The sequence below is a fragment of the Ascaphus truei genome, chromosome 2 (genome assembly GCF_040206685.1).
Source record: "Ascaphus truei isolate aAscTru1 chromosome 2, aAscTru1.hap1, whole genome shotgun sequence".
Classification (NCBI taxonomy): Eukaryota; Metazoa; Chordata; class Amphibia; order Anura; family Ascaphidae; genus Ascaphus; species Ascaphus truei.
The window spans coordinates 131,401,132-131,473,220 of record NC_134484.1 but is presented as its reverse complement, the minus strand read 5'-3'; the positions used below and the strand labels follow the sequence as shown (position 1 = coordinate 131,473,220).

The following is a 72,089-nucleotide window of genomic DNA, read 5'->3' as shown; positions in this document are numbered from 1 at the left end:
GAAGAGTTCCCCTCTGCACCTCATGGTGTGAGGAGATGGAAGGAGAGTCTTCATCTCCACCTTGGAGAGAGAGGATGAGTTCTTGCCCCTTGCTCCTCCTGGAGTAAGGAGGGTGAGTGTGTCCCTCTCTGATCCCTAGCTAGGGTGATGGATGGTGGGAACTGTGAGTCTTCCCCATTGGGGGGTAAGCTTGTTCACTTGGGCTGGCTAGCCTAAGACCACCTGGAACAGAGAAGTGGCGAGACAAAGCACCGTCCAGAAGTCCTGGGACGTATGTAGAAGCCAAAGCTGATGAAGATGCTGTGTGATGCCCTGAATAAAGCTGCTTGTTCACCCAGACCTCTGCGTAGTTGTCAGTTACTGGGCAGGAGGGAGAAATCTGCAGTGATGGGAATTGATATCTCACATCCTGGGATCCTATCGCGGCTGGAGGCGCTGTACCTTGAGTGAGTAAAGGAATATGTCCCTAAAGCCTGTCCCATTGGCCATACCTTCGCGCAGCTCAGCTTCTCCTGACAACACAGGTATGCTTCAGCACCACACAGAAGCAGTAGCCAGTGTATTTCCCAGAGGAGGGGGGGGGAAACAGGGTTACATGTAATAAACATTTTTACAATTCTTATTTCTCTAGGAAAAGTAATTGCCGTACTTTATAAGTGTCATGATGCTCAGTATTTGCATCGCAAGTGAAATAATGGTATAGCGATGTCCAGAAAAGTGAATCTTGATTATTCTGTTTATGTTAATAAAAAAATGACATCTAGATTTTTTAATCGTGCTTCAGAAATGCCTAGTTGTTATAATCACTGTAGTCATTCTATTTTACACTCTTAACACCGACACTCTATTTTAGTGATGCATTTCATGGGCTTCTTTATTTTCGTAAGATAAAATGCGGAAATAAAGCAGGGCATACTGCATTCAATGCAAATTGTGTAGACAATAGTGGTGGCATGTGCTGTTTTACTTTCCATGGGTATTTGTCAAGCAAATACATGTTAATTTTTTTTGTTTACTTGGCTACTGCAGGTCATATATCGCTCTCAGCAACAAAGACATAGCCAGACCGTTCTTAAGATGGCTGCTGTCTGGATACTGTCATTTCTTCTGTACAGCCCAGCCATTCTTTTTTGGGAATATGTGGATGGTGCTAATTCCATTTCTGACGGCCTCTGTGTCCCTGGATATTATTATAACTTGTACTTTCTTCTTGGAGCATCAGCCTTTGATTTCATTCTTCCCCTGATGAGCATTTCATTTTTTAACCTAAGCATCTACTGGAACATTAAAAGACGGAGCAGAAAGAAAAGAAAGATGATCACATCTTCCATTCTTCATACGACAGATGAAAAAGAAATACCAATGAGACCATATATCATATCAGGCAATAATGTTCTTGATGGAAAAGAGGACTTTAAAACACCTACAGTTAAGAGGTTTAATAGACTTTTGTTACTAAAGCAATGCTTTGGCAAGAATAGCACCCTTTCTTCTTCACAAAGTAAGCAGGTACTCAGAAGTAACATCCATATCATTAAACTCTCCCGGGACAAGAAAGTTGCAAAGTCACTTACAATTCTGGTTTGTATCTTTGGCGTTTGTTGGGCTCCATACACATTTCTTCAATATATCCGTGCAGCCTGTAATGATTATTGTATTGATGCTTTCGGGTACTGGTATGAATTGGTAAGCTGGTTGCTGTGGATTAATTCATCTGTTAACCCTGTTATATACCCCTTGTGCCACAAAAGTTTCAGAAAAGCTCTCATGAAAGTGTGCACATGCAGAAACACATGATTTTTACTCAACATTTTCATAGAAATATATTAAACAAACATCCAATTTTTTTATGCTCAAATAATCCAAAAAGTTGGGAACCTTATTGATGAAATTCTGTAATTCTCAATATGTATGTATGTCTTTATTTATATAGTGCTATTAATGTGCATAGCGCATTGCAGCAGTAATATGGAACATGCAATGGTTCCAATACTATTTTTTTTATTGTTTTGGGGGGAATTAATCATTCAATTCCCTACTGTATTTATACAATCTCAATAAATATGAATGAAATGTAAACCAAATATCCAGGACCTAACTTTAACTCTATACTGTATATCAGCGGTGCGCAAACCGGGGGGCGCGCCCCCCTGGGGGGGCGCAAGATTGTTTAGGGGGGGCGCAGGAAGCAGCGGCAATTTTGCCAGGAGCAGATGAAAAAAAGCCGTCTGCAGCTGCAATTTTTCTTTTGGCCATTAGGTGGCGCTGTGCTACACAGCAGCATCTCCCTGCTTCCTGCATCAGCGTGTGTGACACGGGGAGAGGGGGTGAGTGAGACTGGCACATGGGGGAGTGAGACTGGCACATGGGGGAGTGAGACTGGCACATGGGGGAGTGAGACTGGCACATGGGGGAGTGAGACTGGCACATGGGGGAGTGAGACTGGCACATGGGGGAGTGAGACTGGCACATGGGGGGGGAGTGAGACTGGGACATGGGGGGGGAGTGAGACTGGGACATGGGGGGGGGAGTGAGACTGGGACATGGGGGGGGAGTGAGACTGGGACATGGGGGGGAGTGAGACTGGGACATGGGGGGGGGGAGACTGGGACATGGGGGGGTGAAACTGGGACATGGGGGGGTGAGACTGGGACATGGGGGGGTGAGACTGGGACATGGGGGGTGAGACTGGGACATGGGGGGTGAGACTGGGACATGGGGGGAGGGAGACTGGGACATGGGGGGGGAGACTGGGACATGGGGGGGGTGAGACTGGCACATGGGGGGGGGGAGACTGGCACATGGGGGAGTGAGACTGGGATATGGGGGAGGGAGACTGGGACATGGGGGAGTGAGACTGGGACATGGGGGAGTGAGACTGGGACATGTGGGAGTGAGACTGGGACATGGGGGAGTGAGACTGGGACATGGGGGAGTGAGACTGGGACATGGGGGAGTGAGACTGGGACATGGGGGGGTGACACTGTGACATGGGGGGGTGACACTGGAACATGGGGGGTGAGACTGGGACATGGGGGGTGAGACTGGGACATGGGAGGCTTAGACTGGGACATGGGGAGAGGGGGGGAGTGAGACTGGGACATGGGGGTGAGACTGGGACATGGGGGGTGGGAGTGTGAGACTGGGACATGGGGAGGGAGTGTGAGACTGGGACATGGGGAGGGAGTGTGAGACTGGGACATGGGGAGGGAGTGTGAGACTGGATCATGGGGAGGGAGTGTGAGACTGGGACATGGGGGAGTGAGTGAGAGACTGGGACATGGGGGAGTGAGTGAGAGACTGGGACATGGGGGAGTGAGTGAGAGACTGGGACATGGGGAAGTGAGTGTGAGACTGGGGCATGGGGAGGGTGTGAGTGACATGAGGGGGGTGAGAGTGTGTGATGGGGAGGGGGGTGAGAGTGCGTTTGACATGGGGAGGGGGGTGAAAGAGCTACATGGGGATGGGGATGAGAGAGACACTAGCAGGAGGGGGAGTGTGAGAGAGACACCGGGTGGAGGGAGAAACAATAGCTGGTTGGAGAGTGCAAGAGAGACACTGGGGGGAGGGAGAGGCAATGGCTGGAAGGAGAGTGAGAGACACTAGAGGGAGGGAGAAAGAGAGAGACACATAGGGGGAGGGAAAGAGATTGGGGGGAGACACTGAGGGGAGGGATAGAGAGGGACTGGAGGGGAGTGAGAAATACAGGGAGTTGGAGAGACTGGAAGAGGAGTGTGAGACTGGAAGAGGGGAGAGAGTGAGAGACAATGGGGGAGGGAGAAAGAGACACACTGGGGGGAGGGAAAGAGAGTGGGAGGGGGAGTGAGGGGGAGACACTGAGGGGAGGAATAGAGAGGGACTGAGAAATATAGAGAGAGGGAGAGACTGGAAGAGGGGAGAGAAGTCCTGAGAGGTTCTAATGTGGCGGGAAGAGAGAGATTAATAATACTGCAGAAATGGGGACGCTATTAGACAAATATCATAATAGTTATGTAATTTGTGTTATAAATACTTTTTTTGTAGACGCGTGGCGGGGGCGTTAAAAAGCTGGTTCACCCTCAATGGCTGAACCAGCTCACGTGCACTGACATCATGTGATTTTGATTACGTCAGGCAGGGGGGGCCCGAGAAATTTCATGGATGAAAAGGGGGGCTCGGCATAAAAAGTTTGCTCACCCCTGCTGTATATGACTCGATTGTTGATACATTTACTGATTTGTTGAAAGGCCTCTAAGCAGTGTTCTAATTAAAATTAAATCATATGCCAGAATGTTAATATGGGACTTCATGCTTGTCTTCTAATGATAACTAACATTAGATATTGAATGGATTATGGAATGTGGCTAGACTACAGGTACAAATCAATCACATTTTTAATACTTTCAAGATTAGTGTGAAATATGTTATCGCAGAAGAAACAATAACTATTGGTTGTGGAATTAGAGTAATTTATTATCGGTGACACGTATACTGTACACTGCAGTAAATCTTTTATATTCAGTCACATTAGGCTCATTACTAGTTCCCTGTAGCGCTCCAGAGAAATACATCTTCTTGGCCAGGTGCTGCTATCTACTACACTTATTCCGTCCCCTATTGTCTCTGTAAATCTCTCAACACACCAATTAGATTATACATTCTTTGGTCCGTGGATTCTTATTCCTATTGTCTGCATTTACGTTTGTTGCACTTATTGTATTATAATTCCCTGTATTCTATTGTTTAGTTTGCAAAGCAATGCATAGAAATGCAGTATATACTTTTTCCAGTGCAATATATTATGTTTAGGTCTCTTACTTACATTAAGAATGTGTGTGTGTGTGTGTGTGTGTGTGTGTGTGTGTGTGTGTGTGTGTGTGTGTGTGTGTGTGTGTGTGTGTGTGTGTGTGTGTTTATATTTGAATAAATGTTAACGTGTTGAAGTTTTATTTACATTTATTTTATAAAAATAATACATTGTAATTAATAAAAGAATTTGTGGCTCAAACATTGTATTATTTTTTTTTTAGCTTATTGATCCATTGTGGTGTTAACTAGCAGGGTTTTAAAGCACTCCAATGAATACAGGTACACCAAATCCGCTGCCCTTAGGCACTTGCTTGTGCCCGTTGCCTGTGTCTGCCGCCCTGCATCTCCTTCACAATCCAGCATCAAATGACGCCGTCGATGTCACCAATGTAATGGCGCACAGTCTTGCGTTACCATGCTAACAGGGCATCATCATGTCACGGTTGCCATGGCAACAAGCCACTGCTTGACGTCTGCGGTGTCATTTGATGCTCGATTTTGCAGTGGAAACAGGGCGGCAGAACGAAGGCGGCCGGAACAGATGAGTAAGGGCTTTGCCATTAGGTCTGATTGGCCAGAGAACGCAGCAAATGCTAATGGAGGCGGACATTTTTGCCGCCCCAAAATGTTGCTGCCTTCGGCCCGGGCCTAATGGGAAATCTGACACTGGGGGCACCGCTAATTTCTAAAATGACCATACTACACAATAAAAGGAAAAGCCATGGTCTTTATTGCAGCATGTCTGGCTGACAACAAAATGCTCCAATGTTTCTTTTACCAAATAGATCCTTTATAAAGGATACAGATAGTCAGTTACAGACATACCCCGCATTAACGTACGCAACGGGTCCAGAGCATGTATGTAAAGCGAAAATGTACTTCAAGTGAAGCACTACCTTTTTTCCCACTTCGGTAGAGGTAGGGAGCCGGTATTGCTGTTCCGGGAGTGCCTGTGTCCTACTCACAAGCGCATGCGCGAGCTGCCATTTTCCAATTGGGCGAGGGGAATCAGCGCGTCACACATCTATGGCGGTCTGCAGGGCTGAATAAGTGTCCGTACTTGCGAAGTGAGTGTACGGACACAGTGGAATGGTGCTACTGGTTCAATAAAATCCTCAATGGCGAAGTCCTATCAAGGGATTTGCTAGAAGCCTCAATTATAGTTATCCCAAAAGAAGGAAAAGACCCCACACTATGTCCTAGCTACAGACCTATTTAATTGATAAACACAGACATAAAACTGTTCGCAAAAATACTAGCGACTAGACTAAATGAGGTCCTAAATTTGTTGATCCACCAGACCAAGTGGGGTTCACTCCATAGAGGCAAGCCTCAGACAATAACCGCAGGATTATTAGCATTATTCACAACAGCAACACGAACCAACGCCCCACACTGGTACTTGGACTCGATGCTGAAAAGGCATTAGATAGGGTGGCTTGGCCTTTTATGTTCCGAGTGCTCAGAGACGTGGGCCTACATGAAAATTTCATTAACGGTATAACAGTGTTATACTCCAACCCAAAAGCCACAGTCCGCACCTCGGGCCACACCTCAACACCCTTTGAGATCTCCAATGGTACCAGGCAGGGATGTCCGTTGTCCCCCCTTCTGTTTGCTATTTGCATAGAAGTATTGACCACAAGAATAAGATCAAAGCCAGAGATACAAGGTGTCCCTATAGGTGACAAAGTTTACAAGCTACCCCTATTCGCAGACGACATTTTACTTTCCCTGACCAACCCAGAGTCATCCCTAAGAACCCTGTTTGACACACTAGACGAATTCGGTAAATTATCAAATTTTAAAGTCAATCATACTAAATCAGAGGCTTTAAGCTTCTTTATTCCCAAAGAAACAGAGAACACCCTGAAAAAATTATTTCCCATAAAGTGGAAGTCAGATAAGATACCTAGGAGTGTTTATTACACAAACGTACGAGGAGATTTACGGCGCAAACTATCCAAATTGAATCAAAATTTTGAAGAAAGACCTACTGAATTGGTCGGGACAGCAGATTTCCTGGTCAGGCAGGATCATATCAGTCAAAATGAACCTACTACCAAGAATATTGTACCTTTTTGAAGTACTACCAGTAACAGTCCCAGCATATGTGATTAAGGAGGGAGATAGCCAAATTTATTTGGAATGGCAGGAAACCCAGAATTAAGAAAAAGTTAATAGTGCTCCCTCTGACCCTGGGAGGCTTGGGACAGCCAGACATAGCTAAATACTATGAAGCAGCCAGGCTGAGCTCGCTAATCTACTGGTCCGTGACTCCAGGTACAAAACCATGGGTAGATATAGAGAGATCGGAATCCCGGCTGTTGGATATGGCAGCCCTTCTATGGGTAAAGAGGGAAAGTAGGACAACGAATTACAAAGACCATCCAGTTCTTGCACACTCTATAAATATCTGGGACAAAATCTGCAAATACAAGCAGATTTCATCTATCCCCTCGCCCCTGACACCGTTTAGATCTAACCCGGAGTTCACCCCAGCACATCAATCAAAGGTCTTTAAAAGATGGGACGAAATAGGGCTATCCTCCATTGGAGATATGCAAAAGGGAGGCAGGATAAAGTCGTTCCCTGAACTAAAAGAAGAATATGGTATCCCAGATATACAAATACTCCAGTATATGCAGCTTAGACACTATGTATCGTCGCTACATCCAAGAGAAACTTGGTTTAGACCCCACACCAACTTTGAGAGTCTATATCAGCGGGGTGAATATCACAAAGGAACGATTGCTCAATTTTACCAGGTCCTAATAAGTCAGTACAGGGGGCAAACAAATAAAAATATCTCAGACTGGGGGAGGGACTTAGACAACCCTATAGCAGACGACGATTGGGAGGAAATTTACGAAAGAATAGCTAGAGCCTCCCGATGCTAAGCGGTCAGGGAAACAAACCTGAACATTCTTCACAGGTGGTATTATACACCTGCACGCCTTCATTCTTTCTTCCCATTAACCTCCCCCATGTGCTGGCGAAACTGTGGACAATTGGGCACGTTCAAGCATATATGGTGGTCATGCCCCCAGATTATTCTCTTTGGGGGAGGATCAGAAGACTAATAAAAGGGGTGTTGGTGATGGATCTGACCTGGGACATGGAAACTGTGCTCCTATTAAAAACTATAGAGGGCCTTGATAGGAAAGTAGACCATTTGACGATACAAATCCTGTAGGCAGCTAAGGCAATGATAGCAAAACACTGGAAACAGAATGATTCCCCACCTATCACAACAGTAATACACAAAATAAATCATGTCATGACTATGGAGAGGCTCACTAGTTTAATCCACGACAGATTCAACAGTTTTCTGACAACTTGGGACCCGTGGGCAACCTATGTATGGCAAAATCCAAACTTGACTTAGACTACGTGCCTTGAGATGACTATTATCTATATTAACCAAACTGCCTAAACTGTATATGTACCTGTGATAAATGAAGTGTGCGTTTATATAAGTGACTGTCTGCTCCCTGCGTGGAAACCGCTGTGGATGTTTCCCTATGCCCTCCCCACCTATCCTACCCTTTTTATTTTATGTACCCCGCCTTCCCTCTCCCTTCCCCTTCCTTTGAAAATAATAAAACACAAGTTGAAAAAAAAAACATGAAGCCATAAATAATAACATGTATCTCACTATGTAGAATACTGCCTGCTAACTACCTTGATCTTGAGGACACTCCACAAGATGCCACATCTTTGCTACTACTATTCTTGACTCAGGTGCGGGAGGAAATTTCATGGACCTTGAATCTGCCAAAGATAAACTTGATTTTGTCCGGGCCCAAATATTCTCCTGTGAAGATGGAAGTAGTTGACGGTTCTCCATTCAGCTCTATTCCTGTTATCCATGAAACTGGTGGTTTAACCATCAAAGTGTAGCCAGGCATCAAGAAGAGATTTCATTCAATCTCATTCCTTCACCTCATTTTCCAGTTATGCTGGGTATTCCCTGGCTGGTGGTCCATAATCCTCAAATCAACTGGAAAACCAGAACTGTCACTTTTCCTTCAGAGCATTGTGAACTTTGTTGTCTGCCTTCAAAAAGCCCACCAAATAGGATGGCAATGTGCAGAATTTCTTCGACCCATTCTGGTACGCAGCCACCACAGTTTCAAGAATTTCAGGACTTAAGCGAAAAGATAAATGCAGATAAGCTTTCTCCACACCGATCATTTGACTGTTCTATTGAATTGTTGTCAGATGCTGCCACCCCCTTCAGAAGAATATACTCCTTCTCTGAACCGGAGCTGCAAAGGCTGAGAAAAAAACTATAAGGGAACCTTTCTAAAGACTTCATCCGACCCTCTCCCTTTCCTGCTGTAGCCGCTCTGTTCTTTTTTTGTATAAAAAGATGGATCCTGACACCCCTGCATCCAATTCCGGTAGCTGAAGAACATCACAATTAAAAATAGGTATCCACTACCTTTGATTCTAGAACGCCTGGAAAGATTACGATATTTCAAGGCCTATACTAAGCTTGACCTGCGGGAATATTATAATCTAGTTCGTATCTGACCAGGAAAACTGCTTGCCAAGGCCACTATGGACATTATGAATAATTAGTCATGTAAAGCTCCAGCCACATTTCAATATTTCCAAAACTATGCTCTTCGAGACCTCCTGACCAGTCCATGGCTGCTAACAGTATCTTAACAATGTCCTGATTTTCTCGGATAAACTGCTGGATCATTGAAAACAGTCTGTATAGTCCTCGAAAGTCTATGTAGACATCAATTGTGTTTGAGTGATCACCGTAATCTAATTCAGCCTTAGAGTGACTAAAGTATCTGTCTTTACCTTTGCCCCTCTCCACATCCATCTGAGCACTGAGCTTCAATTCATAGTAAAAGTTGATGCTTTCGACTCTGCCATTGGAGCTATCCTTTCTCAAAGGATTGGACCTCCATTACTCTTGTGCGTTTTATTCATATCAAATGTCCACAGTGAAAATGAACTATTATATTGAGAATAAGGAAGTCTAGGCCATCAAGGCTGCCTTTTCTGAGTGGTGACACCTACTAGAAGGGGCTACTCACCCAGTCCACGGATCTCCTCTCCCGCATTACCTGAGCCTACCCCCATGAGCCACTCCTATACCTATGTAACGGGTATTCCACCCCACCCAATCTCATATGTAGTGTGGGTGAGTAGAACATGTAGTGTTACCGGTGTGGTGCGTATACCTGCAGGCTCACAGGAGGTCTGAGCCTCCGCTAATGAGAGCCTGGGGTGAATCCTCTGGAACGGATCTTCGTTTACAGCGCCTCCACCTATGTAGGATTCTATGGACGTGTAGAATGACCCTACATAGGAACCCAATCAGAAACCACACACACAGTGATTATAATAACTAAGGGCTTTACTACGAACATAGAGAATATCATAATCATTTACATAACCTCATAACCTGTGTCCCTCTCACGAGGAGACACTACCCGTGACGTCTCGCAGGACGTTTCCCCAACACTAGGTGATCCCACCCAGTGTCCAGTGAAACCCCCACACCCAATGTCCCGTACTCCTACGGAGATAGTCAATGGGTGACTGCGCAGTCACTAAAACCTCTAGGCCTGTTGGTGCACATGTGATGACATAATACCTGCCGAGCACTCCGGTGCTCGGGTCAGCAACAAGCTTCTAAAAGGATCAGTCGAGCGATGCCTCCTTCTGATCCTCCACTGCACTCCTTGTACGTGGACCGCTCGAGCGGTCCCACTCCGGAACAGTCTCTGTGGACCCCATCGTGGGTCCAACCGCTTCACGGGAACAACGATATTTCTCTGTGTCCCTACCTACATAAGGGACACGTGCTGCACTATAGGCCGTCCCTATAATACAGCAACCTATGGTGGCTTGGGATACTCCTATGGGCCTAAAGGGTCAGGACCTGTCCCACTCCCCTAACTACCCACATCCCTAAGCCTCACTAACTCTAACAGCCAACGTGCTGCTAAACAAGGTGCCTGCCTGTCAGACCTCACAGCAATGCCCGCTGTGACTCTGACAGTGCAGCACTCTAAACTAGGGCCGCGTCCCTCTCTAGGATCTCCCTAACCAATTACCCACTAGTAACTGACTTCTAACTACTGGAGTGACAGGGTCCCTGGCAACACTCCTATCTTAGGGTAACATCAGAGCTATCTTGGACAAGGGGGTGCTGGCCTAATACAGGGGAGTCCCTCTCTCCTGCACCCTACCTCCTTCCCTCTCTGTTCCTTCCTCTGACTTCTTCCTAACAGCCTGCAGCAGACACACAGCTCTCACCGTCCGCCTGCAGACTTTCACACACGCTGCACACACTGCGCCCAGCACATGCAACGTCAACACTCAACACCCTGGAACCCGCAGTAAATACCCACTGCTCACACTGTGCCTATTTGCCAGTGCGCACAGCACTACCCGCTGTGGCACTGCCAAACCTGCACCTTACACACACTAAGGGTGACCTCCCTATCTAGGGCCGTCCCTTTTCAGTTACCCACTAACCATGTGGGGAGTTGGGGCCTACCTGGAGGGTGAGGGTACCTATCTGGATGCAGGAGCTGCACTCACTCCCTGCATCCTTCCTTCCCCTTCAGCTCCGCTGCTCCAACTGACGTGACCAAAGCCCGGGAAATGTATCTATTCTCCCGGGCTGAGAATCCTCCAGCCCTATTGGCCGCTATGAGGCACCTGGTGCCTGTCTCCCTATGCCTCCTGGGAATTGTAGTCCCGAGGACCCTACAATAACATTGGGGCCACGTGCGCTCCTCCCCTCTGCCTACACTAACTCCTAATGGCCGCCGCAACCCTTCCTGAGCTGTCCCTACTCTCGCGCGACTCTTCTCTGCCTCTCGCAGCCTCCCTGCGCATGCGCGAGCTAACTGGGCCGCCGGGGACCTACTGCGCAGGCGCGACTTGAAGCGCAATGGCGGCGCCATGCTCTGCGGCCGCCGGGACCTTAGAGATGCGATCGCGGCCTTAGCAACGGCCCGATCGCGTCCCCGGCAACCAGCCGCAGGCAGGAGAAGCCACGCTGCTCCCTGCTTCAGCCCCCACCCTTGGAAGCAGCTGTCGGGTCCGTCGCTAGCTCCGGCGGCACCCGCGATCGTGCTGCACCAAGGGAGGGGGGTCTCAAGGAGCTGCTGGAGACTAGGGTTACACTCTCCCCCTGGTGGAAATTCCAACGTCCTCGCTTGGAGAACGCCATATCCTGACATAAGGTTTATATAATTAAAATGCATGGCACAGAACATACAACACATGTCGAATTTGCACTTCAGGTTACATTGCACTTCACACCAATTAATACCCGAGACTGGCTGAGACCATGTGTGGGGTGCCCCGAACTGAACATGTTGGGGTACCTCACTTTTGCGTCCGTGAGCCTCCCCCAGAAAAATTTCTTGGAGAGCCCACTCTAAAGCGACAGCAACTGGCTCTTCGCTACTTCCTCCCCCTGGTGGAAGGAGTAGCACAATGTCTCTGAAGCAGACCTTTCCCGCGGTCCACTACTTGAGGAATGGGGCGCTCCTTTTTGGGCTTGAAGGAGGCAGCTTCCCCTGAATCTCTCTCCACACAGTCTTTGTCTCCATATTTTTGCGAGGCTTCCACTGAGAAGCGAGCACTGGACAATGTCTCGGTTTCACCTGGCAGGGGGGAAAAAGTAGACACCTTACCCCTGCAGTGATTCATGGTGGCCAACAGGTCCTCGGGGACGCTGTCAGTTCCCACCTTGGTGGTATCGGGACCTGTCCCCAACTCTTCTGGGACAGTCCACTCACTGACTCGAACTTCGGGAGCGTTGGATCCCAGTCCTGGGACCACTTGTGTCGGAGCACACGGGCTCACACTCCGCTCAGGAACCGTAGCTTTCGCCTTCTTCACGGCCACCTCCATCGGAGTCTGTGGGGAACAAGGGGGTTCCTTACCACTCGGCTGGCTGACGATGGGCTTCCCTTCTTCCGGAAGGATCGGCGGTAGACACTGGTCCACTCTCTCCTCTGGACAGCTACCTTCTAGTGAGGACACCTCCACCAGGACGCGATGCTGAGGGGAGCCCTTCGCCCTGGCGACCAGACTTAAGGAGCCATCGTGCTCCGCGGTCACCTGGAGGCTCACCCCCGACACCCCTGGGGCAGTGAACTCACCCTTGTCGTCTGTAGGTACGGGTCCCATGCCTAGGACCGATGGTACCTCTGTAGTAGGTCGGACTGACCATCGTAGGGCACACGGGCCCACAGCAGGGTCCGCAACATCGGAATACACCTCTTCCAGGGTACACGGACCCACAGCAGACTCTGTATCCTCTGCATCACCGCTGGGGTGGTTCGCCGGTAGGCGCATCGCCACCGATGGGACTTCCACCTTTTCCCCGGAAGATATCAGGATCGAATCCTCCGCAAGGTAGTCACCAGATTCTTCTGAAATACAGCCAGTGGTTGTGGGTACGAAGCTGGCGTGCTCCGGTACCTCCACTGCGGTCGCGCTCTTCTCCGCCAAGGGTTCACTTAGCTCCTTAGCTGGCTCTGTAGGCTGGGGTACAATAGGCATCAAGAAAATTGCACCGCAGCAATCACATCTGGGCTCCCACGCCAGTGCTCCCCTAGAACAGTGACAGGTGGGGCTAAAGCACTGTGTACACGGCTCCCCATCTACCTCGGTGATCCTGAAGTCTAGTGGCACTTGGGACATGACGGCTCCCTCGTCATAAGCTTCTTGCAAGCAGGGGCACAGTAGCATAAGGAGATCTATTCCTGGCGATCGCCAGGGCACATACACATTAGGGTGTATCCCCTGACAGTCTATCTCATCCGCATGCATCATCTCATCCTCAAAGATCAGAGTGTCTATCACAGCGTCCACGTATGATTGAAGATAACCGTGCTTGCTCCCCCTGGTGGAATCTAAAGGAAGGGCACTTTTTACAAGGGAGTGGTTTTCGCTCTGCACTGAGTCACTCACATGACAGGGGAGGGGTTCTGACTTTCGCGCCAAACCCGGACAGATTGTTGCGATATCTGTCTGTGCAGGCATGCAGTCAGCAGCACGTGCGCTCTCCTGATTTGGCGGGAGACGCCATTTTGCTGGGTCGGCATAGACTAGGGGGTACCCTTCTGAGGGGCCCCCGGGCATTAACAGTGCAGATGGTGCCTCTGCCAGGCATATATCCTCAGTGTGAGTCACTACAAACAGAATGGTTTTCCATGTGGACGTGGAATCTTGTTCCTCCTCTAAGACACATGCCCACGGCCACCCAGGAACTTTACACATATACTCCCGGACTTTAACAGCGGGTATAATAGCGGGAATGCCTCCTACCGCCACTACCTGGCCAGGTTCCATATACTGTCTCAAAGCCCAGGCAAGGACCTCGTCTCCGGACTTTACAAACATAGCGACAAAAATAGGAACGGGACAATTTAGAAAAAATGGACAGGGCACCCCAGGTGTATCTCAGCAGCGCCTCCAAATGTAACGGTTTTTGTGAACCGGCCTGACCCACCCAATCTCACATTGGCCCCTGTGGTCTAACCGGCCCCCATTACAGTGTGGTAGTGTCTGGTGGTGCACCTGTTGGCAACAGGACTCCTGAGTCTCCCGCATGATGGTCTGTGGGGAGGACCCGTCCAGACAGGCAGCTGAGATAGTGTGCTGAGTCTCACCTAGTTCCAGTGCAGCGCCTCCACCTCATCAGGGTCCCTGCGTCCGCATGGGGATGATCCTGTTGAGGAACTCCTTCGTGGTGCTCCTCTCTGTACATTCACTCCACACATGTACACGAGAGGGTTTGTGATTGAGAACATCTTTATTGCCTGAGTGGGCCAGCTGCCCCTCGCAGTAGATTTCTAGCCACTCATGTTCAGTCAGTGCCTCCCTTTAAAAGGTGTAGTTCTCCTTTGAATATTTGGGATTCCCTATCCCCGCAGGGATCACTGCCCTGTGCCAGGTCCCTGGACACAGTCTCCTCTTCAGTTACTATAACATAACCAGAACTTTCCAGCAACTCAGACTAAGACTAGAACTTGAACTCCTCCTCCTCTCAGCTTAACTTGTACTAGCACTAGAACTCCTGCCAGAACTAACTTTTAGACACAGTGCTGTGCCTTATGTACACTCTGGAAGCTGACACACCTCTGACATCACTAACCATGGAGTCAGAGCATGTGACCACTCCCATCCATACACAGGGCACCCCACCAGGGTGTGAGGGCAAACCTCCATAATTACTGCTGGCATGCACACAACTTACCAGGCCTTACTGTCAGCAGGAGAGATGACTGTAGCCATTTTACATGACCGCTACACCTACAAGTTCATGGGGTCCATCTCCATCGATTTCATTTTGGAGTTGCCCTCTTCCAGGGAAAATAATATGGTCCTGGTGGTAGTGGACTGTCTCCCAAAGATGAGCCATTTTGTCCTTTGTACAGGTCTTTCTACTTCAGATTAGATGACGAGCTGGTCATTCAGGAAATCTTCCATCTCCACTGGTTCCTGGAGAAAGACATATCGAACATGGGGGTCCAATTCACCTCCAAGTTCTGAGAGGGCATTTTGCACCACCTTGGCAATCAAGTTAAGCTTGATCTCTACTTTCCATCCCGGTCCAAATGAGAGTACCAAACAGACTCTGGAACAGTAACTGTAATGCTTCTTAATCTACCTCTGGGATGATTGGATAGAATCTATGCCCATTGTGGATTTCTCATACAATAACACCCACCACAGTTCTACTCGGGAAAGCCCCTTTTATGCCAAGTATTGGGCAATCCAGCCTTTGTTCTGAGCCTGCCAGTTCACTGTCCCGTTCCCACCATCTCTGAGAGACTCTCTGTTTTGAAAAAGATCCAAGACCAAGTCGAGGTGATGCTTCGGGAAGCTCAAGAATGGTTCAGAAGATGTCGGTGGAAGAGGAATGTATTATTGTTTTGTTGGAAGAAGATTGTCTTCATTTTCATTCTTTATTATTTCTCTCTATTTTCTACTGTAATACTTTTTTTTATCATTTATAATTAAGTTTTAGTTATCTGAAGTTTTTTTTTTTAGCATTAAAACCAGGTATGGTAATAAGGGGTGGGTTACGTTGAATTTAGGTTAATGACACCACCTATCGTTTCTTCAAAGTACTACGACAGCCATAAAACTCCATTTTGCAGCCGAACCATGCTAAGAAATTCCGGGGAATTGCACTTGGCTTAGAGCGGTCACAGAAACAGTCAGTCTTACTACATCAGAAGCCACTTTTGGTTGGGAAAACTCAGGTACAGTATTCCCAATTTTATTGTTGTAAAACTTGCACTTTAAACCATGCACAGATGTAGCAGACGTTATTACCCACATTAACGCAGGCTAACACACAAAATAATACAATAAATAAAATGTGTGTTATATCTGCAGCCATTGTTTTTAATAGCAATACTGTTAAATAATGCGCCAGCGTTTTAATCTATTACATCGTGGTAACTGGTGCTACCGTACATCTGTAGCTGAACTGATGTTTCCAGCAGAACATGGGTAAGGTAAGGCCATGTATCCAGGTGCCATGTAGGATAATGGACATTTGTATTGTTAAAAATGTAACAATGGTATGTGGATAAACACTGTACTGTACAAATAATAATTGAAGTGAAATCAAAGTTACTTACATGTCACTGCAAATGTGACACAGGATTCCTCAAAATAATTACAATTAAGTATGCTAATGAAAAGGGCCATGGGGAAGATAATGAAAAGAGCCATGGGAAAGAAATGGTGCACAAGACACTGGGAGAAGAGTAAATTAGACACTTAAATCCAACAGGGAAAACAGCTGTGAGAAGTCGCTTTATTTTAGTTGTGCTGAAGTTGGTCAAATTAGATTATAACTTTTGGAAGAAAAAATTGTCTGAAAAATTCCTATGTTTGCCTTTGATCTTGCTGTAAAAATATAAACACATAATGTGCAATTTTGTGATGGAATAGATTTTAGTGTGTGAGCAAATTGGATTTATTAAAGTATAAATTAAGGATACTAAATATAGATACAGGACAAACTCCTCCTTCAAGACTCCTATAAAAGGCACTGATACAAGGCACTGATACAAGGCACGGCATGTGACTAATTGCAGTGATAAACATCACCAATCTTAGAACCAACCTTATTTCTGGGTTTCATAGTTTTGGTGGACACAAAAAAGACACAGAAGATGTTACGTTCGTTGACTTCAAATCATTTTAACATACATTTTCTAAAAATACGCTTAGTGAACTGATGTTTCAGTCGTATGAGTCAACTGTAAATAATCACCATTGTTCAATTGTTTCAGTTTTTCAACCTGCAAATTTTTGTACTGGAGGACTTTTTATTTTATTATATTTAGAATGCAAACTTTAATTAACATGACTAATGGAGATTTGTCTGTTGCTATTGAGGATGGTGGTCTGGAAATGCAGTTTTCAGAAGGTATAAAAGTCTTGGTAATTGTGCTCATATCGTTATTAATTTTACTCACCGTTCTGGGCAACAGTCTTGTTATTTTAGCTTTCATTGTGGACAAGAGACTCAGAAACCAGGGTAACTTCTTTCTTCTTAACCTGTCTATTTGTGACTTTTTCATAGGTAAGTTTTTGTTACAGTCGTCATTAAAATATCTTTTATCTAGTGTTAAATGTACATTATACAGTATAGTCTTACTAATTTTATAAATGGGGTGTTTCTATAAAGTGACTATCTGAATGAAGGTCCTGTTCCTAGCTTTATTTTGGGTAGCTTATTATGAAGCACAACACTAATTATTCTAACTGTATTTAAACATGTGAAATAAGCCCAACAACGTATTAGTGCTTTTTGGTGTATACTTCTTGCATTGTGGAGGCTATGTAAAAACACTAATTTCTTGAAATGAAAACATTTTAGTAACAAATAAAGTTCACACGTGCCACACAACACATGAAAATCATTTTTAGAAATTGGCATATCAAGGCGCATACATTTGTTACTCTTCCGTATATAAAAGTAATATATGCAGCAATTTCGAATGAGTTAGCTGCAATGTTCATTCCAAAAACTGAAAATAACATAATTTTTATTTTTCTATCTCCAACCTTTCCAGGTGCATTCAGCCTCCCACTGTATGTACCATATTTGCTGACTGGGAAGTGGGTACTTGGAAGATTTCTCTGCAAACTATGGTTAATTGCGGATTACACGATGTGCACTGCCTCTGCATTTAATGTTGCACTTATCAGTTATGACAGATTCCTTTCTGTCACTATGGCTGTAAGTATGCCTCTCTTTTTTCTCTGTTTATTTTTGCTTTGTGATCTCCAGGTACAGAATATGATACCACATTACTGTTCGCTTAGTGGAGACGTAATCTCTTGTGTGTCTACTTCAGGGAAGAGTACATGTGTGCATACAGAATTTGGAATGGATCTAAATGAGCTAAATATCAGTACATTAGGATATTAGGTAAATTATTAAAATGTATTACCGTTATGCCTTCTTGAGTTTCACAATCAGGTCATATCAATTGTTTTCTTTTTACAAAATTTAAAAAAAAAAATGTAAATCTTTACATAACCTTTATTATAGATTGCATCAAAGTTTGTATGTTGAGGCTTTCCCTTTTCTATTTTGTCTGTGGAAAAATATTAGTGCAGACAGCTTTATTAACAAGTTTATTACATTTAAAGTTTAATGTGAGTATTTTCAAATTTCATAATGCTTTGGTTCATAAGACTTTGAGTCATAAGCACTCATATTTGTGATGTAGAAAGAGAAATGCTTTGTTAGAGATTAACAAATCTGTTCAAGCAGTTTTGTTTGTAATTTAATTATTGGAAGGAACGCTAATAGCCCATGCAAAAATCCTTTGCACAAATAGGTACATCTGCTCAAATAAAGTATCTTGCACACTATTACCATGTACATGTCAAGCAACAGTAATCCTTACAGTGATCCCTGAGAGACCGTAAAAGGTGTGTTAGTAAGAAATCTACGCTTCCTTAGTGTCAAACAATGTTGTACCTATTTCAAATGATTAATCTTTTCCTCATAGGGAGATTATGTCTAAGGAAACTACTATTGCATATTTGAGTGACCACAGTCAAAAATTGTCCTGGTCAGTGGATGTTAGAAAGATGACTTAGATTCACGAGATTATAACATCAGGTCCCATGATGCATCTGTTTCAAATCAAATCCTTTCATTAACAGACAGTTTTCCAACCATTTCTATCTTGCCTGTGTTCCAAATAAAAGTAGAATCCTTGTTGAAGCAGCAGGGAGTGAAAAGGAGAAAGAAAACGAAGAGAACACGGGTAGAAAGAAAAGTGTCCAGAAAATAAATAAGAAAGAAAATGGTGATGGGAGAGCAAAAGGTGTATACTACGTGATAGAGAAAAAGTCAGAAACACAAGGGAGAGAGGCAATTGAAGAAGAAAGAACAGAAGAAAAAAAATTGCAGTGTAGGAGGGAGATAAAACAGCAAGTGAGAGAATGGGAGAGCAGTATAAAAATTAGGACTATCAAGGGAGAGAGAGAAAGGTAATGGGCAGAGGATGAGATTAAGGATATGTGAAGAATAGGTATAAGGGTTTGTAGGCAAAGCAAAAATAGAGAGTGAGCAGAATGGTTCAGAGAATGAAGGAAGCAGAAGAGAAATAATTATAGGAAGCAGAAGAGAAAAAGGGGGATATGAAAGGTGGAGAACAATGGCAAACACCAAAAGGAGGGAGTATGAAGTAGTTTGTGTATTAGTCTGGGGTTAAATAAATTTATACTGCGAGTATCTATTTATGAATGAGACAGGGCTTCGATAATAAAAGTGTACTCTTGGGGTCTTGGAAAATGTATTGCAAAGGAAGAGCAATGTCCGTTAGATAAGATGTACAGTATGTATTTATTTATAAAATGTTTTACCAGGAAGTAATAAAGACATTGAGAGTTACTTCTCGTTTTCCAGTATGTCCTGAGCATAGAGTTAAGATGACAAATAATACATGGTTACAAATACAGTTACATAAGTGAACAGGTATACATTATATACAAGACATTGCATGCACAGTTAGAGATAATATATATTATAGGCATACTGTATGTAAAAGTTACAGACCAGATTAAAATGTGAGACAGCTTTAGTTGTTAATTGTTGTGAACATCAGCTTGTGTTGGCATTTCATTAAGCACTTTATACAGCATTAGATACAGTATAACATGCAATAGAGGTGCTACTGCCACTTTGTTATCATCAGAAGTTGCATTACAGATTGTAATTCATGTGTTACTGTACGGCATGTCATCAAATGACAGGCTTTAACAATGTTTTAAGTCAATATCACGAGTCATATTTATTTGCTGCTATTAACTTTGGTCAAAATAATAAACTTAAGTTAGATGGTACTGTATAACTTTCTTACTTGCAGGACAGGGGAATTGTAAGTTGAAGTTCACTGGTAGGGTATAAACACGTGCAACGTTTGCAGAAAAAGAAAAATATTTAACAAAACAAATTTAAAGTCATTTACCCATCTTTAGTAAGTTACAAATTATATTTGCAAGAAAGAGAAGAATTCAATGGTTGTATCTATTAGAAAATATAAAGGTGAATTTGTGAGGCGGTGCATCTGCTATGCGGGAGAGAATTAACCGGACTGCAGACTAAAGGCACAAAACACTATTTATTCGCACATAAAAAAGCAAGGGGTAAAAAAAGCCCTGTTACACGTTTCACGCAGACACCTTTGCTTTGTCAAAGAAACGCGTAAGAGGGCTTTTTTATGCACCGCCTCACAACTTCACCTTCACATTGACCTGATTCTGGCTGGAGCATGCTGACAGTTCAAGAGGATCCACTCAACAACGGAGTAAGTAAAAATCTTCAATACAAAGTATCACTCTTGTTTTACTATAAACGTGTACCACTATGCCATTATGTTACAGAGTTTTCAATTGAATATATACAATCTTTCAAAGTTAATTCAGCAGCAACTTTGGCTGACATTGTGGGATATCTCCTCTAATACTTGAATATACTGTCTGGGATTTGTTTATATGTTGAGAGTTTTTCATAAATGTATATGGACTTTTTTTTAGTGAAGCATTACTTGGGATTTTCACTCCCACTTTCTCTATTTGAAAATGTAGACAATGTTTTAATGCTTTAATTATAGAGGTAAATAAGGATTTTAATCAGTTAGTGTTAGGACCTGCGATATTATGGTCATGCCTTGAAAGTGGCTCGCAGGCTTATACCCTTTGGCCAAAGGGTTAACTAAATTACTCTTTTTTTTAGAGAGAGAAATATAGGTATTTCACTGTGTATTTTTGTCATATTGGATGTTACTATGGACTTTTTTGTTTCTTGTTTTATACAATGTTTTAAGTTTGTCATATTTATTTGCTGCTATTAACTTAGAGTTGGTCAAAAATAATAAACTCAAGTTAGATAGTACTGTATAATGTTCTTATTTGCAGGACAGGGGAACTGTAAGTTGAAGTTCACTGGTAGGGTATTGACACATGCAAAGTTCGCAGAACAAGTGAAAATAGGCAATTGTTTTTGCAAAGCAGACTTGAAGACATTTGTTCAAGTGGAATCACAGGAGCAATTATAATGCAATTTTACCAAAATTGCACTGTAATCTGGCGATACTATTTGTATTTGTACGTATTCCCGATGAATGGGAACAAATGTTTACATTCTACGATTTCAACTAAGTTATGTGTGCAAGTTGTTGCTATTAAAAAAGGTAGAAAGGCTTATTATAGTGATATAATAACAAACTTTTACTAACCTAGGAATTTAGTATATTAAAATAAAGCAGTCAAGGTGGTATAGGCCACTATGGCAGTGAAGATCTTAAATTATTCTTATTCTTTCCAAATATTTGAAGATTTGTGTTGTGCCATGTTCTCAGTGGCTTCATTACAAAAATTAAAGTTGCAATAAAATATAGTTTTTGCTTTTTTGTTTGTTTTGTTTTTACTCTCATTAATGATGTTGGACAAAAAAAGGTTGGACATCTTTTTAGATGGGAAAGGTATACAGGGATATACCAAATAAGTATACATGGGAAGGATGTTGATCCAGGGATTAATCCGATTGCCAATTCTTGGAGTCAGGAAGGAATTAATTTTTCCCCTTAATGGGGTTTTTTGTTTGCCTTCCTCTGGATCAATAAGTAAGTATAGATATAGAATAAAGTATCTGTTGTCTAAATTTAGCATAGGTTGAACTTGATGGACGTACGTCTTTTTTCAACCTCATCTACTATGTAACTATGTAACTATGTAACTGTGTTTCTAATAATGCCTGAATGGCTTGAGAAACAATCAAGGTTTTATATACACTACTTGTTATCCATAGCCATTTGTACACTGGTTTTATTTAAATATATTGTTTTCATTCTTGTTACATTATAGCATATTGCAAACACTATTCTATAAATTATTAATATTTGCGCTGTCGTTCTTAGTTTTGAAAAAAAATTATATTTTGGCCACAATTAATCTGTTATGTTAAAAGGAGGATAGATTGGATATTAAAAGAATCATACTTTTTATCTCTTTGGCCAGGTGTTATATCGCTCTCAAGAAAAAAGACATAGTCAGACAGTTCTTAAGATGGCTGCAGTCTGGATACTGTCATTCCTTGTGTATGGCCCAGCCATTCTTTTCTGGGAAAGTTTTGTTGGTGAAAATAACTTTCCCGAAAGCTCCTGTATCCCAGGATTTTATTACACCTGGTATTTTATTTTTGGAGCGTCAGCACTTGATTTTGCTCTTCCACTTATAAGCATTTCATTTTTTAATTTGAGCATTTACTGGAGCATTCAAAAACGCAGCAGAAAGAAAAGACAGTCTTCAATTACTCCTCCTTCAGAAGAAAAGGAAACAACTGTGAGACCGTACATCATAGCAACTAATATTGTTCAAGCTCTACCACAAATAGATGGGAAAGAGGACATTAAATCACCTGTAAGGAAAAGGGTTAACATTGTTCTTTCTCTCAGAGAATGCTTTGGCAGTAACATTACGTCTTCTCCACAAACTGGCGGAACACATATTAAGAGGGATGTTAATATTATTAAACTCTCAAGGGACAAGAAAGTTGCGAAATCTCTAGCGATTCTGGTTTCTATTTTTGGCATTTGTTGGGCTCCCTTCTCACTTTTTGCCATTATCCGTGCTGCCTGTCACAATGATTGCACTAATTCTTTCTGGTATAAAGCGACACCCTGGTTGTTATGGATTAATTCAACAATTAACCCTATCCTGTACCCCTTGTGCCACGAAAGTTTTAGAAAGGCTTTTATCAAAATATTTTTACAAATTTGCATGAAGAAGTTTACAATGTAAATGGTCATTTTTATGTATTAGATTGATGCTTTTCCTCCAATGGCTAGCAATGTGCTGAAAACAGAATCATGTTAGACAGGTCACCCTATATGGTCAAATCCATGGAAGAGGTATTGGAGAGTTTATTTAAAAAAACATGTAATGTTTATTAAGAAGATATTTGCAACAGTTACATTCCCGAATAAAAAAAAACAAAGGAGTAGTAAAAGCAAAGCTCTACTATCTGAATGTTGAAGAGATATTTTTCCTTTCGTAGACCTAGATGCACTAAACTCTATTAAGCTTCTTAACGTGATATAAGAGTATCAGAGATAAATACTTGCAGATTAGCAATAATCAATCAATTGCTAATTTGGATGCCGACACATCCAGTCCACTAAGTGTTTAGTAGAAGGAGTCATTCCATTGTAGTGTAACTACACTGTAGTGTAAAGCTTCACAATTAAAAATCCAAGTAGTTTTTTTTCTAATTTCATAACTTTATTACTGCACTAAAAGCCCAGACTGTTACAATGTGATGTTGGAAAAAAAAAAAAACATACTGTATGCACTACTCGTTACTACACGGGATGCATGTCATATTAGCCAGGCATATAGGCCACACACCCTAATCAAAATTCATATTTTTCACATACCAGTGTTCCACTGAAATATATTGATACAAACAAAGCGAGGACGACCTAGAGGTGAAATGTTAAAACAATAGTAAGTGTTGGCTCTAAACCCAGGCCCACTACCACCACCGACACCAACACCAGCTGCCTGTTACTGCTGCCTGTGCCAACAAGCACACGATTAAGTCATCACCATCATCAAATCCTTCCTGTCACAGTTTTAAAAAAGCAATTAGTGCTGGACAAGTTCTGTCATTTATGTTACTAAACTCTTAAGAGCTGTTAAAATAGTCAGATGTGTCGCAAATGCAATCATAGGGACTTAATGACTTTGAGGAGCAGGGGGGTGTACTATATGATTCAACCGTTTAACTACCATTTACCTGTATTATGAATGAGGATTCTGGTTATGATGTGGATGTTGCTAATGCTGTTAAAGACTGTGATTTAAGTGGCACTGGTGGTGGTGGTGGTGCTTCCTTGGGCAATGGGGATGGATATGATTGTGTCTCAGATGAAAGTTATGATACTGTAATTGTTCTTCACAATTGTGAAAATATAGATTAAATGACCAGTAAAGCAATCAATACAAGTGGTAATGATAATATTAACAAGTATCTTGTGCATCTCCTGGTTTATATAAATAGTGGTTACTATCAGTTACGAAACCAATTGATATTTAAAGGGCTAGACATATCTGATCTTGGCATAGCAATAGATTTTTGAGGACTCAATCCAATATTTGTTATATTAATGTGTAATCACTCTTTATCAAAGGAAATCCCCTTGATGTACAATTATAATACAATGTATGAAAATGCACTAAATATAACAAAAATAATAATAATTTAAATTACAAATGTGTATCACAGTTTGCCCCCCCACCCCCAATCGCAGATGGGGACCATGTGTGGAAATACACGTGTGTAACCGTGTGTGGTGCATTACCTGATAGGCTCACAGAAGGCCTGAACCTCCGCCGCTGGGAGCCTGGGGTTACCTGATTATTCGGATACAGCGCCTCCACCTGTAAGGGTTCCCAACAGGGTGGGATGGTCCTCTTACAGGAACAATAATAATAATAATAATGCACGCACACAACATATGCTAGCAACCGTTTTACTATAACTAATAACCTTGGTACTTTGTACCACAAAGTAATATGCATATAACCATACGTATAGAAGTTCACCACCCCACACATCAACATAGGTGTCCCCCAAAGTACCTGGGTGCTGGGCACCAATTCCCTGATGTCCCTTATGTCCAAGCTTACTAATGTGTTGGAGATAGCGCTATCCCGTGGAGTGTTAGTGCACTACTATAGGTACCTGCCCGGGGCTCCGGCACCCGGGTACAGCAAGATAACAGAATTGAATCCGCCTGATCCGACGTGCCGTCCACCTACGCGTGGGGTGAATTCCGGCGTGGATAATATCACCGTACACCGTACCTATACCTTGGGGCTGGTCCGTCTCCAGCCCCCAGTCCGCAGTCACTGCGTGGCAGGGTCCTCCGTGAAGATTGTCTCTATCTAGAGGGAGTCTGATCCCAGACCCAGTGATAAGGCAGCGCAGAAGATGAGTGGTTCCTTGGTCTAATCAAATAGCTAAAGGGGCAGATTCCTTGCTTAAGGCCTGTCCCTGAAGTACCACAAGCTGGAGCAAGGATAATAGTTATCTGGGACTTAGGGGGTAACTAGGCCTAGTGCCAGGGGCTACTGCTCCCTGCACACACACCCTAACTCACCCAGCCTATGCCTCTTGGGAGTTGTAGTCTCCGCAGAGTCTATTAGTTATTGCCCCCGCGTGCGCGATCAGAACTGCGCATGCGCAACTCTGTAATGGCCACCGCAACTCCCGATAGCATCTGCGCATGCGCGACCACAGCGCATACACGCGCATATCCAAAATGGGGGCCCCCACTAGCCAAGTGCGCCACAAGCGACCGGCTCACCTCACTAGCCGCCCGACACCTGCAACCCCCCCCCCCCCCGCAGGAGGTAAGGGCCATGGAAGCGCCAAGGGGAACCGGGCTACAAATGCAATCATTCATAGGGACAATTCTAACTATGAAAACCCTAAACTCATTGAAATATATACAAACACCATCTCCAAAATGCATCCCAATGTCAAACTTAATATACATAAACAATAATAGAATCATTTCATAATACAAGCCAGTAAACACACACAGAAATATGAAGCCCAATGAATGATATATTACCAATATAAAACGAGGAGAGAGTAGGGGGCTACCCCATACTAGGGGAAACTACACTATTGTACTAGTGCCCTAATGTTCATTCAGTCCTCCAGGGGTGAGGGTCACCATTTGGAAGATCCAAAAGGTTTCCTCTCTACACAGGGGTTTTAACTTAATCACTCCCAATATATGAGGTGGGACTGTGGAATATGTTCCAAAACCATTATTGACATACTACTGGGATCTTTCTGTTGACAATGAGAGAAATATCTTGGTACCCCATGTTTTTGGCGCCCATTAAAATGTCTCTCATGTGTTCTGGGAATCTCCATTTAATTGGAGTGTTGTATGTCCTATATATTGAAGGCCCCAGGCACAACCCAACAGAAAACCACATACGTGGTCTTGCAGATTATAAAACCCCTTCCTTTATAATGACTTTTATTATTATGGGAAATTCTTTCATTTTTCATTAATAAAGGAACATGTAGTGCATCGGATGTAGCCACATTTAAAATTGCCATACAGTTTTGAACTTTCTTAAATCTTCTAAAGTGGCTTCAACATACAAGGAGCTAAAATATTCTTTATGTTTAACAAATGGATGAGATGGTAGCTGATCAATAATATTTAGTAATTAAAGATGTATTTTTTTGCAGATGCACATTAGACAGTTTCCCATAGGTTTCGTTTTTCTGTTGCACTCTTGTTTCTTTGTTCCCTCAAACATAACAAAAGAATGCAACAGAAACATGAAACCTATGAGAAACCTATTTGGAAAAAACAACATCTTTTATTACCAAATATAATCGATCAGCTTTTAAAATACAAAAAGTCTTGTCTAAACAAAGGGGGATTTTGACCTCTGATCCATTACTAAAGAATAGTCTACCATCTCATCCATTTGTTATATTTTAAAAGGCCAAAAATATACCATGTAGGTCTTCATTTAGGACGGAGTTCGGGGTGGGAGAAGGAGTGTATAAAGTTGTACCTCAAGGTTCGGTACTGGGACCACTGCTTTGTAACTTCTTTATTCATGACCTTGTGGTAGGCATAGAGAGCAAAGTCTTTCTATGCTCTATGGGGTAGATCAATAGAAGTCTGTCATGAAGTGACGTGACGGCGTAACGACAATGCCACAATGCATTTCGTACTACATCGAATAAGATTGTATAATCAGAGCAGGGTGTAATTTCTCTCCAGAAGGACTTGGATAGACTGGAAACTTGAGCAGGTAAATGGCAAATGAGGTTTAATACAGATAAATGTAAGGTTATGCATTTTAGAAACAAGAATAAACAGGCAACTTACAAATGAAATGGGGATAAATTAGGAGAATCCTTGATGGAGAAGGATTTTGGAGTGCTGGTAGACAGCAAGCTTAGCAATAGTGCCCAATGTCATGCAGTAGCTGCAAAAGCAAATAAGATCTTATCTTGCTGTAGCCTTGTCCTCCCTTTAGTTCTCCTCACATCCGCTGCAGGCAGGTAGCCGGTAAGGGCGCCACCATTTTGTTTGTGCGCTCACATGCGCAAAAAAGGTTAATGCATGCAGAGGTTCATCAGCCCCAGGGGCTGCACAACACATGAACCAGTACAGCCAATAGGGCTGCTAGAATCTCCTAATGGGAGATTGGAACTTTGGGTGTGCTTGAAATTTGAGCTGACAGGAGAGTGGCAGTTAGAGCGGGGACAAGGAAGGAGTAAGTTATATGTGCAGATGTCAGTGGCATCTGCACTAGGCCAGATACCCCCTATTATGCCACGACTCCCACATAGTTTGTGGCTGCGATAGGGACTTACCCCTCAGATAGAGACCCTGCCCTGCTTAGCAATATTAGTGTTAGGGACACAGGGAGACGCCGCACGGTGGCTGCGGCCTGTGGTCCAGGACACAGATCGCCCTACATTAATAAAGACATTGTTTACGGTGGTACAATCCATGAGGGACCCCATAAACATAGAGGCGGAGTCTTCATTTTATCAGCATCGGATCCATTGATCCCAGCATCAACGCGCCCAGGTGTGGCATTACCCGGCAGGTATCCAACGCATCGGTGCACCAACTCAAACACTATAGTGGGGCATCACTGTCACACACACCTTGGGTGGGGAAGCGGAGCATTGGAGGGTATGGCCATGCGTGGCCGGTTGGTGATATATATCCTAGGTTATTTATGTTCAGTAAAACAGTTATCTTTCATAAGTGTGTGTTTTATTGTATGTGGGTCCTGTAGCGGGGTTATTCTACATCATACTGTAGAATCCTGTACAGGTGGAGGCGTTACCAACTGAACATCGGTTCAGGTATACCCCAGGTCCCAGTAGCGAAGACTCAGATCTCCTGTGCACCACAGGTATTGCACCATATACACACACCGTAGCCACACATCTCTCAGTCGGTGGGGAAAGTGCGCTACATTTAATTAAATGGGGGTATGGATAAAGGAACGTAAGCATAATTAAGCCCACACCTTGAATATATACAGTTTGGGGCCCACTCTATAAAAAAAAAAATATTATGGACATCGAAAAATGTGTAGAAGAGCCATGATATTAATAAAGGGGATGAATAATCTGATTTATGAGGAAAGGTTAGCTAAATTAGAGTTGTTTACATTAAAAGAGAGGCATCTAAGAGGGGATATGATAACTATATACAAATATATTCAACGTCAATACACAGAGCTTTCAAAACCTCTATTTGTCCCATGAGCAATACAAACAACACAGGGTCATTCCTTAAAGTTGGAAGAAAGAAGCTATCACCAGCAACAAAGGAAACTGTTCATCACACTACAGATGTACAGTAGTAAGATTTACTGCCTCTGTTAACACAGACTGACAGACTGAAATCTGCGGCAGTCTGTAGCATGTCATACAGCACCCGAAAGCAGTACATTTTTTGTCCCGGGATTATTAAAGCAGTGTTAACCTTCCTGGACCAGAGAGTATGTAATAACTGTACACTGGAGTACTTGAGAGAGAAGTGGTCTATCTCTGTGTCACCCTGAGTCGCTCACACAGTGATCCAATGTTTTATTATTATTTTTTTTTCTCCACTGTAGGGGCTGCCAGTAGCTGCCCCATCTGGGCCCACGTGGCTTAGAATGGGAGCTTTAATACCTTGCTTCAAAACAGACTTTTTCTAAGATCTTGATTTGGAATGTAATTTCTTTGATGTACAGATGTAGCAAGACTTATTGTCCTCTGTACCTTGACAAGGAGCCAGATTCCACCTCCGGGAACACTTTGTTTAGTGCGGTCCCATCAACAGAACTATTTTTGGGGTCTATTTATTTCATTGCAATTTAGAATGTCCCCAGCAGATAGCACACTGAATATCTCTATCCATGAAACTAGCTCATATGCTGTCCACAACGACACACCTAAAACTTAAACAGAACAGCATGGCAGAGTTAGTAGCAACCCTTGCTGCATTTAGAGCACCAGACACCTATCCCCTGGCGACCCCAACAAATGGGTCTATGAATCCGGTGTGGACTTCCATGTTTCAAACCTCTGGCTGGTAAATATCCTCAGTAGGTTTAGTGTCAGTGCGATGGTCCAGTTCAGTTAGAGAGAACCTATTTATTTTTTCACATTTTTTCATTATGAATTAATTTAAGAGTACTGTGACAGAGTGAAGTCATTCGCTGATAATTATGCATGGGAAACGTACCTCTGACGGCTGAAAGCAGCAGTGATCAGGTTTGTGGGTACATACAATAAACAATAGAAACAAGCACAAGACATTTTACAAAAGTATTGGCATATCTTGAAGGCAGATATTGACATTAATGAAGTCTTACCCACATACCCATTCATGGTGAGCAGACCGGCGCGAAACGAAGGAACACTCTGGTACATAGCTACTTTGATGGACATACAGATGCAGCGGCCGTTATTCGAATGCTTCACGCGTTGTATACCTCGGAATACCCATGTCATGACGCATGATTTCTTCCAACTTTACCGCCTTAAGATGCGTGTTGACTTGTATTTTTATCATGTGCAGAAAATGGCATTTTAGCGTTCTCTGCAATACTGTTGAGAAACTCAAGTGGACAATCTCGAGTTGTTATCTTAATAATCTACGTAATAGCAATTCAACCTGTCTTTTATTGCTGTACAGTACTTCAAGTGTCTGTAATTGTAATTTGAAGATTAACGTTACGAGTTCATACTGTATAGTGTATAGTGAACATATGAAAGAAGTCCTTTCTGAGGCTCCATAGCCATACACAGATTAAAAATATGAGCACACATACAGTACAGTAACAAAAGTATTTTGTACGAATTAAATGTTGTATTTGTACAGGATAATAAAGGGAAAAGGAGTAATACAAAAATACGTTGCTTCTTCCGAATGTAAAAAAAAAATTTCCGCTCATGCGTGTACAGTATATCTAACTGGAACCTTGTTGAAACGCATATGCGTGTCATCACATTTAGGTGCATGCGTTTATGTCTCATTGGAACCTTGTTGAAACGCATATGCGTGTCATCACATTTTGGTGCATGCGTGTATGTCTTTGAACAACGAGTACAGGTATAATCCTGCACACCCGGATGAGTGTGATTCTGACTCCACTTTCTGGGGGATTTGGCAAGAATGACTTCTCATTCAATGTGAATTTCAAGTCTGAAAAAAAAAACCATCCCTTTTTTTTTCTCTTGACATGGGCTTGCTTAACAATTTTTGCTATTCTTCAAATCAATCACTAGCTTTTTAATTCTACACTACAGTCATGTATACTGTACTTTGAGGTGGGTGGCATACTGTAATTTTTATTTGCGGGTGGAGGGGTTCAAAACATGAACTGTTCAAAAGATTTAAATTCATGAGAATCATTTGAACACCCCCACCCCCAAATAAAAAAAGATGCTATGATTTCCGCATGCGTCATCGCGTCATTGGGAATTAAAGCAGCAGTTCAAGCAATATCCTACATGTGTGTCCGTACGATGAGAACAAACTTCTGATAGGCTCTGGCTCTTGATCCCCGCCCTCTCCCTAGCTGTCCACCAATTGTACTTTATCTACTGTAGTACTGTAACTGCTCAGTCAATCATATTGCAGGACTACATTTTCAATAATTGTGCAAGAATTGAATTAAATAAAATAGCCCTGAGCAAAGTGATTGATTACAGGACAACGGACCGATCTGCAGTTTACTGTAGCTACAGTAATCACTTGTCTGTGTGCATATTGTATTGATGCTTATATAGTTTTTTAATACTTTTTTTAAACACGGCAGCTTGAACTGCAGCTTTAAACTTAATACTGTACTGTATAGTGTATAATATACAGTAGTACATTATATTTTCCTTCATTATAAACTTTGCCAAATGGGTTGAGATGAGCCACTGTCACTCCTGTTGTCTGCATTATAGTTGACAGATGACAGCTGGCCTGCTGCACCTGTAGTTGACAGCTGATGAAGCTGGAAATCTTTTTGGTACAAGCATGCTTGCTGGTACCTGTATGTGAAATCAGGCTCAGGGTGGAAATTTTGCAAGTATTCTGGCGGGGACAGGTAACAAGGATTGCCGTTCACCAGGTTTTCACTGACGGTCGGACCGTTATTGTAAGCCGTTGCTGGCGCTGTTGCTGGCGCTGTTGCCTGCACTGGCACATTGCTGGATTGGGATTGACGAATCTTATATGAATTAAACCCGACCTTTCTCCTTTTGCAGTTGCCATGATCAAATATACTGTAAAAATCTGGGACCACACCCCAATACCCTCTTCTATCTACGGTGCAGGGTTGATGCGAAAAAAAACACTGATCGTTACTAAAAGTTTGTCTTATCGAATGCTTCCACCCACGAACATCCGGTGAAAATTTGTAAAAATCATAGTTCGAAATTAAATTTTCATATATTTCTGCTACAGTCGCCATGTTATCTGCTGCAGCATTAATTGCAGAACATATTAAAAATGCATAACTACAGTCTGTTTTTTTATACGTGTACGGTGTACACAGTGTCCAGTCCAGTCAGCAATTGTGCAAGGATACTGTAGGAATGTAGAAAAAAGCACAGAGCATTGAGTTTTATAAGTTTTTATTATGAAACGCCTAAATTTGATAACGTCTTCAGCGTCTTCAAGGACCGAGGTCGATTCACAATGGGACACTGTGGTAGACTTGGTTTTTATCTGGTTTTTAAACACCTGTAAATTGACACAGTAGTACAGTACTGTACACATTACAATTCATTAATTTCTGCACCCAAAGAAATCTGAAAACATTAAATTAAAACAGATCAACCATGGTAAAGACAGGGGTGCCTGTAGGAGTACAGCAGCGCACATGAAAATGGCTCTGTTATTTGTTCGAATAACGGCCGCTGCATCTGTACCACACCAACATGGCTACCACCAAAACCAGTGGGATCATTTCAATGCCAGAGATGTAAGGCCTGCCAACATGTAAAAGCGTCCAAAGAATTCAGTAACCATGATAGCTCTTGGAACTTCCAGATCCGTACATTCATTAACTGTACCACCACAGGAGTAATCTACCTACAGACGAGACCACGAGTATTCTAAAGCTTGCCTTAAACTAGCCTGGTTACATTCTGGATACGTGCTGGCTAGTTTAACCTGTCTAGTTTAAGGCATTTCTTCATTGACTAATGACCCATAGGATTAACACAGCAGGTGTCCCTGGCAGTCCCATTCAGTTTGAATGGGACTGCCAGGGACCCCTGCTGTTAATCTGATGGGCCATTAATCAATGCAGAAATGCTTTGTCTAGTTTAAGGCACGTTTAAGGCATGTATCCAGCATGTACCTGTGTGTACCTGGGTCTTTTTGGTGATTGCCACTGGTTTGTGTTAGAATAACCGTGGGCACTACAGTTGGCACCTGCGTATGTGAGAAAAAATACGTAGGCAAAACGTGACACCAATTCAAACAGCGTATAACCACAGGATTATTGATGTGAGGAGACGGTCTGAGGCCGCCAGGATGGCGAATCCTCACATCTGAGACAAGCCTGCTGGACACAGCCCTGTCTACAAGGAACTAGCCTTCCAACCCTGCAGAGGCATTAAAGCTGCTGTTGCAGTATCCAGAAGGGATTACTTGGACTCTCTTGGGGCAGAGCTCCCAAAACACAGATAAGAACTTTTATATTTTCATGCCAGACGTTTGCATAATATTGTTTGACCTGGATGTTGGTTAGCTACCCAGGGGATAGCTAGGGACCTTCTGTATAATTAATCTACCAAGGGGAGTAGAGTTTAATTTATAGTTAGTTTTCCTTAAATGGACAGTGTGCCTATTAATGAATTGTCTGACTGTGGAAAAATAAACCACTAAATTAAAAACCTTATCCACTGTTTGGGACTCTTCCTGACCCCACTGCGAGGCCATCCTGCCACTAGTACCTACAGGTACTGCACAGTACTGCACGTCTAGAAGGTTGACTGTGCTACTGCTTCATACAATAGTATTTACAAAATGCTAGAGAGTGTGTATTAAATGTCTTTTTTTTCTTATAAGCTGCAGCCTCTGACATGAGAAAGTACTGGAAAGTGCTAGCCCCTGATTGTACTGCCTTACGAATACCATAGAGGTGTAAATGTACCATTTTTCCTATTTGTAGGGATTCAGTAGACAACATCTCTCTTTCCATAATACCAAGGGAAACGTTACAACTATATACTAGACACTGCAGGGGACAACCATATTAATTTGCCTAATTAATCTTCCAGCATCACATGCCTTTTCAACGTTATACCGAGTGGGCCAGACGTGAACTTTGATGCATCCCGAGGTAAGAAGATTATTCCAAACAATTTGAGGAGAGCTATTTTAGATGAACTTGGGAAGCTACTACTGCAGAATTCATGACAGTAAAAGACACGATTAACAGACTTTTACGACATCTGATTACTGTGGGCTTTAGTAATCATTGACTAAAACTGACTAAAACTGATGAAAACATGACATTTTTTAATTCATATAGTTTCAATTAAAAAAAATTAAGTCTGGGGTGTGGAATTGTTACGGGGTGTACAATTGTTTTGTACTAAACTAAATTTGTTTTAATCCTTGTTTTGCAGATTCTGAAGGTTGATCACTGTATGCATCCATTCAATTGGCATATACCTGTACTACACATGCGCACAAATTCAATAGAATGCATATGCATATGCAAGTTAAATAGAGCACACATGCGCAGTAGTGTACCGACACAGCAGCACAATTTATTTAATTCCTCTATTTTTTCTTGATAATCTTACAGGTGAAACTGTACAAGAGACAGCCAGAAGATGTTGGTAGAAGAATTTTGGATTATTGTATGATTGTAAGATAATTGCATTATTTCCCAAAGTCTTTGTTATTTCTATCTATTTTACTTTAATAAAAAAATAATTATTAATTAATACTGCAATTTATAAATACGTTTTAGTTATATAACGTTTGTTTTAGCATTGAAACCGTGTATGGGTATGAGCGGTGGGTTACATTGAATTTAGATTAAAGACACACTAGCACCACCTATAATTACTACAAAGTACTACTGCTGGTACAAAACTCTATTTGGCAGCAACAGGACAACCGCGGTCATGGGCCCGCAACATGCAAAGAAATTCCAGCCAATTAAACTTGGTTTAGCGCGGTCATAGAAACAAGTAGTTTTGCTACATCTCTAGCCACTTTTTGTTGAGCAAACTCAGATATTCAATGTTTTTAAATACTTGCACATTAAACCATGTACAGATGTAGCAGACATTATTACCCACATTAACATAGGTTAATGCACAAAATAGCACGTGTTATCGCCTTAGCTTTTGTTTTTAAAGCACTACTGTTAAATAACTTGCCAGTTTAAACGCAATACATCACGTTAACGGGTGCAATAACGTATGCTACGTACAGTATGTAGCTGATCTAATATTTCCAGCAGAACATGGGTAAGGTAAGTGTCCTGGAACTAGATTCCATATTCCTCTGTCTCTCCTTTAGTTTATGGGATTCATTTCTCCCTTGTTCAGTTGCCTGTCATTTTCCCCTGTCCCAGCAGCTTGCTGTGTGAGAAAATGCAACATTATTGCTACATGTTGTGGCTCCCTTAGACATTTCAGTGAGTTGCTATAGCAGCCCCAGCCTTTCTCTCAAATGAGCTAGTCTGCTTTCTCCCCCTCTGCTCTGCCCACAGATGATCTGTCCCCAGGCTACCTTGCTACCCAGCATACATTGGGACTTCCTTTTCCACCTTCACCACTGGCTGAGGGAGTACCTGCTGTAACTGCTCTAGTGGCAGGATTACCCTTTTCACCTGTCCTTAACTACAAAGCACCCACAGAGAGACATTATCTAAACACCAACATCTCTTCACAAGTGCCTGTCTTTTATGCTGCTTTCCCCAAATAAAGTGAAGAAAAGATACAGGACTTCTTGTGCTTTGAAAAGAGGGCCGAGTTGAACCTATCTGGGCTAATCATCTTACACATGACCCTGGCCTCCAGAATAGTGAAAAGGATACCGTGTGCCTTACAGACACTTACAGGAGCTGCTACTCTAGACTTTATGATAACACAGAGCAGTCTCTGCAGACTGAAATCAGCAAGCAGCTTACACTGCACACGCAGCTTTGCAGACAGAAAGTCCATAACACACAGAGCCTTGATTGCCTTCTCTGTCTTTTTGAGTCCACCCTCTGCACAGCTCCATAGTAAGGGATTACCATCTCACCTTACCTTGCGCACGTTCCCACGGCCAGCGCCACCAAGGGCCACGCCACCGGACACCCGCCAGGACACCGGCAGAGCCACCGGACACCTGTGAATACAGCTACCCCTACAATTAACGCTGCAGGACAGCGCTCGACATCATCTGAGACAGTCGCCCATCGCTGACACAGGTAAAATACCGCACGCCACACGCACTGGCTTAAAGCCTACACACACCTACAGCATGGCAGAACTCAGAGCCTCACCAGATATCACGCAGGAGAGGGATCACTCAGACACAGAGACCGCTGCGCAACTGCAACAGGCGCAGACAGACGCAAGGCCTAAACGGACAGTCACACTGACACAAAAGGCCCACAAAAAATATGAGACTGACATTGAAGCGCACCGCGCTAAATTAGAGTTTGCCTTGGAAACAGCCACACTTGGGATACGCAATGTCGCCAGCGCTGGCAATTATGTACAAATGCTCGAACAGGCAATAACTCAATTAAAGATAGATCACGCACGCTACCAAGAGCTGTCCGAGGCATAGGTCACTTACTTGGCCAGGACTAACACCGGCGAAAGCCTGCAAGAAAGGGACTTACAGCATAACATTGACTTGACATGTGACAGCTGCGTGCGAACCTCTATCACGGAAGCCGAGAGTAAGAGGAAAGACCTTTTGCTGGAAATCGCATCACAGTGCTCCAGCGCATCCAGGCACTCATCAAGGTCAGCAAGATCAGCGCAATCTCACGCGTCAAGCGCAAGCGCAAACGCCACCAAGGCGCGAGCCACCGCAGAGGCCACACGTGCCAGGGCCGAATATAGTCGGAGAGAGGCAGCCGTAAGGACAGAAAGAGCGCGCATAGAAGAGGAGGAGCAGAACGCCGTCGCTGCCAACGCCGCCGCTGCTAACGCCGTCGCTGCCAACGCCGCCGCCGCCGCTGCTACTGCCGCCACTGCTAAAGCCACCGCCGCTGCGCGTAGAAAGGCCGAATTGGACGCGGATCAAGAAGCTCTAAGCAAAGAGAAGGACGCCGCTGCCGCCATAGCCCAAGCCGAAGTCAAGCAAAGCCCCTAACCCTTCTACAAAGCAGGGCGGGGAGGAAGAAGTGGGAGATACACCCCCCACGATGTCGGTAGCGTCCAAATGCACAGAGGTATGTGGAGAAGGAAGCGACGGTAGATCTTGCTCTAAAATATGTCTGCTAGCAGTGCACCCAGAGGGACAACCCCAAAGAGCTAAAAGGATGTATGCAATCATCGACGACCAGAGCAACCAATCGCTGGTCAGGTCAGAATTCTTTGACATGTTTAACATACAAGATAGCGCTTCTCCTTACACTCTCAGAACATGCGCAGGGCGAATGGAGAGTACAGGGAGAAGAGTGAATGGCTACACCATATGCTCAATAGACGGCAAAGTGAACATGCCCATTCCCACACTCATCGAGTGCAATCACATGGCAGAAGATAGGAGCGAGATCCCCACACCAGACGTGGCGCGACACCATCCCCATCTAAAAGCTAATGCCGATCGTATCCCACCACTAGATGAAGGCGCCCAGATCATGCTGCTACTTGGCAGGGACATCATGAGAGCACACAAGATCCGCGAACAGCAAAACGGGGACCACAACGGCCCAAGCGCTCAAAGGCTCGATCTAGGATGGGTGGTAGTAGGAGAAGTATGCATAGACAGGATACGAGGACCCGACAACGTAGACGCCCTACGAACAAACTTGTTGGAGAACGGTCGTACATCCCACTTCAAACCCTGTCCGAACCACTTCCAAGTCCACGAGAAGCTCGAGACCAAAAGGAACTACGGAGACGCGCTTGTGACAGAAAAATACCCCAATGACCTAGGGAGTACAGTGTTCCAGACAACAAAGGACGACGACAAACAGGCGCCATCAATGGAAGATAAAGAATTCTTGAGGTTAATGGATAAGGAGCTCTTCAAGGACGAATTAGGCAGTTGGGTGGCCCCACTACCTTTCCGCTCGCCAAGAAGACACCTCCCAAACAACAGAGACCACGCCATGTCTAGGCTCGCTTCGCTTCGCCGTAACCTACAAAGGAAACCGGAGACCAAGGAACACTTTGTGGCCTTCATGCAGAAAATCTTCCACAGTGGCCATGTAGAGTCGGCGCCCCCACTGAGAGAAGGCGAAGAATGCTGGTACCTCCTGTCGTTTGGCGTCTACCACCCCCAGAAACCTGGCCAAATTCGAGTGGTATTCGACTCCAGTGCTCAGCATCAGGGAGTCTCCCTAAACGATGTTCTCCTCACCGGGCCGGATCTGACGAACAGTCTTCTGGGAGTGTTGATCCGCTTCCGCAAGGAGCCAATCGCCATAACAGCAGACATTCAACAGATGTTCCACTGCTTCCTTGTGCGAGAAGACAACCGTAACTACCTAAGATTCCTGTGGTACCAAGATGGCGTCATAGAAAACGAAATCACAGAGTACCGCATGAAAGTACATGTCTTTGGGAACAGCCCATCACCTGCGGTGGCTGCCTACGGCCTCAGAAGAACAGCCCAAGACGGAGAAGCAGAGTTCGGGAAAGACGCCAGGAACTTCGTCGAAAGAGACTTCTATGTGGACGACGGATTAAAATCAGTTCCTACCGAAGAAGAAGCCATAGATCTACTCAAAAGGACACAAAAAATGTTAGCAAATGCCAACCTAAGATTGCACAAAATAGCTTCCAATAGTGCCATAGTGATGAAGGCGTTCCACGCAGATGATCAAGCAAACGATCTCAAGAATTTGGATCTGGGGACCGACACGCCTCCCATACAGTGAAGCCTGGGGATAAGCTGGAATCTTAAAACAGATACCTTTACGTTCCAGGTAGCCATTGAAGAAAAACCCTACACACGTTGCGGAGTCCTGTCCACCGTTAACAGTCTTTACGATCCGCTAGGATCCGTGGCTCCTGTCACTATACAAGGGAAGTCTCTTCTCAGAGAAATGTCCTTCGAAAAGCAGGAATGGGACACCCCACTAATCCAGAAAAATGGAAAGAGTGGGAGACGTGGAAGTACTCCTTGAAGGCCCTCGAGCAACTTCAGATCCCACGCCCCTACTCACCTATATCTCTCACCGCCGCACACAGCAAAGAGCTTTGCGTATTCTCAGATGCCTCCACAAAGGCTATAGCAGCAGTGGCCTACCTAAAAACCACAGACGTGGGTGGAAGTTACCACGTCAGGTTCATCCTTGGCAAGGCTAAGCTGGCGCCACAACCCGCCCATACTATACCCAGACTCGAGCTATGTGGTGCAGTGTTAGCAGTAGAACTGGCGGAGCTCATCGAGAACGAGATGGACAGCAAACCAGATGCCGTCAGATTCTACACAGATAGCAAGGTGGTACTGGGCTACATATACAACAAGAAAAGGAGATTCTACGTATACGTGGCCAACCGTGTAGAAAGAATCAGGAAGTCAACCCAACCAGAACAATGGCACCACGTGCCCACAGATCAAAATCCTGCAGATCACGCCACCAGATCAGTACCCGCATCACAACTACAGAACACATCATGGCTCACAGGACCAACGTTTCTTGCGCAGCCCGCGGAAACGCCACCAACGCCAGTTGGCGACTTTGAACTCGTGGATCCCGAGAAGGATACGGAGATAAGGCCCCCACAAGTATCCGTGTTACTCACCAATGTATTGCACAGAAACGCATTCGGATCACATCGATTCCATCGCTTCTCAAGGTGGACAGCCCTACTGCGAGCAGTAACCAATCTCAGGCATATAGCCTTCTCCTTCCATCAGACACCAGATGGTAAAACTACCGGCTGCCACGGCTGGCACATCTGCAAAGAGTTGCGCACCGTGGAGGAAGTCGCAAGGGCTAAGGAAACTGTTCTCCGTCATGTTCAGAGAGAAACGTATGAGGAAGAGGTCAATTGCATTCGTGGAGGGAAGAGTGTTTCCAAAAACAGCCCACTTTGGAAGTTGAATCCCTTCATCGACGATGACGGCCTCATGAGAGTAGGAGGCCGCCTCAACAAGTCCCAACTGAGCAGGGAGGAAAGCAATCCTCTTATCATCCCTGGCCGGCATCACATCGCTACTTTGTTGGTGCGCTACTACCACGAACAAGTCATGCATCAGGGACGACACTTCACCGAAAGGCGCTATTAGGGCGGCGGGCATTTGGGTCATTGGCATGAAAAGGTGCGTGGCCAGTAATCTCCACAAATGTTTTAGGTGCCGAATGCTGCGAGGCAAAAGCCAAGACCAAAGGATGGCAGATTTACCTATCGCATCCTCCTAATGCCTAAATCGGACTATAACAAGGAAGAACTGACTACCAGTTCTGTGGACTCTGAGAGACATTGTGGTGCATCAAGCTAACCTAGAGCTGTGCATCCACCTACCTTACCGAGATGGCAAAGGACTTCAAGCTGGTGGTACCGGCCAGTATCCCATCGTTATGTGGACATGAACTTTGCATCGTTATGTTATGTTATATTGCACATATGTTCCACATATACCTAGAATATAGTGGTATATCCAGATACCAGACGGGGAGTGTCCAGGAACTAGATTCCATATTCCTCTGTCTCTCTTTTAGTTTATGGGATTGATTTCTCCCTTGTTCAGTTGCCTGTCATTTTCCCCTGTCCCAGCAGCTTGCTGTGTGAGAAAATGCAACATTATTGCTACATGTTGTGGCTCCCTTAGACATTTCAGTGAGTTGCTATAGCAGCCCCAGCCTTTCTCTCAAATGAGCTAGTCTGCTTTATCCCCCTCTGCTCTGCCCACAGATGGTCTGTCCCCAGGCTACCTTGCTACCCAGCATACATTGGGACTTCCTTTTCCACCTTCACCACTGGCTGAGTGAGTACCTGCTGTAACTGCTCTAGTGGCAGGATTACCCTTTTCACCTGTCCTTAACTACAAAGCACCCACAGAGAGACATTATCTAAACACCAACATCTCTTCACAAGTGCCTGTCTTTTATGCTGCTTTCCCCAAATAAAGTGAAGAAAAGATACAGGACTTCTTGTGCTTTGAAAAGAGGGCCGAGTTGAACCTATCTGGGCTAATCATCTTACACATGACCCTGGCCTCCAGAATAGTGAAAAGGATACCATGTGCCTTACAGACACTTACAGGAGCTGCTACTCTAGACTTTATGATAACACAGAGCAGTCTCTGCAGACTGAAAAGCAGCAAGCAGCTTACACTGCACACGCAGCTTTGCAGACAGAAAGTCCATAGAGCCTTGATTGCCTTCTCTGTCTTTTTGAGTCCACCCCCTGCACAGCTCCATAGTAAGGGATTACCATCTCACCTTACCCTGCGCATGTTCCCATGGCCAGCGCCACCAAGGGCCACGTCACCGGACACCGCTAGGACACCGGCAGAGCCACCGGACACCTGTGAGTACAGCTACCCCTACGCTGAACGCTGCAGGACACCGCTCGGCATCATCTGAGACAGTCGCCCATCACTGACACAGGTAAAAGACCGCATGCCACACGCACTGGCTATAGGCCTACACACACCTACAGCATGGCAGAACTCAGAGCCTCCCCAGATATCACGCAGGAGAGGGATGACACAGACACAGAGACCACTGCGCAACTGCAACAGGCGCGGACAGACGCAAGGCCTAAACGGACAGTTACACTGACACAAAAGGCCCACAAAAAATATGAGACTGACATTGAAGCGCGCCGTGCTAAATTAGGCATGTGCCAGGGCCGAATATAGTCGGAGAGAGGCAGCCGTAAGGGCAGAAAAAGCGCGCATAGAAGAGGAGGAGCAGAACGCCGTCGCTGCCAATGCCGCCGCTGCCAACGCCGTCACTGCCAACGCCGCCGCTGCTAACGCCGTTGCTGCCAACGCCGCCGCCGCTGCTAGCGCCGCCGCTACCGCCGCCGCTGCTACCGATGCCGCCGCTGCGTGTAGAAAGGCCGAATTGGACGCGGATCTAGAAGATCTAAGCAAAGAGGAGGACTCCGCTACCGCCATAGCCCAAGCCGAAATCTTAGAAGCAGCTGCGAGACAGGATGGCGGGGAGCTACCGTACAGACGGATAGCCTGAGAGGATCCAATCCAACGCACTGAAGACTACGTAAGGAGCCTCTTCAGTGTAAACACCAGTGCGCCATCTCAACACAGAGGGAGTGACTCCACAGACACCGAAGACTTGCTAGCTCCACGAGGAGAAGACACTGTTCCTTCAGTGGGACATGCTGTTAGGGATAGCCACAGCCGCAACAGTGATCCACACGCCAGCGCGCACACGGATGCACCACAACAGGCTCGCAATCCAGGTACACCCACACGGGAGAACACAGCCCCTCACACCGACCAGCAGCCACCACGCGTCCACGCCAAGGAAGAGGCGACCGCACGGACCCTCCCAGCAACTACCTCATAACACGACCAACACGCCGATGCCTTAGGCCTGACAGACATAGCCAAGTACATGATCCGGCGTGACCTGGTGCAAACAGGACTCATCAGCTTCAACGACCGCCCTGAGAACTTCCGGACGTGGAAGTTCACGTTCAAGGACGCAATCAACAGCTTGGACTTCTCAGCAAGGGAAGAGCTCAACCTGCTATTCAAGTTCCTGGGGAACGAATCCAGGGAGCACGCGAATAGACTTCGAGCGGCAAACGCGAACCAACCCCAAGTAGTTCTTGACCTAGTGTGGGAAAGGCTAGAAGAGTGCTACGGTAGCCCCGAAGCAGTCGAGGATTCGCTCTTCAAAAGAGTCGACAGCTTCCCCAAGATCACAACTAAAGATTACTCGAAGTTACGAGAGCTCAGGGACCTGCTGCAAGAGCTGGAGTTTGCAAGGAAAGACCATTCCTTAACAGTTCTCAACGTCTTGGACTCAGCTCGTGGAGTGAGACCCATCCTGGAGAAGCTACCCTACAACCTCCAAGAAAGATGGATTTCACAAGGCTCCAGATACAAAAGGGAGAAGCAAGTCGCCTACACCCCATTCTCAGTTTTCTTGAGCTTCATTCGCGAAGCAGCAAGGACGAGGAACGGCCCCAGCTTCATCTTAGGGGCACAGACCACATCTAGTGCCATCTACCCGAGGAACGAAAGGTCAGCAGCGAGAAACAAGGACACCAGAACACCCATCTCGGTCCATAGGACGGACGTGCCCCCTATGACCCACACGAGTCCCGGCCAGGCGGCCGTCAGGGACAAGAAACCAAGGGACCTTGACAAAGAATGCCCTATACACAAAAGGCCGCATCCGCTTAACAAGTGTATCAGATTCAGGATGAAACCCATAGAGGAGCGAAAGAACTTACTCAAGGAATGGGGAGCTTGTTTCAAATGTTGTGCTTCCACAACTCATTTGTTCAAGGACTGCAAAGAAGCTATGAAATGCACAGAGTGCGAAAGCGACAGGCACTTAGCCACTTTACACCCGGAAGCTATGAAGCCAAATCAAGCAAAGCCCCTAACCCTTCGACAATGCAGGGCGGCGAGGAAGAAGTGGGAGATACACCACCCACGACGTCGGTAGTGTCCAAATGCACAGAGGTATGTGGAGAAGGAAGCGACGGTAGATCTTGCTCTAAAATATGTCTGCTAGCAGTGCACCCAGAGGGACAACCCCAAAGAGCTAAAAGGATGTATGCAATCATCGACGACCAGAGCAACCAATCGGTGGTCAGGTCAGAATTCTTCGACATGTTTAACATACAAGATAGCGCTTCTCCTTACACTCTCAGAATGTGTGCAGGGCGAATGGAGACTACAGGGAGAAGATTGAATGGCTGCACCATATGCTCAATAGACGGCAAAGTGAACATGCCCCTTCCCACACACATCGAGTGCAATCACATGGCAGAAGATAGGAGCGAGATCCCCACACCAGACGTGGCGCGACACCATCCCCATCTAAAAGCTAATGCCGATCGTATCCCATCACTAGATGAAGGTGCCCAGATCATGCTGCTACTTGGCAGGGACATCATGAGAGCACACAAGATCCGCGAACAGCAAAACGGGGACCACAACGGCCCAAGCGCTCAAAGGCTCGATCTAGGATGGGTGGTAGTAGGAGAAGTATGCATAGACAGGATACGAGGACCCGACAACGTAGACGCCCTACGAACAAACTTGTTGGAGAACGGTCGTACATCCCACTTCAAACCCTGTCCGAACCACTTCCAAGTCCACGAGAAGCTCGAGACCAAAAGGAACTACGGAGACGCGCTTGTGACAGAAAAATACCCCAATGACCTAGGGAGTACAGTGTTCCAGACAACAAAGGACGACGACAAACAGGCGCCATCAATGGAAGATAAAGAATTCTTGAGGTTAATGGATAAGGAGCTCTTCAAGGATGAATTAGGCAGTTGGGTGGCCCCACTACCTTTCCGCTCGCCAAGAAGACACCTCCCAAACAACAGAGACCACACCATGTCTAGGCTCGCTTCGCTTCGCTGTAGCCTACAAAGGAAACAGGAGACCAAGGAACACTTTGTGGTCTTCATGCAGAAAATCTTCCACAGTGGCCATGCAGAGTCGACGCCCCTCTGAGAGAAGGCGAAGAGTGCTGGTACCTCCCGTCGTTTGGTGTCTACCACCCCCAGAAACCTGGCCAAATTCGAGTGGTATTCGACTCCAGTGCTCAGCATCAGGGAGTCTCCCTAAACGATGTTCTCCTCACCGGGCCGGATCTGACAAACAGTCTTCTGGGAGTGTTGATCCGCTTCCGCAAGGAGCCAATCGCCATAACAGCAGACATTCAACAGATGTTCTACTGCTTCCTTGTGCGAGAAGACAACCGTAACTACCTAAGATTCCTGTGGTACCAAGATGACGTCATAGAAAACGAAATCACAGAGTACCGCATGAAAGTACATGTCTTTGGGAACAGCCCATCACCTGCGGTGGCTGCCTATGGCCTCAGAAGAATGGCCCAAGATGGAGAAGCAGAGTTCGGGAAAGACGCCAGGAACTTCGTCGAAAGAGACTTCTATGTGGACGACGGATTAAAATCAGTTCCCACCGAAGAAGAAGCCATAGATCTACTCAAAAGGACACAAAAGATGTTAGCAAATGCCACCCTAAGATTGCACAAAATAGCTTCCTATAGTGCCATAGTGATGAAGGCGTTCCACGCAGATGATCAAGCAAACGATCTCAAGAATTTGGATCTGGGGACCGACACGCCTCCCATACAGCGGAGCCTGGGGATAAGCCGGAATCTTAAAACAGATACCTTTATGTTCCAGGTAGCCATTGAAGAAAAACCTTACACACGTTGCGGAGTCCTGTCCACCGTTAACAGTCTTTACGCTCCGCTAGGCTTCGTGGCTCCTGTCACTATACAAGGGAAGTCTTTTCTCAGAGAAATGTCCTTCGAAAAGCAGGAATGGGACACCCCACTAACCCCAGAAAAACGGAAAGAGTGGGAGACGTGGAAGTACTCCTTGAAGGCCCTCGAGCAACTTCAGATCCCACGCCCCTACTCACCTATATCTCTCACCGCCGCACACAGCAAAGAGCTTTGCGTATTCTCAGATGCCTCCACAAAGGCTATAGCAGCAGTGGCCTACCTAAAAACCACAGACGTGGGTGGAAGTTACCACGTCAGGTTCATCCTTGGCAAGGCTAAGCTGGCGCCACAACCCGCCCATACTATACCCAGACTCGAGCTATGTGGTGCAGTGTTAGCAGTAGAACTGGCGGAGCTCATTGAGAACGAGATGGACAGCAAACCAGATGCCGTCAGATTCTACACAGATAGCAAGGTGGTACTGGGCTACATATACAACAAGAAAAGGAGATTCTACGTATACGTGGCCAACCGTGTAGAAAGAATCAGGAAGTCAACCCAACCAGAACAATGACACCACGTGCCCACAGATCAAAATCCTGCAGATCACGCCACCAGATCAGTACCCGCATCACAACTACAGAACACGTCATGGCTCACAGGACCAACGTTTCTTGCGCAGCTTGCGTAAACGCCACCAACCCCAGTTGGCGACTTTGAACTCGTGGACCCCGAGAAGGATACGGAGATAAGGCCCCCACAAGTATCCGTGTTACTCACCAATGTATTGCACAGAAAAGCATTCGGATCACATCGATTCCATCGCTTCTCAAGGTGGACAGCCCTTCTGCGAGCAGTAGCCCATCTCAGGCATACAGCCTTCTCCTTCCATCAGACACCAGATGGTTAAACTACCGGCTGCCACGGCTGGCACATCTGCAAAGAGTTGCGCACCATGGAGGAAGTCGCAAGGGCTAAGGAAACTGTTCTCTGTCATGTTCAGAGAGAAACGTATGAGGAAGAGGTCAATTGCATTCGTGGAGGGAAGTGTGTTTCCAAAAACAGCCCACTTTGGAAGTTGAATCCCTTCATCGACGATGACGGCCTCATGAGAGTAGGAGGCCGCCTCAACAAGTCCCAACTGAGCAGGGAGGAAAGCAATCCTCTTATCATCCCTGGCCGGCATCACATCGCTACTTTGTTGGTGCGCTACTACCACGAACAAGTCATGCATCAGGGACGACACTTCACCGAAGGCGCTATTAGGGCGGCGGGCATTTGGCGTTGGCATGAAAAGGTGCGTGGCCAGTAATCTCCACAAACGTTTTAGGTGCCGAATGCTGCGAGGCAAAAGCCAAGACCAAATGATAGCAGATTTACATATCACAGAGACAATCCTCCTAATGCCTAAATCGGACTATAACAAGGAAGAACTGACTACCAGTTCTGTGGACTCTGAGAGACATTGTGGTGCATCAAGCTAACCTAGAGCTGTGCATCCACCTACCTTACCGAGATGGCAAAGGACTTCAAGCTGGTGGTACCGGCCAGTATCCCATCATTATGTGGACATGAACTTTGCATCGGTATGTTATGTTATATTGCACATATGTTCCACATATACCTAGAATATAGTGGTATATTCAGATACCAGACGGGGAGTGTCCTGGAACTAGATTCCATATTCCTCTGTCTCTCCTTTAGTTTATGGGATTCATTTCTCCCTTGTTCAGTTGCCTGTCATTTTCCCCTGTCCCAGCAGCTTGCTGTGTGAGAAAATGCAACATTATTGCTACATGTTGTGGCTCCCTTAGACATTTCAGTGAATTGCTATAGCAGCCCCAGCCTTTCTCTCAAATGAGCTAGTCTGCTTTCTCCCCCTCTGCTCTGCCCACAGATGGTCTGTCCCCAGGCTATCTTGCTACCCAGCATACATTGGGACTTCCTTTTCCACCTTCACCACTGGCTGAGTGAGTACCTGCTGTAACTGCTCTAGTGGCAGGATTACCCTTTTCACCTGTCCTTGACTACAAAGCACCCACAGAGAGACATTATCTAAACACCAACATCTCTTCACAAGTGCCTGTCTTTTATGCTGCTTTCCCCAAATAAAGTGAAGAAAAGATACAGGACTTCTTGTGCTTTGAAAAGAGGGCCGAGTTGAACCTATCTGGGCTAATCATCTTACACATGACCCTGGCCTCCAGAATAGTAAGGCCATATATCCACATGCTCTGTTAGAGAGTGGACATTTGTATTGTTAGAAAGGTATATGTTGATAAACACTATACTATAGAAATAATAGCAGAAGTGAAATCAAAATGACTTACATGTCACTGCAAATGTGACACAGGATTCCTCAACATAATTAGAATTAAGTATGCTAATGAAAAAGGGCCATGGGGAAGATAATGAAAAGGGCCATGGGAAAGAAATTGTTCACAAGACACTGGGAGAAAAGTAAATTAGGCATTTAAAGCCAACAGGGAAAACAGCTGTGTGAAGTCGGTTTAATCCACATTGGATTTATTAAAGTGTATATTAACGATACTAAATATAGAGACAGGACAAACTCGTCCTTCACGGCTCCTATAAAAGGCACTGATACAAGGCACTGCATACTGTGTGCTGCATGTGACTAATTGCAGTGATAAACATCATCAGTCCTAGAACCGACCTTTCTGGGTTTCATAGTTTAGGTGGACACACAAAAAAAACCCAGAAGACGTAACGTTTGTTACGTAACGTTTAATTCGTTTAATTAAACGTAACGTTTAATTCAAATCATTTAATCATATATTTCCTTAAAATAAGCTGATTGAACTGATGGGTCAGTCATATGAGTCCACTTTAACTAATCAACATTGTACAATTGTTTCCGTTTTTCTCCTGAAACTCTTTGCACTGGAGGATTTTTTTACTTTTTATTTAGCATGCAAACTTTCAAAGAAATCAATACAACTAATGGATATTTGTTTCTAGTTGTTGAGAATGGTGGGTTGGAAATGCAATTTTCAGAAGGTATAAAAGTCTTGGTAATTGTGCTCATATCTTTATTAATTTTACTCACCGTTCTGGGCAACAGTCTTGTTATTTTAGCTTTCATTGTGGACAAGAGACTCAGAAACCAGGGTAACTTCTTTCTTCTTAACCTGGCGATTTGTGATTTTTTGATAGGTAAGTTTTTGCTACAGTCGTCTTTAAAATATCTTTGACGTAGCACTAAATGTACAGTATACAGATGCAGCGGCCGTCATTCGAACAAATCACGGAGCCGTTTTATGTGTGCACTGTTGTATTCCACACGGCATTAACGCCGCCAATCGCCCCAGGCACACGTGTTTATCGCGGTTGCTTTGTTTGAATTTCATGGATTCTGTTTCTTTGTGTGCAATGAAATGCAATGAAATGAATGAATTGTAATGTGTACAGTACTGTGCTACTGTGTCAATTTCAGGTGTTTAAAAAACAGAACCAGAACCATTTTCTGCTCTCGCGTCTTAAGGCGGTACGGTTGGAAGAAATCCCGCTCGATGACGTGGGTATTCCGAGGTATATAACACGTGAAGTGTTCGAATAACGGCCGCTGCATCTGTGTTGTCTTACTTATGTTATAAATGGGGGGTTTCTATAAAGTGACTATCTGAATGAAGGTTCTGTTCCTAGCTTTATTTTGGGTAGCTTATTAAGAAGCACAGCACTAATTATTCTAACTGTATTTACAGTAAATATGTGAAATAAGCCCAACCACGTATTAGTGCTTTTTGGTGTATACTTCTTGCACTATGTAGAAACAATAATTTCTTGAAATTAAAACATTTTAGTAACAAAAAAAGTTCACACGTGCTCCACAACACATGAAAATCAATTTTGGAAATTGGCAGATCAAGACGCATACATTTGTTACTCTTCTCTATATAAAAGTAATATATGCAGCTATTTCGAATGAGTTAGCTGCAATGTTCATTCCAAAAACTGAATATGGAAAACAACATCAGGTTTTTACACTTGTTTATATCTTCAATCTTTCCAGGTGCATTCAGCCTCTCCTTGTATGTACCATATTTTTTGACTGGGAAGTGGAGACTTGGAAGATTTCTCTGCAAACTATGGTTAATTGCGGATTACACGATGTGCACTGCCTCTGCATTTAATGTTGCACTTATCAGTTATGACAGATTCCTTTCTGTCACTATGGCTGTAAGTATGCCTCTCTTTTCTCACTGTTTATTTTTGCTTTGTGATCTCCAGGTACAGAATATGATACCACATTACTGTTCGCGTAGTGGAGACGTAATCTCTTGTGTGTCTACTTCAGGGAAGAGTATATGTGTGCATACAGAATCTGAAATTAGCTAAATATCAGTACATTAGAATATTAGGTAAATTATTAAAATGTATTACCACTATGCCTTCTTGAGTTTCACAATCAGGTCATATCAATTGTTTTCTTTATATTTTATTTTCTTTTTATTACAAAATCTTAACATAACCTTTATTATAGATTGCATCAAAGTTTGTATGTTGAGATATATATTTTGACTGTTCAAAAATATTAGTGCAGACAGCTTTATTAACACAATTCTTACATTTAATGCTGCTTATTACACAAGAAATACACATTTTATGTGAATCCTGTAAAACTTCAGAATGACTTGATTCATAAGTTTTTGATTCATAGTCACCCATATTTCTGCATATTTTCTTGTTAGAGATTAATAAAGCATGTTCTTGTTAGAGATTAATAAAGCTGTTCAAGCAGTATTGTTTGCAATTTAATTATCATATGAAAGGTTGATAGCCCAAGCATATATGGAAAAAGTCTAATTATTATATGACCTAACGGCTTTTGTATCATTGCTTCATGTGTATTCACACTTTATATATATTGGTCTTGTCAGAATAAGTAAGAAAGCAGAACTTGGTGTCCTACAATGAATCTAATACTGTACTGTTAATTAATTGTTTTGAACATTATCTTGTGTTGGCATTTCGTATAGAGGTGCTACTGCCACTTAGTTATCATCAGAAGTTGCATTGCAGCTTGTAATTCATGTGTTACTCTATGGCATGTCATCAAATGACAGGCTTTAACATTGTTTTAAGTCAATATCATGAGACATATTTATTTGCTGCTATTAACTTCGGTTAAAATAATAAACTTAAGTTAGATAGTACTGTATAAGGCTGCGCTTATAGTGCCGGCGACGCGACATCGCTCCAAAACAAATGCATTGAATCCATAGCATGCGCTTATAGTAGGCGCGACGGAGCGACCTAAATCTCTGTAGTCAGTAGAATTTGATTTTTACAGGGATTGTCTCACCATGTGTCAGGCTGGAAACCAATCAGATAGCTTCTGATGCAGGGAGAGGGGGAATGTGTATGTGAGTGCAGGGAGAGGGGGGATGTGTGTGTGATGTGCAGGGAGAGGGGGAATGTGTGTGTGTGTGAGGGCAGGGAGAGGGTCGATGTGTGTGTGAGTGCAGGGAGAGGGGAATGTGTGTGAGTGCAAGGAGAGGGGGATGTGTCTGTGAGGGCGAATGTGTGTGTGAGGGCAGGGAGAGGGGGAATGTGTGTGTGTGAGTGCAGGGACTAGGGGGATGTGTGTGTGATGTGCAGGGAGAGGGGGAATGTGTGTGTGTGAGTGCAGGGAGAGGGGGATGTGTGTGTGAGGGCACGGAGAGGGGGATGTGTGTGAGTGCAGAGAGAGGGGATGGGTGTGTGAGGGCAGGGAAGGAGTTGGATGTGTGTGTGAGGGCAGGGAGAAGGGGGATGTGTGCGTGAGTGCAGGGAGAGGTGGGATGTGTGTGTGAGTGCAGAGAGAGGGGGATGTGTGTGTGAGTGCAGGGAGGGGTGTGTGTGTGTGTGTGTGATGTGCAGGGAGAGGGGGAATGTGTGTGTGATGTGCATGGAGAGGGGGGATGTGTGTGTGAGTGCAGAGAGAGGGGGGATGTGTGTGTGAGTGCAGAGAGAGGGGGATGTGTGTGTGAGTGCAGGGAGGGGTGTGTGTGTGTGTGTGTGTGTGATGTGCAGGGAGAGGGGGAATGTGTGTGTGTGTGTGAGTGCAGGGAGAGAGGGATATGTGTGAGGGCAGGGAGAGGGGGATGTGTGTGTGAGTGCAGGGAGAAGGGGGATGTGTGCGTGAGTGCAGGGAGAGGGGGGATGTGTGTGAGTGCAGCGAGAGGGGGATGTGTGTGTGAGTGCAGGGAGGGGTGTGTGTGTGATGTGCAGGGAGAGGGGGATGTGTGTGAGTGCAGGGAGAGGGGGGATGTGTGTGTGAGTGCAGGGAGGGGTGTGTGTGTGTGTAATGTGCATGGAGAGGGGGGATGTGTGTGTGATGTGCAGGGAGAGGGGGATGTTTGTGTGATAAGGCCCGCCAACAGGGGGATCTGCCGGGGTTGGCGTCCCGGGCCCCATGAGTCAGAGGGCCCAGCCGCCCGGGCCCCCTGCACGGCCATGCCCATTTTATTTTAAAAAAAGTGGCGATTCCCATGCGCATGTGCAGAGCCGAGGCCCGGCGTGCATGCACAGGGAGAATAGGGTGTCCGGCCTTTTGCCTGTGGGCCGCTCCCCCCGCACCCTTCCTCCCAAGATGGGACAGAGGGGAAGCGCCATGGTGAGCCCACGTCAACCAACCCAGTTCCCTCTGCGCTCGCCTCCTGCCCAGGGCAGCAGCCGTGGAATTAGCCCCCCCCCGCCCCAGCTGTCTACCTCCCGCGCCACCCCGCATCCCCTGAGCCTACATCCTGCCCCAGGCAGCAGTCGTGAGGAAACCAGGGGCAGGGGGGGAAGCATCTGGTGGGCAAGGAAGCAGCACCCTCCCAGTCAATGTCAGTCACCCACCCAGGCAGTCACTCACTCACCCACCCAGTCACCCAGTTACTTAGTCACCCACTCAGTCACTCAAACTCAGTCACCCACCCACCCAGTAACTCAGGCACCCACCTACCCATCCACCCAGGCACCCAACCCAGTCACTCAGTCAAGGGTCACCCAACCCACCCTGTCACTCAGTCACCCACCCAGTCACTCAGCCAACCAAGTCACTCAGTCAGACCCGGTCATTCACTCACCCACCCAGTCACTAAGTCACTCACCAACTCACTCAGTCACCCAAACCCAGTCACTCAGTCACCCACCCACCCAGTCACCCAAGTCACTCACCCACCCAGCCACTCAGTCAAGTCAGTCAGTCACCCACCCACCCAGTCACTCAGTCACTCACCCAACCAGTCACTCAGTCACCCAGCCAGTCACTCAGTCACCCAGTCACTCAGTCACCCACACACCCAGTCACTCAGTCACACACTCACCCAGTCACTCACCCACCTACCCAATCACTCACTCACCCAGTCACTCATCCACTCACCCAGTCACTCAGTCACCCACCCAGTCACATTTGTTGAAAATATAAAAATAAACAGATTGCAGTGTAATGTTTTTTGCCGTATTACAATAAGAAGAAAACAGTTAAGTAAAAGTTGCGCGCTAAAAAATATTTTTTGGTGGTACTGTAGGTGCGCTATGGGTTCGGGGGGTGGAGGCCCCTTCTCCTTTTATTTGTCCTGGGTCCCATGATTTCTGTTGGCGGCCCTGTGTTTGATTGTGTCTGTCAAGTGAAACACACTACATTAACAACTTTAAAATAGCAAATTCTCCCGTAATTTAAAGTAAAAGTAAAGTAGATTCAGCATACAAACAGAAATTACAACTCTTCTCTGTTTCAGCCTTCCCCCTTGCTCTTGTCCCCACCCCTCTGCCTTCCGTCACTCCCCTTGTAGCAAGAGACGTCTCCCAAACTCAAATGACAACTTTTGCAACGGCTACGGAGACGGGTGACGTCATCCGTAGCCGGCACTATAAGCGCAGCCTAACTTTCTAAGGCTGCGTCCATAGGACTGCAGCTGTGCGGAGGCGTGCGAAGGCTGAGGGAAAGCGGGTGCTTTCCCTGGCCTTGGTCCGCGCGCCGTCCGGGGGCACGTCGGGGGGGGCTGTGACATCACGGAGCTGGTTCGCCCTCATTGGGAGAACCGCTCACGTGACTGGCCCTGCGCTCCCGTGAGGGCGAAAATCTATAATTTGAATAAGACCTATGCTTCCGCACGCTTGCGGAAGCGTGCGCAAGCCCCTACTAAGGAGCTCACTGAGAAGCGTCAGCGCGCCTCAGCGCCTAAGTGCTGACCCTGGACGCAGCCTTAGGCTGAGTCCCCACTGGTGCTGAGTGCTCCAAGCATGAGCACTGGCATTTTTACGCATGCGTGCGGGGGGTGGGGGATTGCGGGTAGTTGAGCGCGCTAGAAAGTGAGTTTTTTGTGGTTACCTAAGCGCGAGCATCGGTGAGCGTGTGTGCCCGCGCACACTGCGTGAGTGGGGATTTACATAGCGGGGACGCTTGCGGGGACGCAGCCTTATTTGCAGGACAGGGGAACTGTAAGTTGAGGTTCACTGGTAGGTTATAGACACGTGCAAAGTTTGCAGAAAAAGAAGAAAAATATTTAGCAAAACAAATTTAAAGACATTCCCCCATGTCTAGTAAGTTACAAATTATGTTTGCAAGAAAGAGAAACATTCAATGAAGTTGTAGCTATTAGAAAATGTAGAAAGGCATATTATAGTAATATAATAACAAACTTTTACTAATTTAGGAATTTAGTACAAAGGCATTTATATTGACCTGTTCAAGGCGGTACAGACCACTCTGCCAGTGAAGATCTTACATTATTCTTATTCTTTCCATATATTTTTGAAGATTTGTATTGTGGCATGTTATTAGTAGCTGTATTGCAAACATTAAAGTTGCAATAAATACTATTCCTGCATTTTTTTAAACTTTAATTTAGTAATGATGTTTACAAAAATGTCTGAATGGCTTGAAAGAATTTAATTGAAATAAAAATGTATTGAAATACATTGTTTTTATTCTTTTAAAATGAAAGCATACTATAAACACTATTCTGTAAATTATTAATATTTGCTCTGTCATTCTCTTAAAAATTATTATATATTTTGGCTACAGTTAATCTGTTATGTTACATGGAAGATCTATTTGATATTAAAAGAATCATAGTTACTTTTCATGCTTTTTTGACAAAAATAAAAACTTATTTACTTTTGATCTCTTTGGCCAGGTGTTATATCGCTCTCAACAAAAAAGACATAGTCAGACAGTTCTTAAGATGGCTGCAGTCTGGATACTGTCATTCCTTGTGTATGGCCCAGCCATTCTTTTCTGGGAAAGTTTTGTTGGTGAAAATGACTTTCCTGAAAGCTCTTGTATCCCAGGATTTTATTACAGCTGGTATTTTATTTTTGGAGCGTCAGCACTTGATTTTGCTCTTCCACTTATAAGCATTTCATTTTTTAATTTGAGCATTTACTGGAGCATTCAAAAACGCAGCAGAAAGAAAAGACAGTCTTCAATTACTCCTCCTCCTGAAGAAAAGGAAACAACTGTGAGACCGTACATCATAGCAACTAATATTGTTCTATCTACTCCACAATTAGATGGAAAAAAGGACATTAAATCACCTGTACGGAAAAGGGTTAATATTTCTCTTTCTCTCAGAGAATGCTTTGGCAGTAATATTACTTCCTTTTCTCCACAAACTGGTGGAACACATATTAAGAGGGATGTTAATATTATTAAACTCTCAAGGGACAAGAAAGTTGCCAAATCTCTAGCGATTCTGGTTTGTATTTTTGGCATTTGTTGGGCTCCCTACTCATTTTTTGCCAGTATTCGTGCTGCCTGTCATGAATATTGCACTAATTCTTTCTGGTATAAAGTGACACCCTGGTTGTTATGGATTAATTCCGCAATTAACCCTATACTGTACCCCTTGTGCCACAATAGTTTTAGAAAAGCTTTCATCAAAATCTTTTTACAAATAAGCCGGAAGAAGTTTACAATTTAAATGGTTATTTGTACCTAATAATTTTTTCTTTGTCTCCATTGGTTTGCAATGTGCTGAAAACAGAATTCTGTTAGGCAGGCTACACTATCTGGTTTAATCCATAATGATAGGTTAATGGAAGAGATGTTGAAGGGGTTATAATAATAATGATCATCATCAGATAACATATATTTAGAAGATATTTGTAATAGTTACAATGCAGAACATAAAAGCCAAAGCAGTAGTAAAAAGCCAAGTTCTATTGAATGTTTAAGCGATATTTTTTCTCTCCTTGGCCAAGATGCACTAAATTCTATTAGGCTTATTGGGATGTTAAGAGTGTCAGAGATATATACTTATCTATTAAAAATAATTAATCAATTGCTAATCTGGATGCTGACACACCCAGTCCAATAAGTGTTTTGTAGAAGGAGTCAGTCCATTGTAGTGTAACTGAAAGCGTCACAATTAAAAATAAAGTTTTTTTTCAGTTTAAAATGTTATTACTGCACAAGAAGCATAGGGTGACTGCAGAATGAAAAGACGATGACAAAGAAATTAATGAAAACAATCAAACGTATACACTTTTCATTACTATGTGATACATGTTATATTAGCCATGCATTTTGACCACAACCCTTTATCAATAATAATATTTTCTAAAGTTTGTTAGAGTCTAGTCCTGCTACATTGTATCAAGCTGGCTTTTTCCTGTTCAACTTATTTGTCTGTAATTATACCTTGTCTCCACAGTAGGAGGCCCAACCAAGATATATTACCCATCTTGACCTTGAGTTCTTAGCTTCCAATCTCTGATCCAGTATTTTCTTTGCTGTGTTCACATAAGAGTGTTCTATTGAAATGTATTGACACAAACTAAGCGAGGGGGCCCAGAGGTGAAATGTTGAAAAATAGTTAAAGTGCAGGCTCTATTGCAGTTAGAAATAATTAATAACAAGCTACTATCTCAACAATAATAAAGACACATATAGAAATAATAATGTGTGTGATTATTTACCTCTCATATGTCCTATCCCCAAATAGTGGTGCTGTTTTCTCAACGAACACTAATATAACATTAAGTTGTGCTTTCTCCCGTAAGGAGCATAGTGTAAATGAGGCATTATCCCTTCATCTTCTATCCATTGCAGTCTGACAGGCTAAGATTAACACAGGGACATCCCTTTTATGTTATAATGTTGAATAGAGTTCCTTCCACCGGGGCCTCTCGCCCTAGTTTGCTGGTAGTACCCACCTCCATGGCGAGGAGGTAACCAGGCTCTCAAATAAAGGTTAAATCTGTTTGGTTATCTCTGATCCATGTTTTGGGGTTCAAGAGTGTCAGCTCTTGAGCCTAACCATTGTATTTTCATGACATGTAATTATTATTATCCCAATTATGGGAGAAGGAGCGGCTCAGTGAGTAAAGACACTGATCGACACTGAGATTGTTGCAGAGGAGCCTGGTTCAATTCCCAGTGTTGGTTCCTTGTGACCTTGGGAAAGTCACTTTATCTCCCTGTGCATTAGGCATCAAAAACATAGATTGTAAGCTCCACGGCGCAGGGACCTGTGCCTGCAAAATGTCTCTGTAAAGCGCTGCGTATAACTCGCAGCGCTATAGAAGAACATGCTATTATTATTATTATGTGATAATAAATCATTTTTATGTTTTTACCTTTCCAGGGATGCCAGCAAGCAGGTATTGCTAGGGTATGAGTTTCAATGGGGGTTTTGAGGAGAAAATATTTTTAGAATGTGTCTAGTAGTCGGGGTCCAGAGTTGCTGGATACCCCAAAAATGTACCTGAGAATCATGCTTGATTCCCGGAAACATATAGGCACATTGTTCCGGCAATAACTCCCCTTGAAAATGCATGTGCGACTCACCGCTAGGGTTCCCTGTTTCAGCACAGCCCAGAAAGGTAAGGCTTTGGTCCCGCTGCGGCCCGTTCTGGTTGTCCCCGCTGGATCCTTCCGGCGTGGCTGACGCGTCAGCCAGCCGGAGCTACAAGGAGCTTGTGATTTCGGCGAGTGCCGTGTCACGTGGCATGCAAGGGAACCAATCACGGATTGGATCCCAGCAGCCAATCCGATTCCCCCTCTGCTCCGTCCCCCCTTCCGATTCACCCCCCGTTCTGATTTCCCCCCTCTGCTCCGATCCCTCTTCCGATTCCCCCCTGCTCCGATCCTCCCCATTCCGATTTCCCCCCTTGCTCCGATTCACCCCCCCGTGTGTATTTGCCTGTGTGAGTGTGTGAGTGGAGGTGAGCAGGGAAGGAGCTGCGGGAGGGAAGCTGTGTGTGTGGGGGGGGGTGGGGGGGACGGACGAACAGATGGACCCTCTGCTCAAACCACGCCCCCTCCCGCTCCAGCTCCCTACAGACCGCAGGTAGCAGGTGCAGTGTGGGCACGCTGACTGAGGCAGCGGGGCCTTAGCCTTAATGGTGCAAAGGGTCCTATAAGAGACGTGTTCAGAGGTACGCAATGGAGACTGTTTTTAAGGGGAAATTAAAATTAGGCTTTATTGCGCCTGTCCCTTTAAACACAGCAAAAAATATGAAAATAAGCCAAACAAAAACCTATCTCCATTTTGGAGACTATCTACACATGTAGCTCAGCCCTCTCTGACTGGGTTGGTTAGCTAAGCTATTTACCAGCCCCAAAATATAAACATATATACAGCTATATAACAGTTCCAAAAGAAAGTCTTGTCTGTCTCCTGAAGCTGTAGGGGAAGTCCTCTCTGCTCTCTTGGGTAAGCACCTTTGTGTGCTACAGCAATGTCTGTCCAGGTTTTGAGGTCTGGTCCCCTTGTCTTGCTATCAGCATACAGTCCAGTCCTTCTGCAGCTCAAGACAGCCGTTCCTCTGGTCAGTCCCCCCAATTGTGAGACTCAGGAATCTCTCTTCCTGTCTCAAAGGCAGGCTTTTCTAACAAACCTCTAATCAGCCAGATGGTGTTTGGTTAATTGACTATCAGCAGTTAACCACCACACTGCTGGATTAGAGGCACATTTTTGAACAGGGACAAGTCCCCCGTTACAGGTCCCTGTTACTATAAGGGGTACCTAAGTTAAGGAGGATACCCATTTACTGCCCAGGTCACCAAGAACCTATATAGGGAGGGGTTCATGGGTTTTCCAACCATAGATTAAGTTGTTAGGGGCTTTTTAAAGTCCAATCCAAAGTTTAGTTTATAGTGTGTGGGGAATATAGGCTAATAGAAAATAAAGTGCAGCTTTTTATTCTATTCCGCATACCCAGAGATTTAGGACATATAACATTATATTTTATTAATAGTTGTTTAATATGGTATGTACTGTTGTGCACGGTATTATGAGCTTTGACTCTCAGAACCAATGTTCTGAGTGAGCCACGGGGCTGCCAACTTGGTGCCAGTGAGTCTACTTAGAAATTGGACATGAAAGCCACAGAGGATGCCTGAGGTGTGAAGACCATTTGGGCAGGAGGGAAGGCCTCAAGTACCCACATCCTGGGATGAATGGAAGTTCTCCGGACTACCATTTGCCCGACCAGACTTGGAGGAGCCTAACCAAGCGTGGGGCTTCTGAATAGCAAGTGGCTAAGGTGACAAACTTGTGCATGCCCATGGCTAATTCAGAATCCCCGCTTGCCCGGCTTCATAGGACTCACATTGCTCTGATTGGCTGGTAAGAAAGTTCCCAAGCAGTGATTGTCTGTAGTATTTTGGGAATTAGTTCCAAAATACTATAAAAAACCTTGCAGCCAATCAGCCGAGAGATTCTCAAGCGTCAAAACAGCGACGGGGTTTTTGAAAGTGGTAAAAGAGGCCTCTACGTGAATAGCAGAGCACCGGCTTCAGAAAAAACAACCCAGAATATTTTCTATGTCCCATTTTTTAAGGCCAAATTTTGAGAACTGAACGTAGCGGTCGCGGCTGGGTTTTCAAGCTGATTTTAGTTCCAGGATGTTTGAAGCTAAGTCCCGGTCCAGCAAAACCAAGTCCTCTGGAGAAAAGGGAACGGTGGTGTCTGGAATTGCATGCCGATTTGGGTTCCAGGACATTTCGGGCTAAGTCCCAGTCAACAAAAGACTCTTGTTCTAAGTGCCATTTAGCTAGGAAAGTCTAGATTTTTACCCCAGTTCCCAAGTAAGTGTGTCTTTTCTTATGTAGTGTGTGTATCATTGTGTGTATGCCTTTTCCTGCAAATAAACTTACAATTTATTTAACTTTACCTGTTTTGCTCAATGTACAGCAGAGACTGCAACTATTCTAACACAAACCAGTGGCAATCTCCAAAAAGACCCAGGTACATGCTGGATACATGCCTTAAATTTGCCTTAATCTTCACCCAGTATTTCGGCATTGATTAATGGTCCATCTGATTAACAGCGGGGGTCCCTGGCAGTCCCATTCAACTGAATGGGACTGGCAGGGACCCCTGCTGTGTTAATCCTATGGTTCAGAAGTCAATGCAGAAATGCCTTAAACTTGCCTTAAACTAGCCAGGTTACACCCAGCACATACCCAGAATGTAACCGGGCTAGTTTAAGGCAAGCTTTAGAATAGTTGTGGTCTCGTCTGTATGATCCTGGTAAAAAGGTGTAAATGCCTGGTATCCCATGACAGCATGTTCTCTATCCTGCTGAGATTGCGTACGGGAGGAGCCTGAGGGGGTTTCCGTGGCTTTGGTCCCATGCAAAGATCCACAGAACTGGGGGTGAAAGGTGGGCAGGGCTCATCGGTCTGCAATACTCCAGCGATGAAGGTGTGTGAGTGGGGAAAAATGTTGTCTTTAAACTCCTGTATCAGGTGGCGAGTGACGCGAGAAGTAGACAGACACATACGTGCATGAGCACCTCTGCCTCAACCCAGTGCTGTTGCTCATTGTCAAGGAGATCCCCGACTCTGGTCACTCATACCAGGATAACTCGGCAACAGATATAGGGCGAATCTAATATTCGAGCCCCGACTGCCATATTAGATAGAAGGTTGAGGAGCGCTCAAATGCCAGGTAGAGAGTATAATAATGCCAAAGACCACCATCCAAGGAAAATAACGTCAGAATTAATAAGATGTGTAAGTAATGTAGCCAACAATTGTTGGTAAACACCCCCTGAAGAATGGTAGTGGGATGCAAAGAAAAGCCCCCACCATCAATCTCATTGCGGGGTATCCCTGTAGCATAAACAAAATAATAACTCACAATTCCTGGTGATGCTGGATGGATATGCTGCTTCCAAAGTGAAGCATATAGTATGCAGATGATATAAGGAGCGCACGATCCGGTAGGAGCAAAGGGAGGACCCAGATAACAAAAGTATAAATTTATTGAGTCATCAAGACATTAAAATCCAATGCGTTTCGAACGTGTTTGCGTTCTTTATCAAGGATAACATATAATGAGAATCAGTACTTATAAATACCCCTCTTACCTGTATGCCGCATGTTCTTTTGGCGCGAACGGGATACAGGTAAGAGGGGAATTTATAAGGACTGATTCTCATTGTATGTTATCCTTGATAAAGAACGCAAACACGTTCAAAACGCGTTGGATTTTAATGTCTTGATGACGCAATAAATTTATACTTTTGTTACCTAGGTCCTTCCTTTGCGCTCCTTATATCATCGGCAACTGCCAGATTAAACAGCAGGGGCTCAGCGAAAAAATCAACACCCATCATCGCCTTTCCTTTTATGGTTGCCAAGATAAAGCTCCAGGCCTTTAATAGGTCCCAGTAGTGTGCTGGCAGCACCGAGGGGTCTCTACCTAACCCCTCAGGCTTGTTTTTAAACTGTTGCCGGTCATACCTCATATCGCGCAGCTGGCAATAAAAACTGGTCACCAGCTGGCACAACTGCGGAGATGGATCTGCGAATATGTATCTCTTCAGGTATTGGAAGTGAAAAGTGTGTATCTGGGAGCTGACCTGTTAGCCCTCTTCCAGAGGTAGGCACGCAACACCCACAGAGACCCAATACTTCCCCATCTGGAGAAAGTCAGCAACTTCCTTTGGATCTTGCTAATGAATTCATGTGTTGGACCCATGCCACAGCTGACTGATCACCAGTTGGTTGATCCCAAGAGTCCTTCCCCTGAGGAAAAGCATTTTCGATAGATATGCCCTTGACCCCATAGGAGCAATGACTCATTCTTCCTGATCACTGAAGTTTTATGGGGCCTGGTTCTCGCAGCGGACAAGTAAACTCCCAGATACTTCAGAGTACCATTGCCCATGAAATATTATGATAATATGGGTATTAGAACACTTGTACCTGGTAAATTCTTGGAGATTCTGGGGCAGTCTCACAGTTAATTACTCAACATTGCATCAACATTTCTGTGAGATTCTTAATGGCCCATTGGATTAACACAGCAGGGGGTCCCTGCAGTCCCATTCAAACTGATGACCAGAGGGCCAGAGGGACTTGAGGGCCCCCAGACACCAACGGGGACCACCCAACGCCCCCCAGACACCCTCAGGGACCTCCCGAGGGCCCCTTGACACCCATGGGGACCACCTGAGGACCACCGGACACCCACAGGGACCACCCAGGGGCCCACAGACACCCACAGGGACACTTGAGGATCCCCGGACACCCATGAGACCACCCGAGGGCCCCCAGACACCCGTAGGGACCACCTGAGGACCCCCAGACACCCGCGGCCTCTGGTATCAATCATGTGGGGGTAGAGTAGGTGGGTATTAGTGTTTATTGTGGGTAGCGAGGGTGAGTGAATGGGGTATTTGGCCCTTGGTGGGTAGTGGGTAAGGGTTAACCCCTTAATTGCGTTAACGGTTAGCCGCTAAGGTAATGAAGTTGGCTGTAAATGCATTTTTATTGCATGGGATTCATACAGGGGGTCTCCAGTGCTTATATTAATGGATATCAGCTCCGGAGACCCCCGGCATCAATCCGATGCAGAAGAAAAGCATTTTTCCCCTAAGTCCTGTCTCGCCGCCTCTCAGCAGCTTCTCACCACCTTCATGCCAACTAATCTTGGGGTGAGGATTTTGTGAGAAACTCGCCATTCTAGAGCTGCGATAGGCCTCGATAACCTTATCACTGCTACTAGAATTGCACGAGTTTCAGAGCCTGCCGAGAAGTGGCTTATTGCCGCTGTGAGCTTAGAAAGCTTGATAATATCATCATAAATAATGTGGATAATGGGGGCAGTGTAGTGGTAATGGACAAGTCTTATAACCATAAAGAAGCCTTGCATCAATTAGAGGATAAAGATTCTTATGAGGTTCTGGGATACAATCCTACCATTTTTTATTGCACATAATATACGGATTTTTTGAAGTCAGGTCTGGATGAGAGCATTTTGACAGAGGCTGAATTATAGGGGGCTATGCACTAAGCTCAATGGCTTTGCGTTCTGATTTTGCAAAAAAGCAGGTTTGTTAAAAAGTGAGGCCGGGGACGCGATGCACTAAGGCCTTGGGCCCATTTTTTAACGTACCTACTCAAAATAGCTCAGAACAGCCACAGCATACGAGTTGCTTTTTTCCCCCCTGCTAGCGTTCTGAACCTTTACGTACGCTAGCTGATAGAAAATAAAGCCGCATGTAACATTTGCATGGAGATTTGCCATCTCCATGCAAGACTGTTACAGGCGATCGTACACTAAATAAATACATTTTAATAATAGTGTACATGAACAGGGGGTCTCCTGAGCTGAACTGCATTGGTTTCAGTTCCGAGGACCCCCTACTTCAGGAGATATAGGCCCCGTTATGGGGTGCCGGTATCTCCTGCACTTTACAGCTCCCGCGTCACGTGACCGGGACATTTAAATTCTGCAGGGGATACCGGCACCCCATAAAGGGGCCTATATCTCCTGAAGTAGGGGGTCCCGAGGCTGAAACCAATGCGGTTCAACTCAGGAGACCCCCTGCACATCTACACTAGTATTAAAACACACATAACAATAAATAATAATTCATTAACGTAGTGGCTATCCGCTATGGTAATGAAGCTGCTTTAATGTATTTTTAATAATAGTGTGCAGAATCAGGGGGTCCCCTGAGCTGAACCGCATTGATTTCTGCCTCAGAGACCCCCTGTTACAGGCCCTGGTATGGGGAATCGGGTGCCAGTGTCGCCGCCATCTTTAAAGCGTCCAAGACGCGACGTGAGCTCTATAAAGATGGCGTCCACACTGGCACCGATGCCCCAAACCGGGGCCTGTAACTTGGGAAGCAGGGGGTCTCTGAGGCAGAAATCAATGCGGTTCAGCTCAGGGGACCCCCTGCTCCCGCACACTATTATTAAAATTTACATTAATGCAGCTTCATTACCTTAGCGGATAGCCGCTACGGCAATGAAGGGGTTAAGGCACATTAGCATGTTTATTGGGGACAATTGCCCGCAATAAACAACACACATCCACCCGCCCCCTTACACATACAGTACTGTAATGGGCAAAATTACTATTATCCACATATGGATAATAATGCATTTGCCCATTTTAAATACATATATATTGACTGTATTTATTGTAATTTATATGACACATACCTTTTACAGACACCCACGATGAAGGCCGTCTTCATCCTCATCTTCATCCTGCCCATGCCCTTCCGGTGCTGCAAAACATGCACAACAATCACAATAGCCAATGTAATGTCCCCTAGCCCCTTAATCTCCATAGCGGTTATTAACCGGTACAGTCATTAAGGGGTTAACCCACCCTCACCCACCACTCGGGAGGCCTACATACCCTCCCCCACTAACCCTCCACCCCGTGAGGCCTAACCACCCTCACCCACTAGCCAGCCGGGAGGCCTATCCACATACCCTTGGGCCCAATACCCCCTCCTCCCCCCCCAGTACCCACAATAAAAACAATACACTGCCCCAAAATAAACATCATTCTATTTATTAAATACATTACCCACCCTCTGTGCCCCCCATAAATACATGATTTATTCTTTTACATACAGGATTCATACCCCAGGCCCACGTGAGTCCCCGATGGGACTGACGGATCACCTTACAGACCTACAGGTTACCAGCAACTTGTTTCATACAGGTTCTGGAGGCCTGCTGGTGGGTCCCACCAGGCACCATGGCACACCAGGTGGTCTCCGCGGGTCACCGTGGGCCACAATTGGGTCCCCAAGGTAGGCCCGCGGATGTCTGGGGGCCCTGGGTCAAACCCACAGGTGTCTGAGGGGCCTTGGGTGATTCCCACAGGGGTCTGGGGACCCACAGGTGGGCACTACGGGTCCGTGGTGCCCCCACAGATGTGGGGCCACCGGTTCTTCCCCGCAGGTGTCCCCCCATGGACCAAAGCAGCCTGGTACCCATGAGATACCCGAGGATACCTCAGGTGGTCTCCAGAGGTCTCTCGCAGACCAAAGGAACAAACCCTGTATGTAAAATAAATAAACCAGACCTATATATTAAATACATACATCCACCCCCCCGCCCCCCATCACATACAGTACAATAATGTGCAAAATAACTATTATCCAGATATGGATAATAGATTATTTGCCCATTATGAAACACATAAAACATGCATAAATCAAAACATGAATTCTTAATCTTAAAATCACCACATTGCATGTTAAAATAAATCCTGCAGCAATTGTAAATATAAACCAACAAACCAGCAGCTACACAAATGTATATGAAATGTCACACAATTGCATTGAGTGTGTACATGATGCAATTAATCTGTGCATCATGTAACACTATGCAAAATATATGTAACAATAAAATACACTATGAACAATGTCCCCTAACCACCAATGCCATCCTGAAAATCAAATAGAAACTAAGCAACATCAGTACAATTAGCATCAATCAATTAATCCATTTCCTCAAACAATTACAATACAATACAAATCAATTATACAATTCCCTATTTAATTCCTAAAGCCAAACCATTGCCAAAAGAATTTTAATTTAAAGTAACCACCATCATTCTAATCTAACTACCAGAAATAAGCCATTACAAAAAACCTGTAACTAAATGCAAATTACATTATTCACAACAATGACAAAATAAAGCTGATAAATACATTAGCCATACATGAAAAGAACATAAACATTAGCAAAAAATCGATTATTATCCCTATGTCTATCCATATAGATAGATAAATATAACATACAGGGGCAATAATAGAGCATAAAATACAATGCATTTACATACAAAAATCACATAGAATATACCCATTCAGTGTCCGTGAATTTATGTATATACATAGATACATTCACAGGCATTAAATGGGACAGAAAAAATAAAAGACATGAATCAAAAATCCAAAAAACCTGTAAAAGTAAACATAATAAACTTTTCTTTTGTTTACTCACCATTAGATGCCCACTCACCGAAATCCAGGCGACCCGGAAGCACTGGAACCAATCCATAGTTAACCATAAAATAATAAACCCTTACAATCCACGTCTGTGTCTTTTTCTTCTATTTGTAATCCTTCCCGTCTGTCTTGGGGTCTTCTTTTCGTCTTTGGGGTCTTCTCCGTCTTCTTCCGTCTTCTTCCGTCTTCTTCCGCCACACCCTTCTTTTCTTCTTAAGAGGGGAGATGTTCCCTCCTCGGCGACTGGCTTCAAAATGAGGTGACATAGGCTTTTATAGGCCTATGACATCACATTTTGGTCAAATGTTTCTCACTGTCCTGATTGGGCCATGAAAAACATGTGATTTGGCGGGGGAAAAAAATGATGACGTCATTTAAAGGCAATGAAAGCACAGCCAATCAGAATGGCTGAGTTTCAATTGCCTTTAAGATGACGTCATCAAAAGAAAGATGGCCGGTGACACATGGTACGGTAGCCAATCAGAGCGTGGGAACTCCATCCCAACTCTGATTGGCTCTAGTAGACCATGTGACACAGGCTTGGGGGAGAACGAATGGGACGTCATTGAAAGCCTGTCACATGGTACTAGAGCCAATCAGAGTTGGGAGGGGCATGGGCAGGATGAAGATGAGGATGAAGACGGCCTTCATCATGGGTGCCTGTAAAAGGTAAATGTAATATGTTTTTACTGTATTTATTGTAATTTATATGTATTTAAAATGGGCAAATGCATTATTATCCATATGTGGATAATAGTAATTTTGCCCATTACTGTATAGTATGTGTTAGGGGGGTGTATTTAGTTATAAATATTTTTTATTATTTTTGGAGGTGCAACTTGGTGAGCCGGGGACCCCCACCGGGTCAGCCGGGGACACCAGCGTAACCCCCGGGCTCCCTCGGGGACCCGCGCAGGGTTAGCCGGGGACACCCGCTGGCCTGTTGTATGGGTTTTGCGCATGCAAAAATAAAAAGCAATAATTTTTTCTAAGTCCAGCTTTTTTTGCGTCTACTCTGACCTGAAGTGTTCTGATCAACGCAAATTTCGCGTACGCTAAGGTTGCGTTGCTTAGTGCATCCCGCTTAAGGGCAGAATTTAACGCAAACAGGGTTACGAACGAGCAAAAAAAAAATTTCAGTTTTAGAGCGCAAAGTGCCTGTTTGCGTTGCTTAGTGCATCGAGTTGAGCTCAAAATCACGTTCTAAGAGCAGTTTGCGCTCTAAACGTGACTTATCGGAGCTTAGTGCATGACCCCCTAAGTTTCTATACTGAGACAAGCCCATGGTACCGATATTCCATCATCTCCCCAAGGTGCACAAGAATCCCTATGGTAAACAAACCATGGAATCGTTTTCAGATTCAAACTAGGGGATTTTGCTGTTTTTGTTTTGTCCATTGCTGCATAGTATTAATGGGTATCAGCTCCGGAGAACCCCGGCATCAATCCGATGCAGAAGAAAAGCATTTTTTCCCCCTAAGTCCTGTCCCGCCGCTTCTCAGCATTAGTCAAATAAACATAGAATACAGTAATATTATAATAAGATGGTATGCATGAATTCAGTGGACCTGGAGAAAAAGAAAGTACAGCTTAACCCTGTTATAGCGAGGTCCTCAAGGGCCACCCGCGACCACCGGGTTATAAACGGAGTCGCGGAAAAAAAATGGCCGCCCAATTTTTTTTTTTTTTTAAATGTCATTTTTTTTGTGGTGGTACTGTGTCCGCCGGAGGGGGAAAGCTTAGAACTCTCCCAGTGTTCCCAGACCCAGTGGGGCAGTGGCAACAGCACACAGCACTTACCCGGCATCTGGCAGCTCTTCTCCCTGTCTCTGCTTCCTGCTTCTGCTTCCGTCTTGCGAGAGCAAGCTCCTTTAAAGAGACAGTGTGTCTCTGTGTGTGTGTGTGTGTGTATTTGACTGTGTGAGACTGTGTGTGTGTGTGTGTGTGTGTGTGTGTGCAGTGTGCTGTGAGTGTATGCAGTGTGCTGTGAGTGTGTGCTGAGTGTGTGCAGTGTGCTGTGAGTGTATGCAGTGTGCTGTGAGTGTGTGCTATGAGTGTATGCAGTGTGCTGTGTATGTGTCAGTGTGTGTGTGCTGTGAGTGTGTGTGTGTGTGTGCAGTGTGCTGTCAGTGTGTGCAGTGTGCTGTGAGTGTATGCAGTGTGCTGTGAGTGTATGCAGTGTGTTGTGAGTGTATGCAGTGTGCTGTGAGTGTGTGCAGTGTGCTGTGAGTGTGTGCAGTGTGCTGTGAATGTATGCAGTGTGCTGTGAGTGTATGCAGTGTGCTGTGAATGTATGCAGTGTGCAGTGAGTGTGTGCAGTGTGTGCAAAAAAAAAAAAATTTTTTTTTTTTTAAATTCGGGGTCCACGCTCAAACCGCGTTATAGCGGATCGTGCTATAACGGGGTTGAGCTGTATATGCATTGTTAACAGGATGAAAAGAAGTAAAACTGTTACTTTATAAGTGCTAGAATCTTTCTAGGGAAGCATATTACTGTTCATTGATACGGTAGGTTGTTTAAAACATTCTTTCTCCCCCCCCCCCTTTTTTTTAACGGCCCTTATAACTGGTAATTTAGGCAACATTTTGTATAAAAATTCTAAAGTATTTATGAATGTATATATTTCTTTACATATAACCAACAAGGTACACAGAGCTTTACAACTTAGATATAATACAAGGAAATATAATTCTAACCCTCCTTGGGAATTTACATCAGTGTCGGTGCTAGGGCTACGCAGGATGCACTACTTTATTCAGGGTGAAGGTTTCATGCAAGCTGCACGTGGGTAAGCACAGATGGGCACTAGGAACTTTATTAATTGAAACAGCAGCTTTATTGTCTTCTTTGCTTAGTCTCACCATAGTACACTTATTGTGTCTTGAGTGAGTGTCCTTTGCCTATGCTGTTTGTATGGCTTCCCTAGCTGCCCCATCTCCGTCCGCTAGGAAGGTGCTGAGGCTTTAGAATGATCATGTTACCTATAGAGTCTCTTTTCTCTGCAGTTTGAGAACTTCCTACATCAGCATTTATTTCATAAATAGTAATATTGTCATGATTTGTGGGAGAGTATTGTGGTGGGGGACAGGGGCTTAAAAGCTTTTTGCATCTTTCCGATACTTTGCAGGACAATGAAGGGATCTTTGCCTTTTTTGGATAAAACAACATCAGAAACTTGCTATTAGTATTTGTCAACCAAACTTACTCTCACACACCACACCACACCACAGGGTTGTACCTTAATGCAAACAAAGAAATACAGGGTAGTTACACACATTTTGCATAGCATAGAACAAGTTCAAAATACTGTACAGTAAATACATTGCACAGAATACTGACCTCAGTTTTCTCCCGCTCCCTCACTACCATGCCCTTCACCCTTATTAGTGCTAAACACTGCTGGTTACTGTATTTTCTGGAAGAAAAACATTTGATACTAAAGCTTAAAAAAAGACACAGCCAATGTTGTCCAACATTACCCATCAATTGTGTTTTTGAGTACTGAGATGCGGCAGTAGCTTAAAGCTGCAGACCAAGCAATATCCAACATATGTGTTTTTTTTGTAAATCAGTTCTGTAATATTTATTTTTAAAACCACAGTGAATTACATTTTTAATGTATTATAATGTAATGAGCATTTTCGGTTTCTATAACAACCACTTTCAAAGTCACATCCCCTTCCTCTGCTGAAACAGGCTATGGCACACCCCTTTTTGAGCCCTGCCCTCTCTCTAGTAGTGCACCAATTGCTTCTAGTGACTGCCTGATCACATGATCTTTCCCACTGAACTTTATATGTTTGGTCCTCTTCTGCTGCACTGACAGCCATTTAGTGAACCCTGAGCCGAATCTTCGCCGATCGATCACAGGCCAATGGCTCGATCGGTAACTTAGCTAATTACTTATCATTGTGTGGATTGTATTGATGCATGTATTAAAGGGAAATAAAATAAAAACCATGGCAGCTTGGACTGCTGCTTTAATGCAAATAAAGAAATGCACAGTTTGAGGAATGGGTAAAGCCAAACCTGAGCATGCCACCTTTGTCTACCAGTCTGCCCTCACTGGCAGTAAGCCCTGGTAAGAGCAGGCTGCCAGTAGTAATCATGGGTTTTACCCACTCTCTGCAGTGCCCTTGAGAGACAGGGGAGGCGTCTTGACTGGGCCTGAGTATATCCAGTCCTGGATCAGAACTGGTGCCCTCCTGGCTGTACTTAAGCGGGATTGCCGCTCAAATTCAGTAGTGCCTCTTCCCACTTGAGAGAGGCAGGTCACACAGCAGAGAGCCTGAGCATTGGGCCTTCTCTGGTCCTATTCCCCTCGGGGGAGAGTGAGTGTAAACCTTACCTCTGCCTCTGCTGGCGAGGTAGGGAAAAGCTAGGACTACTGCGGGTGTCCTTGGCCTGTAGTGGAGGTCCATGGACCATCCTCCAGCTGGGTAGCTTATCCAGACACTGCATTGGGCTGGCAACTGCCGTGTTACTGTGCTTGTACAGAGAGAGAATAAACCGTTCCTGTTCAATATACTCCTGCCTGGTGTGTGATCTTACTGGGGGGAGAGGTAACCGTTTCCACCGTAGGAGATTGCCTCCATTCATCTGGAGCCTATGGCAGATGGAGGCGCTGCACTGCTAGAGAACCACCTGGGTAATGTACCCCAGAAACCTGATCCTGAGTCCCCACAACCATCGACGGAGACCTCAGCCCTCCTGTTACCAACAGGTTTCATGCACCACACGACCTGTAATGGCAGAATCTCCCGTAGGGCGGGGGAAGCACTGTTACATACAATTTTGCTTATTGAACACATCTTGCTTAGCACTGCGGAAAAATATTTTTCAACTATAAACACAAACGCGTTTTGGGCTTGTTGATTACATCTTGTAAAAACATTAGTTGGACACATTTTGCAATGCAGAAAAATAGCTCTAAATACTGTACAGTAACTATTTGCACAGAATTTAAAAGGGAAGCACTACACTTTTTTGAGTATGTAGGAATGGGCCAGAAGAAAGGGTTAGTACCCAGAAACATCAGTGTTGCCCCGCTTATTTTTCTGACTTTTTTGTTTTCTTTTTCATTTTTTTATATATTTTTTTTCTACTTGTTCGTTGTTTCTTTTTTTCTTTTCCCATTTTTTGTATTTTTGCACCTTTGTTTGGTTGTTTTGTTATGTTTGGTTGTTTTGGTTTGATGTATTTTTAATATTTTGTCCTTATTAGTAAAAATATTACTTTGGACCACTTTTTGTATCTTGATTGAGTGCGGGTAGACCCCTTTTGTTTCAGGGGCATGGTAGTGAGGGAGCGGGAGAATCATATGTGTAATCTATATTATTCCTATACTTATATTCATATCAAAGAAAAATGTTCAGAACTTCAAAGAATAGAAGCATTATACCTCCCATATGGTAGAGAAAAGAAAGGTAATATTTGATATTACAATACAGAATTGATAATGCCCAGAATTTTAACCAGTCAGCGAGCAGAGATTTCAATAATGCCCGGAATTTAATTGCTTTAGCCTATAATGTTAAATAATTCGCCAGCGTTAATCTAATGCATCATGTTAACAGGTGCAACAATGTATGTTCAGGTGCAACAATGTATGTTACATCTGTAGCTGATCCTATATTCCCATCAGAACATGGGTAAGGTAAGGTCATATATCCAGATGTCCTGTTAGAGAGTGGACATTTGTCGAAATTTTAACAATGGTATGTGGATAAACACTACACTATACAAATAATAGTTGACGTGAAATCAAAGTTACTTACATATCACTGTAAATGTGACACAGGAATCCTCAAAATAATTAGAATGAAGTATTCTAATGAAAAGAGCCATGGGAATAAATTGTGCACAAGACAATGGGATAAGAGTAAATGAGTAATTTAAAGCCAACAGGGAAAACAGGTGTGAGAAGTTGCTTTATTCCCATTGTGCTGAAGTTATGAAAATCAGATTATAACTTTTGGGAGAAACAATTGCCTGGATATTTCCTTTGCCTTGGCTTTGCTGTCAAAATAAAAATACTTAATGTGCAATTTTGTAATGAAATAGATTCAGTGTGTGCAACGGGTATTCCCCCACCCAATCGCATATAGAGTGTATGTGAGGGGGAACCTATATGTTACCAGGTGTGGTGCGTTATACCTGTCAGGCCCATAGGAGGTCTGAGCATCCGCTAGTGAGAGCCTGGGGTGAATCTCTGGAACATTTCTTGTCAGCGCCTCCACCTATGTGAGATTCTAGGAGTGTAGAGTGGCCCTCACATAGGAACATCCATAAAGTAACCAGCCCACACCAAAGGTTATGACTAAAAGGGTTTACTATATGGCAAATAACACAACATAACATACTTCAACAATATGACATTGACAGTTTCCCTCTATAACACTAATAGGCACAACTACCCGGTCACCACGCAGGGCTTTGTACCCCACACGTTATATCAATAGTCCCAAATGTCCCGCAATACCCCAAGTGAGTGACTGTTGGTAAAGTTGGTGCACTTATAGATACCTGCCCGGGCACACGTCCGTGCCCGGGTGTAAAGCTCTTCAAAAAAGGTCTGACGCAGGAACAGGTACCCGCCTCCACGTGAGGTGTCTCCCTCGTGGAGCGTCGCACCCACAGAATGTCTCTTGTAGTAGAGCCTGTCTGAGCTCAGACGCAGGCCGCGATCACTGAGTGCAACTGGCACCAGTGATATCACACAGAACTGGGTACTATAGAAAGCAAACCCCCCTTGCACTGAAAGGGGCCTTTCCTGAAACGGCCAAACTAACTGATGTGGCTGCACTGCAAGCCACACTGTCTCGTCTTGTCAGAGCACACAGCACTGCAGCTGTGTCACTGACAAGACTCAGACTCGGATAAGGGCAGGGTCCGTACCTAAGGGGCCTTCCCTATGAACT

General features: G+C 44.6%; 3 protein-coding genes across 3 annotated transcripts in view; all 3 read left to right on the top strand.

The window, feature by feature from the left end:
* The window catches only part of LOC142488580 (histamine H3 receptor-like), a 25,637-nt gene extending 23,527 nt beyond the window's left edge, over positions 1-2,110 (top strand). The window contains exon 3 of the mRNA XM_075589041.1: positions 1,030-2,110. Within this exon, the coding sequence (XP_075445156.1) occupies positions 1,030-1,797 (768 nt within the window). The 3' untranslated portion in view covers positions 1,798-2,110. The remainder of the gene's footprint in view (positions 1-1,029) is intronic.
* Positions 2,111-17,172: 15,062 nt separating this feature from the next.
* LOC142488141 (histamine H3 receptor-like) lies at positions 17,173-23,133 on the top strand. Its single transcript, XM_075588513.1, has 3 exons — positions 17,173-17,392; positions 17,886-18,052; positions 22,351-23,133. The coding sequence occupies exons 1-3, from the start codon at positions 17,173-17,175 to the stop codon at positions 23,131-23,133; spliced, it is 1,170 nt and encodes a 389-aa protein (XP_075444628.1).
* Positions 23,134-47,335: 24,202 nt separating this feature from the next.
* On the top strand, positions 47,336-55,827 carry LOC142488140 (histamine H3 receptor-like). The gene is made up of 4 exons (XM_075588512.1): positions 47,336-47,415; positions 48,041-48,132; positions 48,989-49,155; positions 54,087-55,827. Exons 1-4 carry the CDS (start codon positions 47,336-47,338, stop codon positions 54,870-54,872), a joined length of 1,125 nt encoding a protein of 374 aa, XP_075444627.1. The 3' UTR covers positions 54,873-55,827.
* Positions 55,828-72,089: the final 16,262 nt, after the last annotated feature.

Bases quoted from the DNA above. Each gene is read 5' to 3' on its own strand.
- LOC142488141 (XM_075588513.1), top strand. From the start codon at position 17,173: ATGACTAATGGAGATTTGTCTGTTGCTATTGAGGATGGTGGTCTGGAA. The intron at 17,393-17,885 runs GTAAGTTTTTGT...CAACCTTTCCAG, and splicing joins TATTTGTGACTTTTTCATAG to GTGCATTCAGCCTCCCACTG. The intron at 18,053-22,350 runs GTAAGTATGCCT...CTCTTTGGCCAG, and splicing joins TCCTTTCTGTCACTATGGCT to GTGTTATATCGCTCTCAAGA.
- LOC142488140 (XM_075588512.1), top strand. From the start codon at position 47,336: ATGCTAATGAAAAAGGGCCATGGGGAAGATAATGAAAAGGGCCATGGG. The intron at 47,416-48,040 runs GTAAATTAGGCA...TCTGGGCAACAG, and splicing joins CACAAGACACTGGGAGAAAA to TCTTGTTATTTTAGCTTTCA. The intron at 49,156-54,086 runs GTAAGTATGCCT...CTCTTTGGCCAG, and splicing joins TCCTTTCTGTCACTATGGCT to GTGTTATATCGCTCTCAACA.